Consider the following 72,089-nt stretch of genomic DNA (forward strand, 5'->3'; position numbering starts at 1 on the left):
GAAAAACTCGATAAGTATTGAAATGGATAAATCTAAGTCTTCAAAATAAAAGTAAAGAGTTTAGGGATGTTGTTGTAACAAGTTTAGATGATGTCAAATCCTAAGGGCAATAATGTCGAGGTTACAAACCATTTTCCTTCTGATCTGCTTCCTTCCCGGCAGCTTTCCCGTTATCTATTATTTTTACATCACCTCCTTCCTTCGCTGCCGTGTTTTCATCTATCTTCTTGACATCCGCCGCAACTGCTGCCTCGCCCAAGTCCTTGTTGTCTTCGTTTTTGGCCTCAAGTACTTGTTGTTGCAGCGATGAGTTTGTGGTGTTATCTGTGGTGTTTGCTTCGGGGATGGTTTCTATGTCTTTGCTCTTCTTGGAACCAGGATCAGGCTCGGATGACCTGTGGCTGAGGATGGTGTTTCCTGCGGCAACTTCTGGTTTTGATTCCCCACAGCCCATTTTTTGTTAAAATTGGAAAAGAATTAATAAAGAGATCGCTCAGATGATGAAGATCAAGCAAAAGGGGGTGTGTGTGTGTGTATCTGATATTTCTCTCGATCCCTTGATTAGTTGGTGGATATATAGAATATTGGAACGTACGAATTAGACAGAGAGTTTGAATTGGTGTAATAATTTGTTACAGTTTTGTGATGTTTGAATGGCTTGCATGGTTGTAATTTGATGTCAATGCTTTGGTAAGAGCCGATTTTTATGTTGATATTGGGAGGGTTTCATTCATGCAAGCATCTGCATTACCAACTGTATCAAGGAAAATAAATTTTCTGTTTGGTTCCCGTCAAACATTCTAGATGTTTGAAAACACAATATGCTTTAATTTTTCTCCCTGCCCTCTAAAAATGGAATTGGCTGTTTGTCTTAAATTGGAATTTCATTTCTTTTTATAGAACCATTATAAGTATCATAAGCTGGTCCACAACAGACAGCCTGGCCTAGCTAGCTGTTGAAATCAGAGTACCCAATTTGGATTAATTACTTTTTTCTAGAAAAATAATGGAAAAAGAAAAAGAATTCTTTTACCCTTTTTCAAACTCAGCTGAAAGTATCAACATATGAAGTGGCATGATTGCGTTTGTCGATTATAAAATGAATTATAAATAGTTGTAAAAGAGTTATAAGTGGATCAGTACATAGCAATAAAAGGAAATTTGGTATTAGGGAGTCATAAAGAAAGATAAAGAAGTGCTCAATTTTCATGTGGATACTAGGATTAAGCGATCCTATGACCGGTCACGGGAAGTCAAATTATAAATAAAAATTAGAAAAACTTTATATAAAAAATCAAGTCGAAGTTTTGGGATCGACAATGACATTAAGAAGTCTTTACACTACACATAATTTACATGATATAATTTAATTTGTAATATAAATTTAAAAAATATAAATCTTATAAATCAAATTATTGTCTGAACCAATCAAATATAAATACGAAAATGTAACATGTTATTCTGTTGTGCCTTGAAGTGTCGTCTACAAGGATACTTTGCATTGGACGACAGCCAACCATGGCCGAATAAGATTTGAATTTAGGGTTGGTGGCAGAAAAGCCACCTATTACCATTGGCCAAGTGATGTAATTTGGTTTTTAAGATAGTGGTCGAGTTATGTATAGAATACCTCACTTTTCTTCTCTATCCTTTTACCTCACTCTGTTCATTTCACTGATGTTGATACTGCTTACTTAAAGCATGCTATAGGATAGTTGAGAAGCTTTTTGTTGGCTACTAAGCACTGATCTTTTCTTCCAAGCAGAAACTCTCCTCTGTAAAATGTAGGATGCCCATTGGAAAGAACAAGCAAGAAATCTCCTTTAATCAAGTACACTTACTGTGCATAGACCCAAAACCATTGGTCTTGATGTGTATACTAGCAACTATGAGTCTAGATGCGAGTCTGGATGAGCATAAATTTTATATAATTTTTAGTATGATTATTCATGATTTTGACCGGATTTGAATTGGTGAGATGGATGGATTGTGAGTTCGAGAATCCGCTTGCTTATTCGGCAGGTACGATAGCGAACAAGTGAGCGGAGAAAGAATAGGGCCAAAAAGATGCCAAAGACAGATAGCAACCTTACTTCTATCAAGAGGGGTTGGTAGCACAACCTTGCACGTTTAGTTCATCCACACCCTCTGCCCTCAAACTTATATAATATAGTCATTGTGTCAAAAAAGTAATAATAAAAACCAAAGGGGACTTCCAAAAAAAAAAAAAAAAGCCTTATATTTGCATTGAAATTCAATATTTTTCAATCAAATAAAAACATTTTGATTCCCGAGAAGCAGTAATTTATAGTCAATACCTGAACTTTCTACTTCGTTTTCAGGTAGCAGTTGAAGGTTAGGTTTGTAAGCATGCAAGGAAGGGTCCAACCTAATATTGATTGCACAGACAGCCCCACATCCCCATATTGGGCCCTACAACTCCCTCCAGTTGAAAGAAAGTGTGATGGGCAATTTCTTTAGAACTTGGTAATCAACAAAGGAACAGAGTTCTTTGGAAACTGCAATATCCAGTGATGTCATCTCCTAATCAATGTGGCCGTTTCAATGCCACCAAAGATGCAGTAGGATGGATAGGCTGGAATCTGGATCGGTTGCTTGTTGTGCTCCAAAATAAATAAATAAAAAGGAAGTGGTGGATAGAATATTGACATCTGCGTTGTTGGTTCAGAAAATCTAGCCAAGAAAGCAAGGCCATGTGCCATGTGCCCATGACTTTCCCTTTTTGGAGATTCTATCAAAGCTGATGAATTTGTGAGTCACTGAGATCTTGTGACTTGTTGCATTAATTTTTAAAGGAAAAGTTCCATTCGAGTACTTCCCATTAATACTTAACACTGTACTTTAAATTAAAACCAAAAAGGACAGCAGAAGAGTGGGAAAAATTAGATGGATTAGCGTTCTAATTCAGTATTCTTGGCCCTGCCTATGATATGAGTTAAGTGGGGAAAGATGGGAGTGCGCCCTGTAACTGTTCGCCAAAATGCTCCCAACGATTGCTCGAATGCATTTGCTCTCTCTCCGATGCTGAAAGATCCCAATTCACTCAGATTGCGGCCCCCTGTCGCTTTATCTTCAAGTCACCCACTGCCAGTCCCAACTTATCCTCTCTCTCTCTCTCTCTCGAAGTGGGTTTGGAATATTATTACATAATTTATTAAAAAATAAATAAAATTATTTTTTTAAGAATATATCACACTTTTTAAAAAAAAAAAATTCATAAAATTTACACAACTCATAACTATATCTAATATTAATATTATAACATTAATATTCAAAAGTGATACTAGTTCGCAGATAGGATTTTTTTTTAATTTACCAATTAGCGGTTGATGTCATGTTAAAAATACTAATTAAAAGGATAAAATAGTAATTAATATATATATAAAGGGGTTTGTTAATTAGTTTTCATTTTTAGGATTAAAATATAGGCGTGTAATTCAGTTAATAATATTAAAAGAAAAGCCGGGACTAAAGGGGGGCTGTTCCATTGCTTGACGACGATGGCAAGACCTCCCCTTTTGCATTGAGGATTGCTACAAGCAACGGAAGTCATCCCCTCTTCCCAACTCGGGAAACTATTTCCTTTACCTTCGTCGCCTTGCCTTGCCTTCCTTCCTTTCTGAGCTTTCTCTGTAAATCTTTCTCAAATACCAATGGAAGGCTCGGCCAACGAACGCCTCGATTTCGGGAAGATGGGCTACGGGTACATTGCATCACATTTCCCATTGCTTACACATTCATCGGCTTTGGCCTTTGTTATAAGAATTTACGCGGGGAGTCGATGTTTTTGACAATTTTCCCGGGTGTCGTTTTTTTTTGGGTTAGATGCAAGCATTACAGAAGGAGATGCAAGATTCGAGCTCGCTGCTGCAACGAGATCTATCCGTGTCGCCATTGTCACAACGAGGCCACCGTATGCGTTTACTTTCTATATATTGCACGATATATGTTCACATAATCACATTAAATCTTTGGTTTCTCATCTTGTTTCCACGTCAGACATTTTGCTCTTGTGATTCTCTTGATTTGGGTGTTGTTTAATTTTTATGTATTTGATTTACCAGAGCATGTTGAGCAACCCCTTTGATCGGCATGAGCTCGTTCGATACGATGTTACAGAAGTACGACTTTCCGGGTCTATGCTTGTTCGTCTTTTCTTTTGTAATTTCATGATTTATAAACATTTCCGTGAATCTACGAGGATTTTGTGGTGTTGTTTCAGGTTGTTTGTTCAGTTTGTGACACAGAGCAGCCGGTATGTGTTTGTCTGTAATGTTGTGTAAAGCTTTCAGGTTCCTTTTCGAAAATATCTTAACTGGTTTCAATGATACTTCTCTTCCTGTTCTAGGTTGCTCAAGTTTGTACCAACTGCGGCGTCAATATGGGGGAGTATTTCTGCGAAGTTTGCAAATTCTATGACGACGATGTAATCATGCTATCTCATATTCAACTACCTGAATGGGGAAAATAAAGATATTTTATTTATTTATTTGTATCCATAGCAAGTATTTGGCACTTGAGTTTATGTCCCTTGATTGTTATTTATTGTGTTCTTTTTATTGATGCAAACTGTTATTTTAACTAATCTCAGACTGAGAAAGGGCAGTTTCATTGCGATGATTGTGGAATCTGCAGGTTAGTAACCTGAGTAGGATTAGTGTCTATATAATTTAAGCATAATGAATCGATGGTACAAATGAAATTGGGGCCTGAAATTCTTATTTTTCTACAGAGTTGGTGGTCATGATAAGTTCTTTCATTGCAAAAAGTGTGGTATGCGTTTCCTCCTCTGTAATTAGTTACTTTTCATTCTTATTGGTTTTGTTTATTTAGATTTAGTAGTACAAAGTAGCATGCGACTTTCTTTGTTGTCTGTTAATTTCTAATGATCTTCTGTTAAATCAAACTTACCATTTCCTGTTTTGTTTTGCAAATCCTTTCTTTTTGTGTGTGTGATTTATCAGTTTTAGACTTTGTCACATTTGATCAAGTTCCGTACAGGAGCATAAATAGGATAGTATATGCTCTTTCCCTAATACTAAACAGAAGTGTAAAACTTTCCCATTTATCATCAGGGCTTTTTGCCATGGAATGTTTCAATTTGTCTGTTTTTTGGCAATGGGTTTAGCGGGTTTCAACCCCTGAATTTTCTACTGTCCCCAATGGGACAGGTGGAGGTGCATTAGATCAAAGGGCCATAACTCGGTTCGGTGCTTTGATTGTTAGATGGATCATACCAGATGTAAAATCTTGTGCATTGTGTATTTTATATATTTTCTTTTGTTAGGTTGAAATGTTTATTTTTCTCTGTTATTCTCATTTCTTTTGAAGTATATTTTTCAAGTTTGAGTATATTCCCCTCTATTAATGTTTTGCAAGAACACAGCGTCTTGCTATGCAGTTGGTCTGCGTGATAACCATTTGTGTGTGGAGAACTCCATGCGGCACCACTGTCCAATATGCTATGAGGTGAGTGCTTCATACGTGATATAGTTGTTTATTGAAGTGGAATTGTTTGTGATCTAGCATATTATTCTATTTTTGCAGTATCTTTTTGACTCACTTAAACACACAACTGTAATGAAATGCGGTCACACAATGCATTGTGAATGTTACGAAGAGATGATAAAGCGTGACAAGTAAGAAACCCTGTTTTTTATTGCTTTAGTTTTATTTGATTGCATGGCGAAACATTTCTATTCTCTTCCAGACTTGATTCTGTTACATCAATCACACAGGTATTGCTGTCCCATATGCTCAAAGTCAGTAATAGACATGTCTCAAACCTGGAAGAGAATTGACGAGCAGGTAAACTTAATCAATTCAAACAAATCTTATAGATTGTCATACTTGATGTGCATATTTTCAGAAACAGTAATGTGCCGGTTGATTTTACGTACGGCATTTGTCTGACATAACCTAAACTTTCTTAATTTGATTATGTTGTCAGATAGAAGCAATCGTCATGCCAGAGGATTACCGGTACAGGAAGGTGCTTACTTATCATTCTTGCTCATCTCTAATACTTTGTGCTACATTTCCTAGTATCCCAACATTTTTGGATTTTAAAGATGCTCAATCAGAAAACTAAGACCTTCACAAGCTAGATTATAATATGTTTACTTAATGTACAGTGTTTGGCTGTAACTGCACAACATGCATTCTGGAAGAATATATAAAGAGAGCTAAATGGTGAAAGAGGTTAATACCTGAGAAGGCAACCGCTTGATGCCAGAGTAGCCATTCTAAATTTAAAAATCCAAAAACATAGATCGCCCACCATATTATTTATCTGATATTTGGATTCTGATAAACTGGAATATCCCTATATATCGTTCTTGTAGGAACGATACTGCCTGAGCAAAAGTTTATGGGAGACATTAATAGTTCTAGTAGCAACAATACTCCGTTTGGAATATCCCTATATATCGTTCTTGTAGGAACAATATTCCGTTCGGATGCTAAGAATATCTCTAGGATCAACTGTGAATAGTAGTAAAATAGTTTCTAAATAGTAACAAATTGTTTGTGAATAGTAGTTAAATAGTTTGAGAACAGTTGTATTCCCAAACATATCCTAAGAAGCATAGGTTTTTTGCAGGTCTGGATACTGTGTAATGATTGTAATGACACTACCGAAGTGTACTTCCACATAATTGGGCAGAAATGCAGCCATTGCAAATCATATAATACCCGCTCAGTTGCACCTCCAGTTCTCCCTCAATGATTGGTCTACAATTACAAGAATATATATATCCAGTCAGGTTGGCAAATTTAAAGCGAACCCTCCCTGTTAAACAACAGAAGGGGATATCTGATTGCTTGTTCCATCATTATATAATTCAAATGACTAGCATTCATATGTGTGCCTCAGAGAACTACTCTTCTCTGGATATTCTTCCTTCAGTTATGGACTAAGAACCAGCAAATAAGACTTTTGATTGATGTAAACATTATATATACAGTAAATTATGAAGCATTGTTCCCCAATACATGATATGTAATAATGCATCGACTGTTTTCAGTATTACAGTCAATATGAGAACCTTTATCTATGTCAGTGTGCATATGGAACTTTTTACATGGCTTTACAAAGCAACAGTCGCTGACCCGGATTCTGTAATGAGCCCTTCTTTAATGTTGAGTTAAGCATTAATATGGTAATGAAGTTGATTCAAACATGAAAATTCAGGTTTCTGTATGTTGTCTCGAAAAGACGGTCGAAGTAAAACGATCATCTCGCTTTTATCTATGATAGGGACAAGCTTTATAGCATTTGAGTTCCTATTTGAGGAGGAACGTAAAGGCAAGTATTCCTGATTAAATTCATTCTGTTTTAACATGAATTGAGCTCAAGTTGAACCTTTTTCTTTTTCAATCAGCTCATGCTATAGAAAGTTAAATTATTTTAGCAAAAGAGGGTTACCTCGACCTTTGAGAGACAACTCAGCATACTCTCCCTTCCTCCTTCCCCCCCTTCTTCCCTTCACGCTTCTCATCCCTATTAACCTCTCGGGATCTCCTCATATTTTTATCGTTCTCAATTTTTTTTTTTTTTTTGTTTTTCTTCACTTCTGTCTAAATTTTAGAGAGACAGGTAAAATATTCCATAATATTTTTAAAAAATTAATGAAATAGTTTATATTTAATAATAAAATGATTTATAAATAATAATAAAATAATTTAAATTAAGATATCTACTTCGTTGAAACTCAGGCTGCTTTCCAGTTTTTTCTAAAAAGATGGTACTAGTGAACTGCCCAGCGGTAATTATTGAATTTATTGCTAGCACATATATGAGGGTTGTTTTTCTTTTTTGATTTTTTTGTAAATATTTTTTTTACATTCTTAATCTTTAACAAAAACATATACACGATTTCTTTAATAATCATTAAATAAAAAATAAATTAAAAAATTAAAATGAAAGTTTGAAGGACTCTAATAACATTTTCATTTTCCAACAGGGGGAAAAACCACGTGTCGATAACAAGGCGCATGTCCACAGGGTTAACCCTGAACCGCCGGTCTACCTGCACGTATCTGTCCTTTCCTTTCTTCCCTCACTAAACCCTGATCGCTCTATGCGTGGGCTTAGCGCTCGCTCGCTCCAACACCCACCCGAGTTCACTCAAAACGAACTCGTCCTCCGCTCGGATCTAACTCGGCCCCTCGAAGCCATGCAGGTGGTCTTGAATGCACGTAGGCTCTCTCGGGCTTTTAAATCTCCGATTCTTCTCAACTCGCATCGATTCCTCGCTCCCGATATTGGACTCTTTGAAGCTCCTCCAACTCCTCGTCCCTGTCGGATTCACCGCGGCTTGTCTTCCCAAATCCCTTGGTCCTCAGGTTCAGTCCAGCTTTAATCTTGTGTGAGTGTTATGTTTGATTGCCGAGAATCTGCAGGGAAAATGTATGGAAATGAATTTGACTCTCAGGTTCCATCTCGCGTTTGGTTTGTCGAAAGGAAAAAAACCTCAACCTTAGTATACTGTAATTTCAAATTTTAATGCATTTTTATTTAACTTTATGTTTGGTTGCCAAGGGAACTGAGCAAAAGAAGAGGAAAAAAATAAATATAGGGGAGGGCGAAATTTTGACTTATGTCTCCACCAGAGAAGTTTGAGTGTGTTTTGTTCTCAAGTAATGCGTTAAGAACTTTTCTGGTATACCGCATCACAGTAACTAAAAACGGTTTTAAATGATTTGATGAATGATTTTGAAACCTGAATATTTTTCAACTATAAACAGACGTGATTCGAAGCAATCACTTGCATACCGTGGGGCGGTATTTGGTGATATCGAGGGCATGCTTTTCTTCGGAAGCGAGTACCACAGAAAGCAGTCCCACAGGTCATTGACTTTTCTGATGGTTTGTTTTTTAGATTGCTCTTGAAGCTAAGCTTGATTATAGTTGCTTTATATTCCTGAATGCAGAGGCTGTGAAGGAGCTGTACGACAGAATGCTTGAATCTGTGGTTTCTAAAAGATCGATGCCCCCAAATGCTTGGCTGTGGTCATTGCTTGAAAATTGCAAAAGCAACGATGATATTAAACTTCTGTTCGATATCTTGCAAAACCTCCGAAGATTTGTAAGTTTTCTTCTTAATTATACCATTAGATTTGTATAGTTTAAATTGTTGATAGTTGACAGTACTTCGCTTTGGTTGCAGAGATTGTCTAATCTACGTATTCATGCTGACTTTAATTGCAATCTGTGCCGAGAAATTACCAAGACGTGTGTTCGTGTAGGGGCCCTTGACTATGGTATGCCTTACAATCTTTTGTTTAGGCTTGATTTTGTCTTGTTTTTATTTTTCAGCATCCATTATGCTAAGGGAAATACTCTAGCCACAGATGGATTACACAAGTAATCCCACAAACTAATGTGACATAATGTGGTTCGTCAGATTGTAAAGTTACTTTTATTCTAAAATAGATCTAACGGACTACATAAATCCACGTCAGTTTGTAAGATTACTTTTATGTAATCTCTGTCGCTGTGGCAGTACTCTTATGCTAATTCTCTTTTAAGCTAAGTTGCTGTGATAGTTGATTGTTTACACCTAGACTCTTAACGAATCCATGCAGCTCAATTGCTACTCTTGCATTTGGTTTTAGGAATTTCTCACTTGCAACACACCTTCAAATTATATTCTGAAGTTTTATCTTTGTGAACTCTGTGATTTTCAAGATTATTTAGTTTAAATTTATGCAGGGAAGAAAGCATTGTGGAAGCATAACTTGTATGGCTTGGCTCCTAGTATTGGATCTGCCCACCATTTACTGGTATTAACGACCTCTGAATCTTTTTATAAGGTTATTAGGGATCCAAAATCTTGAAAAAAAAATCATAGGGGAATTGAATGCTTTCTTAATACTGGCCCCAACAATTCCCTTCTACTCCAAAGAAAATAGAAAAATCCCCCCAAAAGTTAGTTTTCTAGATTCGCCCCCTGTTAAGGATACTCTTTTTTTTTTTGGCATGTGATGGATCACGTTTTCTTGTTTTGTTCTTATAAGTTGGGAACTTGTTTCACATTTGAGATTTTTTTAATTCCGCTGCAGCTATATGCTAAGAGTAACAATGATGCTAAGCTCATGGTGGACATAATGAAACTTATTAAGAGGAATGACTTACCCTTGCAACCTGGTACAGTGGATATCATTTTCAGGTATGTTGGTTATAACTTATGACTGCTTCATGCTTTGCTTTGCTTTCATGAAAACTTCAAATGTTTCATTTCCCAAGACAATTCTTTAATTCTGAATTTATTGTCAATTTTGAAATCTTTTTTTATTTTTTTTGAGAAGAATTTTATTAATAGAAATCTAGGCAATGCCTAAGTGCACAGGACTTATACAAGAGAAAAACCTAAAGAAGAAAGGGAAGAGATGGATGCAAGGAAATCATGAACATTGAGCCCATTAAAATATATAGCTATTGTCCAAAGAAATAATGCATTGATAAAAAGGCTTTTCAGCTCCTCCACTGATCGTTCCTTGTCTTCAAGAGTCTAGTTGCTTCTTTCCCTCCTGATGCACCACAAAAGGCACATAGGGACCGTCTTCCAAATTTCAATAATCTGCAAAATGCCATATAAACTCCTCCAGCTGGCGAGAAGATTAACTACCTTCCTAGGCATAATCCATGAAAGTCTCACTGTGTTGAAAAAACTCATCCCAAAGGCCCCTGGAAACCTCATGATGAAGGAGCAAATGCTCCACTATTTCCCTTTTTCTCTTGCACATACAACACCATTCAATCACAATGATCCACTGCTTCCGTAGGTTGTCCATGGTCAGGGTCTTCCCCAATGATGCTGTCCATACTAAGAAGGCCGCCTTTAAGGGGGCTTTGCTCCTCCAAATGTTGGGATGGACTAGACCTCATTAGGAAAGTCTCTGCCAGGTTTTGAATTCCAATTTCTTTCTTGTCTAGTTTGATAGGCTACTGTTCTGCTGGACCTCTGAATCTGAAATGTTCTTTTTTTATTCAAATATCTATGTTTTGATTTAGATATAGAGTCACAAGCATGTGTATCTGTGTATATGATTGTGCTTAAATAGGTTGGATCATTGTTTAAGTAATGAGGCCATATGTGCATTTTATAGATATATATATATATATTATCTGAACTTTTGGGTCCGAATCTTTGGGACTTAAATTAAATTTTCCATGTGTGGTATCAAATTTAAGATCTTCGTCATTTGAAAGTGCTTGCTTCAAATGTGCCACATCTTGACTTTCTTTAGTCAAGTATAAGTAATCTAGATTGAATGGTTAGATAGTAGATTAAAATCTGGCAATCTGGGGATCCTATGCAAGTTGGATATGGAGAAGGCCAATGATCACGTTTATTGAGAATTCCTACTTTACTTGCTTGGGAGGTGTGGATTTGGGGAGAGATGGTGCTTGTGGATTAGCTAATGAATATCAACAGTGAAGTGTTCAGTTTGGTGAATGGCAGTCCAGTTGGCTTCCTTAATAGCTCTCAAGGCCTAAGACAAGGGGATCCTTTGTCCCCACTCATTTTTGTCATTGTTAGCTTTTAGCAGAATGATCTCGGCCTTGGTTAATTGTGGCTTTGTGGTTGGATTCTCTATTGGTGACTGCAATAGGGGTGCTCTCAACATTTATCACTTATTTTCAGATGATATATTGATATTTTGTGAGGTAGAACAAAACCAGATTCGGACATTGAGGGCACTTTTAGGACTTGTTTGGTTACCAAATGAGATGAATGAAAAAAGAAATATGTGAATAGTAGTGAAATCGTTTGAGTTAAGATTTTTATGGGATTTTAGGAAAAGAGAGAAAAAGTCGAATAAAAAAATTATAAAGTTAAAAGAGGGTTAGAATATAATTTTTTAATATTATTTTTGTTTTGGAATTCGAAAAAGTTGAATTGTTTTTTGTATTTTGTTTGGAAGTTTGTGAAAGTTGTAATAATTAAGTAATGATTAGATGAAAAAGTTGAAAAGTTGAAATTGAAAAATTTTTGTGCTTGAATGATGTTTGGATATTGAGATGAGATGAGTTAAGACGAGATGAGATGGTTTCAAAGTTTTGTGAAACCAAACCAGGCCTTACTCTGTTTTGAAGCGGCATCAAGTTTGAAAGTGAATTTCTACAAATCAAAGTTGGTGCCAGTTGGTAATTTTCGCAACATCCAGCTGTTGGCTAACACTCTTGGATGTAAGGTTTCCTCTTTTCTCATGAATTACCTTGGTCTTCCTTTGGGGGCAGCGACGAAGGCTAAATCGACTTGGGATACAGTGATTGAGAAGTTTGAATGTAGATTAGCAGGTTGGAAGTGATTGTACTTGTTGAAAGGTGTTAGGATCACCTTAATCAAAAGCACTCTGCCTAATTAACCAACATATTTCTTATCGTTATTCCCAATTCCACCAAGTGGTGACTTGTATTGAGAAACTTCTTTGTGATTTCCTTTGGAGTAGTTTGGGGGATGATTTCAAATTCCATTTGGTTAAGTGGGAAAATGTATGCTCCCCAATCTCTTTTGGTGAGTTGGGAATTAGAAATTTGAGGATTTTCAATCAGGCTTACTTGGGAAATGGTTGTGGCGATATAATATGGAACCAGAAGCCTTATGAAAGTCAGTGATTGACTTCAAATATGGAGGTTTGTGTGTGTGTGGGGTGTGTTTTTTTTGGGGGGGGGGGGGGGTGGAGCACTAGGGAGGTACGTGGTGTTTATGGAGTGGGAGTATGAAAGCACATTAGACGAGGGTGGGGGTATGTTTTTGCTGTCACACTAGACTTGTGTTGGGAGATGACTCTACCATAAAATTCTGGAGTGACTTATGGCGTGGAGATAATGCCCTTAAGGACTCATTCCCTTCAGTTTTCAGGATTGCATGTGAGAAATAAACTTCAGTAGCTGATTTTATGGAGATATCTAGTGACCTTGTCCAACAGAATGTAAACTTCACTAGGGCGGCCAGGATTGGGAAGTTGGTAGTTTTGAGGATTTGTTTAGTCTTTTGTACTCCATGAGACTGAGCACTCAAGGAGCTGACACGTTGTGGTGGGTACCCGTAGGTAAAGGTACATTCTCAGTTCGCTCTTTGTATAAGTCACTCACACAATCGCAGAACAATCATTTTCCATGGAGAAGGATTGGGTGAAATATGACGCCTCTCAAATCGGCATCTTTTGCTTGGACAACTTCTCTGGGTAAGATTTGAATATGGATAACTTACGGAAACACAATGTGATTATAGTGGATTGGTGTTGTATGTGCAAGAAAAGTGGTGAAATTGTCGATCATCTTCTATTGCATTGTGAGGTTGCTAGAGCATTATAGGATGATGTATTCAGTAGGTTAGAGGTAGCTTGGGTTATGCCTGCCACAACGGTTGAGCTTTTGACTAGTTGGAAAAATATAAGAGGTATTCTACAAATCATAGCCGTGTGAAAGATGGTTCCTATTTGTATCTTGTGGTGCTTATGGCAGGAGTGAAATGACCAGAAGTTCAAAGACGAGGAGCGCTCATTAGAGTAACTTATATTGCTTTTTGTTAGAACTTTATTTATATGGGCCATAGACTTATAAAAAAAAAAAAAATTATATGGGCCATAGTTTAATGGACTTGGTTTTCATGATTTTCTTGTTTCCATTTCTTCTTCCTAAATAGGTATTACCTCTTGTAAACCATATTGTGTACTTGGGCTATGACTATTCTTATTAATACAATCGTTTACTTTAAAAAAAAAAAATTAATCTAGATTGAACTCGGCAAGTGGTCAGTGCACTTGTCTAGCTTCAAAGAAATTTGATACCTGCTGATTTATTGCCAAGGTTTAGATTCTTGTTTTTCAATATTTCGTTGATGCTTTTCTTAAAATGATTTTGATCTTGTATTTATGTTGACCAATTGCAGCATTTGTTACAATACGGATAATTGGCAGTTGATGTCCAAGTACTCGAAAAAATTCATCAAGGCTGGAGTAAAATTACGACAAACTTCATTTGATGCATGGATGGAATTTGCTGCTAAAATAGGTACCTGCGAATTCTATGTTCTCTTATTTTAGGTTCAAAATTTGTGTTTTTGTTCTATATCCATGCTTACCCGTCTCATTTTGGATGGCTATAGTGGTTTGTGGGTAGGATTTTAGGACCGTATGCCATCCGTAAAGTTAGTAAAGTTCCCGGAAATATGCCTTATTCTGTGGTGCATGCTATAATATGCTTTAATACTTAAATGTGCATTTAAAAAAACAATCATATGCTTTTAAACTTTGTGTACTAGTTTGCATCTGGCTTTGGTACTTCTACACTGTATTTCTCTTAAAATAGTGCTCCCTCTGTCCCACGGATGGGCCTTGCTATCCTTTTAGGATTACCCAACTAAGTGTCTACCCGAAAGTCACATTTACATCTTCATCTTTCCATACTAACCTTGCTTCCTTGACAAAGGGAAGCAAGACACATTAAAATACAATATCTGCAATGGAGATGCTCATTATGAGTCGGAGGGAGTATCGATTGGTCAGTTTGGTTGAAATAAGGTAATGAATATATTTTTAGATGGGAATGGCTGAGAGGAGTTTTTTGTTTACTCAATATCGGTTAGCATGAAGCAGATAGATGTTTTAATTAGCTATATGTATGTTGATCTGAGACTATGGAAGCACTCATGTTTCTGCTACTTCATTGGGCAACAGTCCAATATAGGAGCAAGAAACCCACATCTTTGGATAAGGGTGTCAAATCGTGTTAACGGGTCGTATTCGTGTCGTGTCAAAGTATGTATATTATACTATATAGGTAAACCCTAACCCAACCCGTTAAGCTATTGTGTCAAAATCTCAAACCCTAACACGACCCATTAACATAACGTGTCGTGTCGTGTCGTGTCAACCTGTTTTGACCTATTAATAAATATTACTAAATAGGTTGACACGACATAATACGACCCGTTTCAATTTAACTTGTTTAATTTGATTAAATTTAACATAATTTTTTATAAATGTTAAAATCACAATATCTATAAAAATTATAAAACTAACTACAAGTCTAAAATTACAATATAAACAATAAAAATATCGAAATTAAAATTTTAACAATTTTACTTTTGGGTAGAAGGGTATAATCATAACTTTAATTTTCTTAACGTGTCATAACGGGTTGACCCGTTATCAACCCATTAAGCAATTGTGTCTTAACGGGTCAACCCGTTTTGACCCGAACCCGTTAAGACTAAACCCTAACCCGCTATTATCGTGTCATGTTCGTGTTGGGTTAACGGGTCGTGTAATATATTGCCACCCCTATCTTTGGATTTCCAGTAACCTTGATGCGTTTCTTTTTTTTTTTTGATAGGAAAAAAAAAAAAAAAGAAAAAAAAAAGAGAAACGCATCAAGGTTACCTAGTGTAGGGGGTTTCCAGTAACCTTGATGCGTTTCTAGTGTAGGGGGTTTTGATGATTGTCAATTATGTTTTCCATTATCCAGTTAGCATGTAGTTGAAGGAAAATCATTAGGCACTTCTGGAGTATTTAAGACGTGGTACTCCCATTCCATCATAACATGCCATGTAATTAAAACTGCTTGTGTAAAGATTAATTTTAATTAGCATAGGATGGGAGTAACCACGTGTCCATACTTTAGGAGTACCTAATAATTACTTGCAGTTGAAGGATTTCTTACAAAGTTAAATATTACCACCCATATATATATATTTTTAAAGCTTGTCATGGTAATGCTGTCTTGTCTTACTCTAGTACCCAGGAAATCCAGTTTCTACAATGATATGCATTGTTTGCAGAAAAGTGGCATCTTTATGAGCCATACCAACATCTTGAAAATCATGCCATCCTTTCTCTGAAAAATAATTAATTTCTGTAATCCGAAGAACCGCTTCATTGTGTGCAAAGATTTTTCACGTTTTTCCATTTTAGGAGATACTGAGACACTATGGAAAATTGAGAAGTTGAGATCGGAGTCAATGAGGCAGCATACTCTTGTGAGTGGGTTTTCATGCGCCAAGGTAATAAATTTCATACCATTAAGTTATTTGCCCTGTTTCTGTGAGAAAATTAATTTTGAGATCTAAATGTAATGTGATTGCCAAATTTATTTGCACTCTATGTTGTATGAACGTTGGAACGTCTCATAGTGAGGGCTTTATAAATTGTTTTGAGGGTCATTGCTCTTGTACTGTATTAAAAAAAGGCTATTATCTTATTTTATTTATTTATTTATTTATTTAAGTTTTGTTTTAACTACAAAATTGAGCTTTTTTGGGCAGCCCCAGTTGAGGTTTCAGTCAGAATGTAAGCCTGAGCCTGTGTTTGATGTCCTTGCAGGGTTTTCTATTAGAACATAAGCCTGAGGATGCTGCTGCCATCATTCAAGTCTTACATCAGGTGACTACCATTTTATGGGCTTGGATTATATTCTAGGTGCCCTCTTTAGGCGGTGCTGATCATATTGATAGCATGCCAAGAGCGGAAATTACTTTTCTAAGTTTCTGTGAGGTCAGGCTTTACTTATTGAAACACATCAAGGGCTGGGAATCATAAATATTGCAACCTAATGCTGAGTTTTCAGTTTTTTTAAATACCTATAAAAGGTACCGTTTGCTTTCTAGTCACTAGTTGATTCGTTCTTGTTAGTATTATTGGAAGTCTAGTGCCAAAAAACATGATATTTTGTATGTTCCTTTATTGGAAGATGTGGTTACCTATATCTAATCCAATCCAAACAACTTTAATGTTAGATGTTTCGTTAGAGCCATTGGTATTTATGCATGCAGAGTTTATCTGATGCAAAGAAGTCGGGCATCATGATTGAACTCCAAAAGCTGGTAAGCGAGTGGACAGTGGAGGTTATCAAGCGCCAAAAAAAAGAGGACAGGAAGGTAATCCTTTTATTAATTTTAAGAATTTAACTTCTAGAATATGAGCTTATGCATTTGTGTCCACATTCTCTCGACCAGGCATTAGCTGAATCTTTGAAATCAGATATTCCTGCTATGGTAAGTGGTCTATTAAACATGGGCATAGAGGCTAGTGTAAGCATCAAAGAGCTAACTGGAAAGGAAGGTATTCTTTATTGAAGAAAATGGAGGTTGAAAGTTGAGATCTGAAGCTCTGTGCATTCTTTGTATCCTGTATTTGAGCAATGACCATGTGTTTTAACCAGTACTGGTTGGGAATGAGCACTTCTATATTTTCCCCATTTACCAAGAGGCGTCTAAAGCCCTCGTGAGCATCCGCTAACCTCAACAAAGATCTTTGTTATCTTTTGGGATGCATTTCTTTTGTTTTGATTGGTTCTACAATTATTGTCGTTCATTTGGCTGTTCTAAACGTGTACATTTTGAATCTACTGGGTAGATTTGAGGGACAATGCCAGGGAATTTTTGTGGGTTTAATATTCTGATTTGTCCGGATGATTTTGCAAAGCAGGTTTTGGGCCTCTATTTCTAGGGAGCAGTTTCATACCTTTATTCCTATTTTTATGAGATTGAAATAAATGCTGGGTCCGAAATGTCGATTGTCCTGTTGTAGACGATCTCCATTGCTTTTGTTTGCCCTTTATCAACAAAAGATTGTTATCGGTGCCTTGCATGGTAGGAGAGCATCATTCTCGTTTAACCATTTGAAATTCTACTTGTCTTTGATTTCATAAGCATCAGAGAAAATATCTTGGTTCCGCCCGAAGGGAAATCAACCTCCCTCCATCTCCTTTCAAACTAACAAGTATTTAATTCGGTTATTGGTAGGTATTTGATGGTTGGTTTTTGTTCCATGTCCAAGTCTTATCATTTTGAGCATGGCTTTGTTATGCAAAATTCTTGCTAGAGGTTGGTCGATGTTGCATTTTTGTTTTCTCGATGACTTGACTGATTGACTTGAAACGGCAACGTGACTTCAGTTATCGCAAACTAATCATTTATGAGATTCACTACCTTTTCAACTTCTCATAAAAAAATTCATCTCAACATAAAAAAGTTTTAACTCATTAATGGTATCTACAAAATACTATTATTCTCAATTCAACTCAATTTATCTCAACATATAAACTTAGCTGAATCATTTGAATTGAAGTCTTTTAGTCTTGTGAGCTCGGTTCAAACAACGTCAACGTCGAGCTCTCTGTCTAACTAGGTTTTCCTTTTGTCCAATGCTTTGAAGAAGTGAAATGGCCGTCTTGTGTTCCTCCATCAACCTTGGCTTCTAAACGCGATTTGACAATGTCAAGTTCGGTAGAAGAAGCCACATTTTCGTTCGTAGCCTCATGTGAACACCTCTCTCAAAGAACACTTGGGAACTCTTCTACTCTGCTTCCTTGTACCATCAAATATCCGTATGCTTATTGGATTCACCTACAATTCCTTTCAAATTATTTTTCAATTCATTTCACCACCAACATTTATTCTCTCTCTCTCTCTCTCTCTCTCTCTCTCTCTCTCTCTCATTTCTTGTTTAAAATTTCTTTTATTTTCCACTCAGTAGAGATCTTTTCCAAATGCAAGCACAATATACGATAGATTAATAGCATGGGTGAAGTATATATAGGGATATTACACGCTAATTAATTAGGTTCTCTCATTCACGTACGTACGCAAACAAGAACAAAATACATGTGGCTCTTATGACAATCGGGGTTCGAGCTAAAAATAATAATAATCTTTGCAGTACTTGGCCGCCAACATCTCTACTTGGACTTCTTGTGGAGTCTCAAAGCAGAAAACACAACCAGCAAGATGAATGCCACTGCTCCAATCACAGAAACCACGATAGATGCTGCTACCTGCCCACAAAACTTTCCAAACACATTACACACTCTTTGCCACCGCACATGAGAGTTCCCGTGGTAGCCAATTAAGCCAATAGCAATGGCAGCTCCGGTGCCGGAAAACAGCAATGCCACCATCAATGTATCAAGGATGAGGATCATCGATCCTAAGATGATGTTTTCACCCCTGCTTGTGAATGTGAGGAGCATAGAGAGGGCTGCATATGAGCATGCTATGATATTTGCAACCATTAGGTACCTAGCAAAAAGGTATTTGAGATGTTAATTTCGATTTTTTTTCCTCCTCAGTGGTTGATAATTACAAAATGTAGAATCCATGGGAACATTGTGAGACTTTTTTTCCCAAAATAAATACACAACCCTGAAAAAAGGAGAAAAATACTTCAAAGAAGGATATTCTCTTTTATGGATAGAAAGTATATTCTCTTTTTTAAATTATTTATTAAATTTTAAAAATGTGGTTTTTAATTGAAACTTAAATTTCCAATGAGAACGACAACAACATCCAAAAATAATTTTTGATGAGTTAAAAAATATTAATTATACAATTACTATGTATATATGTGCATATTCTAATTAAAAAAAAAACAATTGGTTGTTTATTTGACTCACACAAATGATAAATTATAATTAATAATGTGAACTACAATGTCAATTATGTATTAAATCAAGGAAAATGCTAAGGAAAATTCTTGCTTTTCTTTTTTTTCTCTTTAATCACATATATATATTTTAAATAAAATAATTAGCATCATAATTTTATTAATAAACCCGCACCTTTAACGTATGAATACCATTTATTCTTATTCATAAATCTTAAAATATTACAACCGATTAATGTCCTTTCAAGTTTTTAATATGAGTAGTGTTACATATACTTATAATTTTATCTACAGTGTCTAGTTTATCAGTTTCTTTTTAAATTCAAATTTTATAACTTTCAGCATATCAATAACTGATACATAAACACATATTGTTATGTAAGTAAAAATTCTAAGTACAAATATAATTTTCCTATATATTAATATTACCTACAACATGATTTATTTTTTTATTTAATATTATCCAAAATATTTATACGAGCAGTAATATTATATTCTGTAGGATCCACTTAATTATATATCTTTCTAATTAATATTCTCAGGTTCAAAAGAACAACGTCATGAAGAATCTTTTCTACCCTTATACTCACGCTATATATGCTTCCATTAATGTTGATTGATTCAATTGGGGTCCCCGAAAGTACTATTTGTGGTGATCCAACGTACAAATTTAAGAAGCGGGCCATAAATTAGTTACCTTATTTACGGCGCCGTATAATTAATATCAGCTCCCAAACAAAATTAATATTATAATTTTATTTCATATTTCCAAATATAATATCAATAATTAATTATTTTTCAAAACACTCCATGTGCCAACTATTCGCAAAACTTATTGCCTTACCTACCTTGGTGTTAAGGAAAAAAATCACATAGCTAATTTTTTTTTTTTTTTTGTCAAAAAATAATACACCTAATTATAAGTAAAAGATAAAATTTTCTTGATTTAAATTTTTAAACTTTGGAAAATACTTTAACCATAAAGTGATTATACAAAAGTAAACCCACAAACTGATTTGGCTTCATGTGGTATTTTAGATTATAAAAGTGGTGTTACTTCCACCGCTGAGGGCTCCTGCTAGTTATTTTCTGTTTATTTTTTTGGCTTTTTTATATGTATATTTTTAGCATTTTGAAATATTTTTTTAAAAAAATAAGAAAATTCACAATATTATTAAAAAAAACATTTACTTTGTAAGTAATAACAAAAAAATAAAGAAAAGTCTCGGTGGTAACTTCCAATGAGAGCCAACAACGGGAAGATTAGTAGCATTTTTCTTATTATAAAATAGATTTAACGGATTCCATAAAATCATATCATCAGTTTGTGGGTTTATTATGTATAATCATTTTATATATGTATCAGTTCTATTAAACTTTACATAATTATCCTATATTTAAAATAGAGCTAGAAAAAAGTTGTATGTCTATTATTACTGAACTAATTCAGTGCAAGTGTTCAGGATCGAGTGGATCTATACGCTTGGCGGGTTGAGACGAGGTGTAGACTTGGTTTTCCCCTTCTATCACACTGATCTAAGGGCAGATCATGTACTCTATTTATTCGAGTTAAGTGGTGTTCAATTTCTTTATGAACAAGATGATAAATAATTTTCTATGGATACGTGAGAATAAATCATGAATTACAAAGCTAGTAATGATGTGGGTATATAAAAAAAAAGTAAAAATTAGAGAAAAACAAGAGTTTGAAGAACAACATACACGAAGGCAGACAAGTAATGCCATTTAGCAGTGACTGGAACATTCAGAGGTGGCAGGCTATCCACCAGCACAACTGGGACAGTCTCAGTCTGCTTATCCACACCAACAAGTATGGCAGCCACCAAAGTCAGTGCTAAGGCCAAAAGCCTTAGGAGTAATTCATAAAGCTTGGCTGTTCTTCCATTTCCCATCTTCACTTCATTCCCATTCTTCTCCAACCCCTCCACCCCTCCTACCATGGCTTTGTTCTGGCTCTCCCTTCCTATCAAAACTAGCTCCAAGAAAAAAAACAAAAGGGTACTAAAATCTTGGAGAGATCAGTGAAGAACAAGTGGATGCATGTGGAGCTTTAAATAGAGAGAGAGAGAGAGAGAGAGAGAGAGAGAGAGAGGCGTTGGTCAATGGGCAAGGGGTGTATCGATCGATGGACATTTATGCATTCATTGTTAGGTGAAGGAGTCCATAACTTAATGTCAATAGCAATTAAGGCAAGGACGTGTTTTAGTGTAAAAGTTTGGTGTTGCAAATTAATTTGATGTATCCAAAAAGAGAATATATATATATATATATATAAATATATATATTATTTTCTTCGATTTATTTAAAATGGATACTATTTATTTAGTGTAAGATATGTAATATTTTGGTCCATATATTCTCATTATTCTAACAAATAAAGTAATTTAAATATCTCATTTTAAACTAAATGTGTCATATGCATATATGGTCCTATCCATTACAATTGAAATGGAGACGATCTAATTAATATCAAGTTAACCCTTTTTTCTCCTGTACTTAAATCGGTTGAGGATATAGTATATTTAAATCGATAGGTTGGGAGTTGTGTAATTAATTGCAGAGGACCAACAACTTGGTAAATTTTGGTAGCTAGCGTGGGTTCAACTGATCTTTTTTTTTTTTTTTTTTACTTTTATAACCAAGATATACACTATAACAAATTATGGTTTTTTCCACAAATTCTTTCTCCATGACACAAGCTGGTGGCAAAAATCCACTAATTGTCTCCAAAATCATCCGTGGGAAGAAAATAGGCTTTTTATCATGAAATTAGTTCGGTTGGAATAATTTAGTGGGAAAAAGCATTTTTATCACAAATTATGTATTTTTTGCCACCAGTTTATATTAGTAGGAAAAAAAAAACTAAAATTAAAACTTGGGCCTATTATTTAACGGAGAAAATTTATGTATTTGCCATGAAATGCACTTACTCGCAAAAGTACATAAGTAAGCACTTATGTATTGGTCGGTAGTGTACTATTTTCCACGAGACTTGAGGTTTTTCCCACGACTACAAGTGGCCGGATAAGGATGTAAAACATATTAGGACCTGGGTCTAATCCCCGCGAGACCCCTCTCCCCTTTCTTTCTTTTCTGCCCCTCCCATTTCCTTTCTTCCCCAACCATCCCCCCACCCCACCTCGCGAAAATCACCATGGCCCTCTCCCTATAAACGGCGGCGAATTTGCAGGGAGCATAGGACTTACCCCACCTTGGAAGCTGGGTGCCGCAGCTAGCATAAACCCGTCTTCATGCCCTAGCCTCTAGAAGCTCCTCTGCAAGTTTAAATCACTGGGTGCGTCCCCTCTCTCTCTCAATTGAGATACACGGTAAGCCTCTCTCTCTTCTCCCTCCGTCTTCTCTCTCTATTGGTATTAGATTGTGTACCATTTGTTAGACTATTATGTACTTGCTATAGATTTGTGGGAAAATGATATGGTTGTGACAAATATTGTGTAATTCTTTGATGCTTCGAATGCCCCAAATCTGGAGAGGGATTTTCTGCATATGCCCGCTATTTAGACAGAGGAGTTCTGAATTGATTCGATACCTTTGATTTCTCACTCTGTTTTCAATTTATGTTGAAAATCTTAGAACTCTGTTGCACGCAACGCCTGTACAAGATTTGGCAATTTCAGCATAGGATTATTGAAATTATGTTCCTTAAAATGCCATTAATTTAGCATGCTAATTAGTTCCTAAAGAATTTATAAATAGTTTTGAACAACTCACGATTATTAATCATCATTTTAGCCTTCAATGAATAAAACTTAGTTTTTATTTTTCAGTTTTTGTAATGGAAAAAAAAAACTGAGAAATGGCGTTTTTAATTTTCATTTTTTGTAATGGAAAAAAAAAACTGAGAGATGATAGATCAGTGAAGGTCCAAATAACACTAGGTACATGGATGCTGTTTCGTGAGCAGCCCCAAACCTATATCTTTGCGTTGACTTTGTTATTGCTCTTGTTTCCCAAGTATTAACAATCTCATTGTTATAATTTTGCTTAAAGTACTAGTATCTAACCAGCTGGCTCATGATAAGGTAGTTCGTTTTGGTTCTTCGCACACATGGGGTCTGAATCGACATATATATCATTGTCTAACAAACATGCATGCATACATGCCCAGCTACTCACTATAGCTTAGTCTACGTGCAAATGTAGCTAATGCACTATTTTGGCTAGAGGCGCCAAAGATTGCTCTTCCTTTTCTCGGAAGAAACTTGGTCTCAAGTTTTAAATGGATATTCCAACAACCTTATATCAAAGATTCATCTCAATAATCTAGTATAGCTGGATATATAAGCCTCCATTGGTAGAATATTTGCTTTAATGGAGTGTCAAAATGTACTCAAAAAGTGACTTTTTGCTTTGAGGATTTCATGTTGGATAACATAATATATATATTATTAAATATTTGAATACTCATATATATAGAATTGTCATGGACTACCAACATGGTCATAAAGATTGGGAATGATCATAATAAATATTAGACCTTGGAGTTGTGTATAGTTGCATCAACCCTTAACAGAAAGTGTTCAAGGTGCTGTTAACAGGTAACGGTTAAGTCTTGACACTAGCAGAATTTTTTTACGGGGAATATCCACAACATATTAGTGGGGTTTGCTTTAAACTATTGTGTTAGATTACTGCAAGGTTAATTAGCTTTGATGTAAAACAACACCTCTCTTCTTTTGATACTTGGTATGTTAAGTCAGCTAATAATATATATTCTAATGGGGCTGCTCATACACTAGCTAGGAACTGTTATGGGATTAGTAAAGGATGTCATGTTGCTATGGAAGATTACCCTAAACCATGGCTTTTTCAACTTTCACTTCAAAAGGTTAGTATTATTAGGGATTGACAGAAACATAGTACTTATCTATGAATAATTTGTATTTCTCCCCACCCCTACTAGGTTATGGAAGGCCATGTCATTCTTCATTGGTAGCAACATATAAACATTTATTTTTGTTTAAACAAGAATTGAAAGTACTGTGCTAACCTACAGTATAGTACATTGGTTTCTTTGGCACGTTTTATGTATACCCAGGCCAGTCATCTACCTAATCTACCACCTGAAGCTAGCTAGCTATCTATACATATATATTTGTCACAATGGGGTTCCCCTCTTACTATCTCCCATCCCTATCTATCTACATATTACTGTACATGAACTGGCCATGATATATAGTTAGTTATCCACAACATATAAAAAACAGAGTTCCATTAATATGCATATAATCTGTGCAGGCAAAAAAAAACTGGTTAGATACTATCATTTATCATTTGTGTCCTTAAATTCTTAGTTCTCAAATTAGTTGCTCATGTCATGTCCTAATATAGTGTAGATGGTTATCTTGATCGAGTCATATTCTTCTTATTGGTCATTCTCAACCATTATACTCTTGAGATATGGCTATGTTTATTTACACTTTTGACGTTGTTAATAAATGGACTTCAGTTAGGTCACCGCATATATGTTCTTATATATATACGTAAAGCTTTTCCTTAATTCAATGGATATAAGCACTGAAGTAGACACCTAGTTAGTTCCGACATCAATGTTTCCAGTAGCTAAACAATTAGGTTGCCAAGCAGATTGACCTAACTAGGTAAATTCTATGATATGCTTTCCCTCGTGCTTAAATAAACCCAAATGATACAGGCAACTGTAGCTGTGGTCAGTTATATATTTTATCTGTGAAACATTTCAACTATAAGACATTGACTGGAATATGAGTATTTGAAGTTCATATGTAGATTCAGCTATAAATGTTCCCCTCAGACAACCTTGTGTTGACACTATCAAATAGCTATTTGTAAGTTGGAGTTTGTTATAACCACATAATTATTAACAGAATGTGGTTAATAATGTGTGTAATTGAGTTCTATATGGTATATACAACTCTGTTCGTTTTGGACTACACAGGATTTTACTCAATGTGATACATCATTCCAGATATAGTTGATTACAATAGTGGCTGGTACCCTTTTCTAATAAATTGTAGACTTATTTATCTTATTGTATTTTATGTATAATATGTATGCATAGCTCTTCAACAGTGTCAACTGGTACATTAACTGACTGCAAGTATAGACAGCCCCGATAACGGACACTAGACCTGCATATTACAACCTTCTTCCTCATAAATGCTGAGAGCTTACCAACCAAAATGAATAAATGCTTTTCATCGTTTAATGGTCCTGATAGTTAATGCTTCAGCTTTGCTTCTTTGATATGCAAATGGTATTTATAGCTGAAGTTATATTTAAATATACTATTATGAGGGCAAGCCCTATTTATGTAGATTAATCAGTTCTTAACCCACGAATTAGCTCTAAGTATCAAGTTGAGTTACTGTTTCTGTAAATGGAATTAAAGTGTATTTAATTCCATCAATTCCTAAGTACTCTTCTCCTGACACTTCCTTTGTCAGATATCATCAATATCACTTAACTGTCTTTTAATTAAATTGATGTTGGAATGTAGTTAATTGTATCCTATCAATTATTTGTCCCCTATTACTTATTACGAAACCTCAGCAGCCCATAAAATGACAAGGTAAGACTTGTCTATGATCCCCACCTGAGCAATACATGAAGTGATGATTCCCTGTCTAATTTAGGTAGAGGCTGTGTGTGACAGACTATTTATTTCATCAACTGATTCTCTTGACTTCAGGCTGGTTTCAGTTGTCAACTATACGTAAGGAGATGATGTTGTTAGCTTATACATTACACTATAACATGCTTTAGATAGTGAATGTTGGATATTGAGTTTCAAGTTGGTGAGAGTCAAACCTAATTAGATTTGAAGGGTATTTAATAGCTATTGACATTTTCATAAGCCTATTCAATTGTTAGTGACATACTCCCATATCCTAATATGATGTTTGCTACTATTTGGTCAGCTTCATACGATGGATAAATCTTGGATGCATATTGAAGATAGATTGCATTCCATTGAGTATGCTGAAGGGGTTAGACAATTCATCTCTATGGCCATTTCCCACACTGCTAATCCTGATCAGATTAGGTGTCCATGTAGAAGATGTCGGAATAGAGCTTTCCACTCCAATCGTACAATTGAGGATCATTTGTTCTTTAGAGGGATTGATCCAACTTATACTCCATGGATATTCCATGGAGAAGATGATCCATTCCTTTCTGCCACTTTTTCTGACGAAGACGAAGATGATATGTTGGCTCATAGTGATTATATTGATGATCTCGATGAGCTTTTAGATGACATCCGTCATGGGTCGTCTATGGAAAATCATATCATAAATGACAGATCATCTTATGCACATGATCAACCCTCTGCCTCTAATGCTCCTGTCAACTCTAATTTCGAGGACTTGGTAGCTGATGCACGACGTCCACTCTATCCTACATGTACTAAGTTCTCAAAGCTATCATTCATCGTCAAGTTGCTTCACATCAAGAGCATCGCTGGGTGGATGGTGAAGTCCTTTGATATGGTCATAAAGCTCTTGCATGAGGCGTTTCCTGATACCTCATTCCCTGACTCATATAATGATGCCCGTCGCTTGGAGCGGGGATTGGGCTTTAGTTACGAAAAGATTCATGTGTGCCCAAATGATTGCATCTTGTTTTGGAAGGAAAATGCATCGTTCAATGAATGCCCCAAGTGTAAGGCATCTAGGTGGGAGCAAAGCACAATTCAGGGACGAAGGATACCACAAAAAGTACTCCGACATTTTCCCTTTAAGCCGCACTTGTAGAGATTATATATGTCAAAGAAGACAGCCCAAGACATGAGATGGCATATAGATGGACGTGTTGACGATCCAACGTGCATGCGACACCAAGGCTTGGAAGGACTTTGATAACAAACATATGGGATTTTCCAAAGATCCTCGCAATGTTAGACTTGGTTTGACTAGTGATGGGTTTAATCCGTTCAACAACGAGTAGACCATACAACATTTGGCCAGTACTGCTTGTGCCGTACAACTTGCCCCCTGGGCCTGCATGAAAGAACCATACACCATGCTGTCATTGTTAATACCTGGCCCTAAGTCACCCGGTAATGACATTGATGTCTTCTTGCATCCGTTACTCGATAAATTGAAGGAGTTATGGGAAGAGGGTATTCATACCTATGATGCATACAGTGGGGAACACTTTATGTTGCATGCAGCGCTACTGTGGACAATCAATGACTTCCCCGCATATGCCAATATTTCTGGGTGGAGTACAAAGGGCAAGATGGCATACCCCCATTGCACATCTGACACAAATTCACAATGGTTGGTATATGGCTGCAAGCATTACTATATGGGTCATCGACGATGGTTGGCCCCAGATCACAGTTGGAGACAGAAAAAGAATGCTTTTAATGGACATGAAGAGCACCAACTCCAACCATCAAGGGTCGAGGGAGAAGAATTGCATCAATAATTAAGTCAATTGTCACATGTTCAGTTTGGTAAATCTTCTTCGAAAAGGAAACGATCTCCCAATCATCTTAATTGGATGAAAAAATCAATATTTTTTGAGCTTCCTTACTGGTTATCCTTAGGTTTGAGACATAATCTGGACGTCATGCACATTGAGAAAAACATATGCGATAACGTCCTGGGAACATTGTTGAATATTGAAGGAAAAACTAAAGACTCTGCCGCTGCACGTAAAGATTTGGCAAATTTGGGAATAAGGAAAGAATTGCATTTACAACATGATGGCGAGTCTACAACCATGGGTCTTGGTTGCTACATGTTAAATTTGAATGAGCGAAGGGCTTTTTGTGCATGGTTGTCAAAAGTTAAATTCCCTGATGGGTTTGCATCCAATATTGCCCGATGTGTCAATGCTACCGAGGGAAAGATCAATGGAATGAAGAGCCATGATTGTCACGTATTTATGCAAGCACTATTGCCAGTCGTGATTGGTGGGTTCTTACGAGCCGATGTGCGTCAAGCCTTACTAGAGTTGAGTTGGTTCTTCAAAGAATTATGTTCTCGAAGTTTGAACTTACCAGTGTTGCATCGTCTTCATGCTAATATTTCCATCATTCTCTACAAACTAGAGATGATATTCCCTCCAGCTTTTTTTGATATCATGGTGCACCTTTCTATTCACCTGCCAGAGGAGGCTCTACTTGCAGGACCCGTGCAATACAGATGGATGTATCCTTTTGAGAGGTATCTAGGAAAGTTCAAGAGGTACGTCCGCAACAGAGCCCGGCCTGAAGGCTCAATTATATGTGCATCTCGAGTGCCTTACATTTTGCTCTATGTACCTCCATGATATAGAAACTAAGTATAATCGAGAGGAACGCAATAGTGATGTAGTTATTGGTTCCGCTGAGGAGGGGAATAGGGCAAATTTATCAGTTTTCTCACAAAAAGTTAGACCATTGGGGACAGGGCACTCCCACAAATTATCCGACACACTAATGGTCAAGGCCCGATGGTATGTTCTTAATAATTGCACGGAAGTTGAGCAATACATTGAGTAAGTCCATCATCCTACTGTTCAATACTTTAGGTTATGAACAGTAATATTACCAAACCTTCTAACAAAATACTTGTGTTGACAGGGAGCACTATAACAAGATGCAAGAAGAGAACCCTGATAACATCGATCATAGGCACCAGAGTCAGTTTCCATCATGGTTCAGGGCACGGGTAAGATACGAAACCTTCCAGTCACATATAGTATAATATAAGGTAAATTTTACTATATGTAGTATTAGTAACCACCTTTTCTATCTGTTGTCTGGTAGATTCGAGAGCTACGTGCAGTTAGGCCAACAGAGGTAACCGACGACATATATGCATTAGCATGTGGTCCAGATCCTTGGGTCGCGTCTTATAACGGATGCATAATGAATGATATTCGATTCCATACAAAAGAGCGTGAAAGGCATCGCCGCACTCAAAACAGTGGGGTTGCGGTTCATGGCGAGCATCGGGGATCCCCTGTTGACTTCTACGGTGCGTTGCATGATATTATAGAAATATGCTACATGGGTTGGCGTAAGCTTTATCTATTTCAATGCACTTGGTATGATGTTGGCGACCCGAGAAGGGGGATACGGGTCAGGGACCACCTAACGTTGGTCAATACTGCTAGGCAATGGTATAAAGATAAGCCTTTTGCCCTTGCGTGCCAAGCAAGTCAAGTATTTTATTTGGCCGATCCAATTTTGGGTGGAAGTTGGCAGGTCGTCCATAAGGTAACAAGTAGAAATGTTTACAACCTTCGCACAATGGATGCTGTTGGGGATGCGAATGATGATGGTGAGTCAACCTGGGGTGACTCAGAAGATGAAGATCGCAATAATCTGGACAACATTCCCCCTATTCTCAATGTGGATGAATCCATGCCCGATTCACTGAACCGACTCGATCAAGAGCATTTGCAAGTTGATGCAACAATTACACAACGTCGAGACCCGTCTCAACCAGTTGACGATGATGTCTTTAATGAGGCTGACCCACTTGACGATGAAATGGAAATGGAGGACATAAGTGCTACAAGCAACTCGGACAACGAGTCCGACCATCCTCTTACTAGGGAGGATGATGATGATTGCAGTAAGATTTGATTGTAGTGAGTTTATTCATTGATGTTGCCAAGTTGGTATTTCTCGTAAGTCTAATATTGCATGTCAAGTATGTTTACCAAGAGTAACAACCTAATATAGCATTATTGCATGTCAAGTAGTTGTGAAATATAACCTATATGCAACATAAACAACACATGCTCACCTATAGTAAGCAAACTACGGGTGAGTAGTTAAAGTAATATAGTCGCTTAACTACATGTATGTGTGTTATGCGCAGACAATGCATGATGTTTATCGACGATGGGAGTATAGAAGATCAATGGGAATCAAGCATCTGATTGCATATGGTATGTTCTTGGATGTCATGTGCTCCCTAAATTTTCCATATAGATCAACACTGTGCATTTACATTGCGATTAATAATTGGGTTGAGAACTTGTTGGGATACATGGTTTTTTCTAAACATGCTCAAAAAGTTGTTTGCTAACTATGTTCCAATAGCCTTAGTTTATTACAAACTAAGTAAATCCCTTGCTCATTGGTTTCCAATGGCCATTAAATCCCATAATTAACTTTAGGTTTGTAAGTGAAAGGTTGCTGTTTGGAAATTAATTTATACCTTGATTTTGAAGGTCCAAATGCATGGTCATTATAATTATGAGATGGGAATGGTGTGATAGTATTTTCAGCTTAGTTATGCACAAGCAGCGTAAGTATGGATATTCAATTGCAAAATGTTAAAGGTTTGATTTGCCACACAATGAGTTCCATTGTGGATAGTTGTCGTACCTAGTAAATTAAAGTTTGGAAAATGTAACCAAAAGTGCAATTTGGTTAATAGGCAAATTAACCTATGTGCCTATAAAATGATACGAATTCCATGGGTATGAAGTTTGGTTGACCATCTTATGGCAAATTATAGTTAATAAGCTGATAGGTTTTTGTTAACTTAGAAATATAAGTAAAGAGTTACTCATAGATGGGAGTTCCATATTTTGTGCAGATTTTAGCATATGCACTTTCAAGGATATGCTGTGGTTGGTCCACCTACATCAAATGTCGATGGAAAGCATTTGTTGTAGTGATAGTGGCTTAGGATAATCAGGATGTAACAATTTGCACGGCAATGGTTAAAGTTGACTTAGAAATTTCTATATTAATGAGGTTGATATAGAATTCAGAACATTTTGACCAGACAGGGCAATTTGTGTAACTGAAAGATATAGGATTGCTATTGTAGTTCAGGTTTGTACTTCTACTTGGATTTAGTATGGGAAAATTGCATGCACAACCTACATATTGATACCATATAAGATGAAATCAAAGCACTCTACATGGATCACATAGGGTATAAATGCATCCCAATGGGGGAGTAATAACTATAGACAAAATATAGGCAGGGTTATAACAAATGGATGGTTGCTGCAAAGTTAAATATACATAGACATGGCTAGTTATGCACATCTAGGGGATTATACGTTGCAAGAAGTTGGCGGATAAATACATCTCACACATGATGGTGAATGCAATCTAAACAATTCAAATTTACGGGGAGTCACAACACTATATGCATTTTGGTTGGGTTTACTGGAGGTTGAAAAGCTGTTTCACAAAATATTAATCCAACTTGAGGGGTTAAAATAACTACAGGTGAAAAAAGTGACGTTGCATGTTATTAATAGGTAAGTATTACGCAATAGTGAGGTATATGATATAACCATTGAAAGCATGGGTCAAGAGCTGGGGATATTATTTAAACTATTGGTCATTGCAAGATGTGTGGGAAATGAACATTTTCTTTCTCACTCAAACCTCAATTACTTTAGGGAGTTATCGATCCAACTGTTAGCAGGATTCTAAAAAGATGAAAAAAACAGCTGGTTCATAATAAGCTGATTTTTTCCTATACTCCCCCTGTAATCGCTCAATCACCAGCAGGTTAAAATTAGATTGACATGAATACTGAGCTTTTCATTTCATAGATCAAAGTGTGGTTTATATGATTGAATGGTCCTAAACAATGTGCAGCTAGCTTATGTTCCTGACAAAGTCTGAATTTATCAGTTTTTTAGATTATTCAGTAAAATATTAGAATTAGGGGTGATAATAATCATCCACAAGCTAGCTTAGCTTGTGGATGATTATTATAAATGATACTCATCCACAAGTACGTAACTTAATGAGGCCAGTAAAGAAAAGAAAACCGCCCCAGTTTTTTTGCACAAGTGGCATTCATTACCATTACATATGGAATCATTTCCATATGTAACCAAATTTAATACCAAAGTACCCCAATACAAATAATGATAACAGGGCATTGGTGATCAATAATTCAGTGAGTAATTATTGATCACCTAGCTATATATATATACATGTTAATTTAAAGTTTATTTAGTGAGGAGGGAAATTAGGTGCAACCATCAAATGTAAGTATAGATGTTTATCAGTATCTTTATAACAATGTCTGCATATATATGCAAGGACGTCAAGAGTGTCTATTTCCAAAGTTCGATTCCATGGCATTAAATCAGAGAGGCTCTTTTGCATGGCATTAATAACCCCCAATTTGCAGACCAAAATCAGAATGCAGTATCCTTAGGTTTAACTAGTGCAGAATTAATTATAACAAAGAATTGAGGTTTTTCAATAATTAATAATTTGGAACCTAGCTACCTGGACAACTAGATAGTAAAATCTAGTATCACGTGTTTGCAAGGGATGAATTCAGCGCATATACAAGAGCTATTAACAATTAAACTTGTATGTATAATTAATTCAGCATATATGCCACCACATGTAGATTGTGCCACCAGATCCATGGTGGGATCCACACAGCTGGTTAATAAGTTTAAAAAAAATTGCAAAGAAAGTGGTGGACATAGATAATTTAACACACAGTACAGAGCGGGAGATTTGTGATTAAAGGGCGGGATAGGAAATTTGTGATGGATTTTAGCTGGGAAATGGCGCCAGTGATGGGGTCCACAGCAAGGCTGAACTGCAAGTAGGAATGATAAGGGATTGACAGCGAGGAAGTTGGTGGCAGTGAACAGAAAGCTGGAGAAGTTTGAATTAGATTAAACCTGTCTTCATTGCCTCAGTTCTGAACATGCATCTTTCCACTTGAAAAAAAGCTGAGAGCTTATTCAACCTTTTCAAAGCATCTACGGGTTCACCTGAACTTACGCAGAGCTGCTGGCCATTTCCTCTATATTGCTTTACAACAAGCTGCTTATCTATAATCTTTACATCTGCTAGGCAAGCCAGAACCTTAAACCAGGTACACATTGCAAAGAAAGAAATTATTTTTGTGCTTCTCCTCATTTGTTCTTTAGGGGGTTATCGAGCACTTTTTCTTTGTTTAGCTTCTCAAATCAATTTCCAACAACTGGATTCTTGTAAAGCATGAATTTTGCTTCTTCTTAGGCTTAGGCAGAATGTTGGAGGTAACATTTATGTACTTATCTGTTGATTACATTAAGGTAAGGTGAGGGGAAAATTATCATGCACTATACATCACGGCAATGGTTATGGTTGTCGGAAAGCATGTTATTTTTTTCACATACAAAAGATGAAATAGCAGTACACAATGGGTGTTTTTTAAACTAATGTTGTAGTGGTTGGACAAACCATGGGTTAGAAGTGATATTATCCTCCTTCTACATAATGTAGTAAAAAGTGCTGCACTCTCTATCTTTTGTGGGAAATGATATACAGCTCTGATTTATAGGCAGAATATGACCAGGTTTGAGGGGTTTTAATCTTAACTACAGATTAACAAATAATGTTGCAGTCAATTTTGACATATCATTGTAGTTTTAAGGTTTTTATGTCAAAAAATATTCAGCTGTGAAGATATGTGCCCTGTTGGATATTTGGTTGCCAATGTATTTCCCCATCTGAGGCATTTCACGTTAGGGTACTACTTGGCTGAGTTGACACTGCTACATGGAGATGTTTCCCTAGGCAATGATCCACTCCCAACATGTAGTTGGATATTTATAAAGGTCTTTAATACATAGATGCTGAGAACTACGTGAAAAATGATACTTCAAAAAAGCAATTTTTTTGTGGGAAATACATCCTACAAATATAAGCATGCTCATCTACTTCATACGATGTATTTAAGAAGTAATATTACTATGTTAACAAGTAGAGTAATGCTGGTCTTGACTGTCATTGTTATACATTTATATGCATATCGTCATTAATTTCATATGAAAATAAAGACTAACCAAGGCATGCAGTAGCTCAGAAAAAGCTATGTTATTCTTAAAGAATCTCCATGTAGCACTGATTTAAGCAACTCTGTTGCATAAAGATAGTATATTTCTCAAATGTATTTCAGTACCTGACTTTAGCTATATTGTATAATACTGAAAATATTTCTGTATAGCATTTACATCTTGCTCCTCATAAATACATTCTAGCAGGTGGGGAAAATTTGAGAGCCCATGGATAGTTAGTATATACAACCCATACATGACAATCCAAGAGTTATGATTCCTTGCACAAATTAAATAAACACAAGGAATGATAAGTCTACCACCCCACTCACTTAGAAGAGCCTTAGATAGCGGATGAATGTGAAACCAGCTGGTCTGTTCTGTTTTTACCAAAAAAATAGAGGGCAATATTTGTCCAATGGGCTTAAAGTATAGGCATAAACTGCCCAAATATTTAATTATATGCCAGATTATAGATTAGTATGAAGCTCATAGTAATCTATAATGCCACCAACATAACAGTTAGAGGCTTCCTTATCATTTAACGACATGTCGATATATGTTTTGTATCCAACTATATTATTTATGCACTTACATCATGTCCTAGTTGCATGCAGCAAAAACAGTTGGTATTTTCACCCACTAGCAAAGCCAAGGATGGTGAGAAGTATTAGGTTTCGGGGGGGTCAAGTTAGACATGGTAGAGTTGAGCTGAGCAGCAGTCCAGTACAAGCAGCGTTGCCTCCGCGAACCGTGTTGCGGGATGAGCCTGAGTCAAATGATTCCACTCAGGATGAAGGAGCCTTGGTCCCACAAGAGGTTTTGGGTGGTAACCAGGTTGGAGAGGGCATTACGAATCCAGGTATGTCATCTTCAGTTTCAAAGCTATAACATTTACTGAGTTCTACTAAATTGATGTACAATGGTCATAGGCATAATATAATCTTGGTTCATTTTATTACCTTCTAAAATTTACATATATCAATTGATGTATTGATGTAGATCCACATAGTAAGAAAAGAGGTGAAGGGCCAGCGAAGGGCACCCTATTTGAAAGAATGAGAAAAGTGGGGAAAATACCACTGGTTATACAAGATGGGCATCGAGGGCCATCTTGCGAGAATGCAATAATATTCACTGGCCGACTAACGGAGATGATTAAAGTACATGCCGACATGAGGCATGCTAGTTGGAGTTGTGTACCCGAAACTGAAAAACAAGAACTGATTGACCGTGTTAGGGTAGGAATTTGACAATGGTTGCACATTATACATCGAATGCTTACGTATCCAACTTATACATGCACACATGTTTTGCGTTTCTTCATGCTGAAGTGGTTATTTTATATTGCAGGCAGATTTTGTTCTCAATTGGAGTAGAGACAACCATCGTGAGATGGTTGAGATACATTTGGCCGACAAGTATAATGCATATCATTATGCATTACACAAGGTGTATTTAAAATATGCTTCACATGAAGAGGCTCTACGTGGTGGGACGGAGAAGGTAGAGAAAGCTGTATGGGAAAAGCTATGTGAACGGTGGGCAAGTGCAACATTCAAGGTATTTCCTTCCCCATTAAGTTTCAGATTTTTATTTACCACATAAAAAATGTAAGCTAAAATGGTATAGTATTTTAGCTATTTGCAAGTATTAGGCACCTCCCATCAAAGTAGGTATTCATATTTTATTTGTTATTACATAAGTTTAAATAATACATAGTAGTTATAATTTATTACTGGGCATTAATAAATTGGAAACTCATGCAGGAGAAGTCCAGAAGGAATAGTTCAAATAGGCAAAAACTGAAAGTCAAACATACCGGTGGCCGAAAATCGTTTATACGGATACTAGAAGAGAAGGTTTGTGATAACCAGATGGTATAATATAATTCAGATTATGAGTATAGGGTTGAATAAATTAACTGTTAATTGTCTGTTTCAGCGGGAGAGCACGCAAAATATGGTAGAATTTTACAAGGAAACACATTTTTCAACACGGAAGGGTAAATTCATCAACGCAGCAACCGAACATAATTACGTAAGTGTGTATAAATTTAATTTTATATGTTTTAATAGGCTGAGATGGTGTTTAACAGGGAGCATGCTTTTCCTTTGATAACATTTTCAGAATGTAATGATGGAGAGGTTAGCTGAAAAAGATACCGAGGACAATGTCGAAGAAGCGGCTCAAACAATCTTCAAAGAAGTCTTGGGGTACAGATCTGGGTACTCAGTCGGGATGGGCCACATGGTGATTCCAGACCCCACTCCTTCAATGAAGAACAGCAGGGCATTTATCCTTCTATCGGAGGAGAATCAACATCACAAGAGTGATGCGGAAATGTACAAAAGTAAACTAGACGCTATGATGGGTGATATTGCGGACTTGAGGAGGAATTTTTCAGAGCATGAGAAGCTCTTAATGAGCTATAGGAGCACTGATCAGTATATCAACGGTAGTGAGTCTCATGGAGAGACTCAGCGAGATGATTAGGCATCTCACATGAAGTGATATAAATTTTTTGTGGACGGAAATTTTGTGGCCATAATTGTTTGTTAGACAATTTATAACATATGTAACAACCCAATGGCCAACTACCAATGTCCCGATCATAGTTTTTTGGTACTTTAGTATTATAGTTAGGGTGCATATATAGTAACTAGTGCTGGAAAAACAGTTTGGAAGGGTTAACTTTTTGAGATTCAGCTATGTTGTTGCTATGAAAGGGTAAGTTCTGAATTGAGATTTCGTGGATGTATTTTTAATTGGGATATGTAGATTTGGTTTCAATAGTTGACAGGAAAAATCCAATTGCAGAGGCTGATTTAACTGTTTTCAAATTTGCAGGTTAGGAGAATATTGTCCAGCTTTCAGCCATATGGATCGTGGAAAGTAGATGCAGGGGTCAGACCATTAATTCAGCATTTTCAGTATAATAGGTAAATAGTCATGTCCTTAATTTGTCTATGTTAATAAATTTATATAAAATGACAATTGCAGCTACTGATTCACATGATTATGATTCGAAATAACCTAAACTCTGTTTCAGGTAATTATTTTCAGACACCAATTAGGTTAGTTTATATGCTCTAGATATATATTAGCCCTAATTAGTTAGAAGATAAGGAAACCCTCTCTTATCTAACTAATTTGGAGCTATAAGGAAACCCACTTCAATGGACTATCATAATAATGTTGGTTAGTTAGTATCAAAGTTTGCATTATATATAAATTCTGTTTGGTCAATATGTTATGCTTAGTGTATAAGTACATTGGTTGGAAATTTTGAAATCATTTCAGAATATGATTTTTGTATGTCAAGAGACGGAGGTGCATATACATGATTTGGTCAAAATATTCAGCAAAGGGAGATAATCCTGTGTAGATTTGTTTAATTAAGTTGTTATCCAGATTGTGGGTCATGTTGTGATGATGTGAGAAAAGATATGAGAGTATACCTTTTGTCATTATACTCTCATATCTTCATTGGTAGAAGGTTAGATGGTGTTATTAGTATAAATATTGGAAAACTGTTTTCAGGCAACAGATGATAGATCCATATAGCAATTGGGTTGTTCAGTACATGGGATATATATGGCATCTAATAATTAATGAACCTGAATGGCTGAGGCTATAGCTATGAAATCTTGATGTAAATGCAACTACAGGAACACAATAGCTAAGTTCTAATGGTAGGTGTATACAAGTAAATCAATGATTGGGAATTGTGTGCTAGTATATGAAAAGGCTTTTTCCATACACAAGCCTTGCATAGATTTATTTGTTCCGCATTAATCTCTAACTGCAATAGGGGCTAGAATATGACTAATTAAAAATAAACCCAAGTGTACGGTAATTCTTAGTTGTGTACATGCCCAGCCCATGTCATTAATATACATTGGTGAAGTATAATCTTATTTTAAATGTTTGTTTTTTTGTAAGGTTAAGTTAACATTTAGCAACTTGCTTTGTGTTAATCAGGAAATCAGATTGGTCTGGAGGGGGCTATCAGCAACATCATACCAACATTTAGTAAGTTGTCTAAATGGAAGTTATGCATGTTCTCATAGATGCACCTTGGAGAGGGAATTGAGTTATAACCTGCTATATGTACTTGCTATTGAGTTGCACACTTAAAAACGTTACTTGGCATGTTAATCTCAAGTTTAATACATAACTATAGATGGTTGGTGTATAAATGCTATTTCAATGGATGTTGGTAGATTTATGTAACAGATGGTATGGTTATCTGTTTTGCTTAAAAGGTTATTATGGAGCATTGGTATCAGATTAGTGGGGTTTTTTTTTTGAGGTTATGGTTTTTAACAGATATTTGGATGCGCTAAAAGTTGTAGTTGATTACTGATTTAACAGGTATAAATATAAACTAGTTGTCATAAGGTGAAATATTGTACAAACCAATGATCATTGGTTTATACAATGTGAAGTAAGGTGACATTGTATAAAGGATGCAGCTGTTGTAAAAAATAGATATATAATTTGTAGATGTCATGGAACAAAATGTATTGCCCACAAAATGGAATGGTGGGGAAAAAATTAGACCAACCATAATGGATGTGCGAAGCTGCTCATGGAAAAATGGCGAAAGTTTAATTATTGGACAACTGGATATTTTTTTCATCCCACCCAACAGCTAATGCCCAAAGGAATTTTATCCACGAGACAATGTAATCGGATTCACTAATAGTCACCAAAAAATTATATGACCATAGAGTCTATTGTCACCCCAACTGTATGGTGCTAAATGGAGAAATATATGAATTTCCTACGTATTCCCGCAAGAACATTTCATGGCAAAAACATACATTTTACCCACCAAATATTACTTTTGTGGCAAAATAATTTTGTTCATGAACTATATGCCACCAGCATCTCACCGCAAGTATTGGTGGAAAATTGTTTGTTCCCACTTGGGTGTCACTTTTTCCAACTTATGTTCCTCATGGAAATAACAAGGTAAGCCACCCCACCAAAATATTAGCTACTACTTTTTGTCACGACAGCAGTGCATGGCTTGTAGAACTTTAGCCACTGTCACATTTGTAGAGAAATACTTATTAGCAATGAAATGTTCTCATGGGGAATACATATTTGCAATGGTAGAATAGGTAACTTACTGGATTTTTTTGACAAGTATGCTGGTAACTAAATAAATTTATCACGAGATCATCTGCTCCCAAAAGCTTTCCACTCACGATCAAGTGAGTGGCTAAAACCTTTATACCACTAAAGAAGTGACGGTTGAAGTCATGGCGAAATCACTTTTTGGGACTATGGCTCTGGTGGCAACTGAGGTTCCTATCACCACAAAGGTTTAGTTTGCAAGTCAATTTGCCACGAACTGAAATAGGTTTTTCTACTCATTCCTGTCGTGACAAAAGATGGCTTTTCCCACGAGTTAGTTCTATCATGCGAAAAGGTTATTGCTCATGAATTATATGCCACCAACGACTCACGAACGGAATTGGTGGAGAAAGAATTTTTCCCACATAGCCCCCACATATTTCCACCAAATTCCCTCGCGAGAACAACCTCAATTTGTTGTAGTGATAAAGGTTTGGTTTCGCCATTAAAAATTTCAATCTCAAATTTAAAATTTTCATATCATCATTACAACTTTTTCAAAATTCTATATAAAATATAATAAATAATTCAACTTTTTCTTAACTTTTTCAAATTTTAAAACAATAATAATATAAAAATATAATATTTTAATATTTCATCTTAAAACTTAAAATTCACATCTCAAAATTCTCATTTGTCAAACCAAACAATTAACTAAAAGATACTGTATTAATAACAATTAACTACAAGATACTGTATTGACTAAAAGATACTGTACGTATTAATAACAGTGGAGGCCAGAGGGAAACACTCTTAACAAATACCCTAAGCAAGTTGCTACGGATCGAGCGAGAAATAAAAAAAACAACAAACAGGAAATGACTATGTAAAGCCTATAATTTGCTTGGCATAAAGCCAAGAAAGTATCACCACTCGGCTGATTTTTAACTCAAACTAATGTTAGATCAATTGCTTTAAAGTTTGCAACTCTATAAAATCTTGGTTGTGATAACTGAGCATTATGTCGGGTTGAAGATGGTGTAATCGAGTACTATGTCGGTTGGATTAGTTTTGTTCAATGATCCAAGTAAGGGTTATATTTTTGCGATATTCAAAATAAACCTCTAAACAGTACGTTGGTTGGATTGGATTTGCTCGATAATTTTAAACAATTGGTATTTTATTGTAAATTTTCAAACAATGTGTCAATTGCATTTGCTTTGGTTGATGATTCTCAGTCATAGTTAAATTCTTGCACTGCTCAATATTTCAAACAAGCGTAGATGATCTCGACTAAAAATTATTGTTTTTTTGCAATACTCCAATTATCAAACAATGTACAAGTCGGAATGGCCTTGCTCGATCAATTATTATCCAAGCAAGACGATTCCGATTGATCAAACACAATCCTCAAGAACAGAAAAGAAGTTTTTCTTCCTCATCAAACACAAACTTAATGGTAATTTTCCTTTGCTCTTAGAACAACACAAAGCAGGTAATTTTTCCATCAAAACGATCGAATTACTGTTCATACTATTCACAAGTCGGACAGGTGCTTTAGCAATGGATGGTGCTACAGGCACCGTTGGTGGGAGCCACCGTTAGGCAAAAAAAAAAAAATTTGTTTTTTTGTTTTTTTTTTCAAATCATTTTTTAATAGTTTTAAACATTTTAAAAAAATTATAATAATATTAAAAAAAATTTCTTGATCATTAAAAAAAAGAAAAAATTTAAAAAAAAAAAATTGGGCCAGGGGAGCCACCAGCGGTGGCCTTAGTGTTTTCCTTTAGCAATAGAATAGATACTAGATAGAGATATGAACATGTCATATCTCTATCTAGTATCATTCGAATAGCTTCTAAGCTATTCGAATAGCTTAACATCTTTATAACAATCATATGCAAGTAGCATTCGAATAGCTTCTAATCTTGCGACTGGTGCATATGTCTCATCATAATCGATTCCTTCTTGATTAAAACCTTGAGCTACAAGTCGAGCTTTATTTCTAATAATGATTCCGGACTCATCTTTCTTGTTTCTAAAAACCCATTTTGTTCCAATAATAGTATGATTTTTGGGTTTAGGAATAAATGTCCAAACATCATTTCTTTCAAATTGTTCAACTCTTCTTGCATAGTTAGAATCCAAGATTCATCAAGAAGTATTTCATCAATATTTTTGGGTTCAATCTGAGATAGAAAAACAGTATGGTTGCAAATATTTCTAAGAGATGATCGAGTACTTACACCTCGTGAAGGTTCTCCCAAAATTTGTTCCACTGGATGATCTTTCATAAATTTTCACTGTTTGGTTGCATCTTGTATTAAATTTTGATGATCTTTCCTGATGGCTCTATGTTGAACTTTCTCTATTGTGTTCTCTTTATTGAGATTGAGACTTTCCGTGTTATTTGTATTTCCTATTTCTTCATCAATAGATTTCTTGGAGAGTGGAGAATTAGATTCATCAAATACTACATGCATAGATTCTTGTACAATCAAAGTCTTTTTATTAAATACTTTATAAGCTTTACTATTAGTAGAATACCCGAGAAAGATACATTCATCAGATTTTGCATCAAACTTACCTAAATTATCCCTGTCATTCAAAATAAAATATTTGCATTCAAATACATGAAAGTAACCAATGTTGGACTTTTTCTCATTCCAAAGCTCATAGGGGGTTTTATCTAATTTAGACCTTAGCATAACTCTATTTATAATATAACATGCAGTACTTGCCTCTTCGACCCAAAAATAACTAGGCAAGTTGTTCTCATTGAGTATTATTCTTGCCATCTCTTGAAGAGATCTATTTTTTCTTTCTACTACCTCATTTTGTTGAGGAGTTCAAGGAGTAGAAAAATTATGCACAAAACCATTTTCATCACAAAATGTTTCAATATATTTATTAACAAACGCTTTTCTCCTATGACTTCGGATACTTGAAATATTATAGCCATTTTCATTTTGAATTCTCTTGCATAACTTGGTAAAGGCATTATGTGCCTCATCTTTATGAGCAAAAAAGATGAACCAAGTATGTCTAGAGAAATCATCAACAATAACAAATGCATAATATTTTCCTCCTAGACCTGCAACTCTATTTGGTCCAAAAAGATCCATGTGTATCAGTTGCAATGGTCTAATAGTGGAAATATGTTTCTTGATTTTAAAAAAAGTTTTTGTTTGTTTACTAAATTGGCATGCATCACAAATTTTGTCTTTAAGAAAATTTGTTTTTAGTAAACCTCTCACAAGATCATTTTTTGAAAGTTTGGAAATAAGTTCCATGTTGGCATGACCTAATCTTCTATGCCATATTCAACTAGTTTCATTTTGAACTGAAAAGCAAAAAGCATCTTGTGAGGTAATTTCTTCAAAATCGATTGTATAAATATTATTGCTTCTAAAAGCAAGAAAACAAATATTATAATTATGATCATTCAAAATAATGCACTTATCCATTTTGAAAGTAACTGTAAATCCTTTATCACATAATTGACTTATACTCAAAAGATTATGTTTTAAACCTTCAACAAGTAGAACATCTTCAATTATGAGAGAAGATTCATTACTAATTTTACCTATTCCCACGATCTTCCCTTTCGAGTTGTCTCCAAATATCACGTGTCCTTTTTCTTTGGATATAAGATCAAATAACTTAGTCTTGTCTCCCATCATGTATCTTGAACATCAACTATCTAAAAACTATTTGTTTTTGCTTGTGCATGATTTCATTCATACCTATAAAAACAATTAAAATGATTTTTTTAGTACCCAAATTCTTTGGATCCTTTAATTATCAGTATTAGAAGAAACAAGATTTTTAGGTATCCATATGGCCCTAATAGTCATTGTATGATTTCTTCTAATAGGGCACGTATAATAATTATGACAATTTCTATTACAGAAATTATAAATAGCACGTGACATATATAAAACATTGAATGATTATAATAATATCTTTTTTTGACAAAATTATTTTTATGAAAAGAATTTTGAATATTGGTCTTTGAGGTAGAAGGATTATCAAAGAAATTTTTATAAGGTTTGTATTTTTGTTTTGGCATATATCCCAAGTCTGCATTGTCAAAAACACATCTTTGACTACTAAGAAGTTTTTTAAAATTTCCTTTTCCATTCGTAAAATTTTCAATAATATTTTCTAAATCGGTTTTCTTATTATTCAACTCAAGATTTTCATCTTTCAAAATGATACTTTCTTTTCTTAAAATATCAATTTCGTTTGTTAAAGAAGAATTTTTCTTTTTCAAAGCAGTATACTTGATACCCAATTTTTCAAATTCCTCATATACCTCTTCTAAAATATTTTGCAATTCTTCATATGAAAAATCTTCAATATTATCAAAATTTGTTACCTCAATGTCATCTTTAGCCATAAGACAAAGATTTGCTGATTCTCCATTGTTTGCTTCACTATCTGAGTTACTTAAATCATCATCCCATGTAACTTTCATTGCTTTCTTGCCCTTGTTTCGATCTTTCTTTAGCAGAGGACAATCTGACTTGATATGACCAGGCTTATTGCATTTATAACAAATTAAAGTGTCATTTTTACATGAATCTTTCTTAGAAAATTTTTTGAAAGATTTCTTCAGAGGAGTTTTATTTTTCTTTAAGAACCTCTGAATTCTTCTTGTTATCATCGCAACTTCTTCATCTTTGTCTTCATTTTCCTCATCTTCATCACTTTCACTTTCACGAGGAACAGCTTTAAGTGCCAAGATTTTCTTTGGCTTTCCTTCTTCTTCTTCTCTTTTCAATGTGTACTCATGGGTGATAAGTGACCCGATGAATTCATTCACTTTGAACTTCTTGAGGTCTCTAGCTTCAAGAATCGCTGTCACTTTTGATTCCCAGCGTTTTGGTAGAGAGTTGAGAATTTTTCTTACTATCTCTACCTTGGAATAAACTTTGCCAAGAGCTATCAAACTATTTACGATGTTAGTAAAACGAGTGTGCATACTAGAAATAGATTCATCATCATTCATCTTAAACATTTCATATTCATGAGTAAGAATATAAATTTTTAATTCCTTAACTTGCGAAATTCTTTCATAAGTAACTTCCAAGTTATCCCAAATTTCTTTTGCCCCAGCACAAGTCATCATTCTATTAAACTCATTTCCATTGATAGCATTAAATAATAAATTCATAACAGTCTAATTCAAAATATAAAGTCTATCGTCTTCACGATCAAACTCTTCTTCTTCCTTTTTGACCTTTACTTTATCAACCACTTTTGTTGGAATATAAGGTCCATTTACAATGCATTTCCAGATTTCTCGACCTTGAGCCTGAAGGAATATTCTCATTCTAACTTTCCAGAATGAGTAATTATCTCTACAAAAGAGTGGAGGCTGACTGCTAGATTGACTTTCACCAAATGAAACTACAATGCTAGCCAAAAGATCTTAACTCAAAAGATAGTTAATCTTATAATAGAGTTCTTAATTCTGATACCAATTGTTGCCCAGATGACTAACACAAGAGGGGGGTGAATTGAGTTGTATTAAAAAAATAACAATTATAAATCAAATATACAATATAAAATATAAACAAAATATGAAATAGCAATAAATATAAAAAGTAAGGGTAAGAGAGAAGCAAACTCAGTATGTTAACAAGGTTCGGCCCCACTGCCTACGTCCTCGCCTCAAGCTACCTCTTGAGGATTCCCAAATTCACTATTCAACCTGCTTCAAGTGGAGATAGAAACCTATTATACCTTTGAACAACACCGCTACAAAGGATCTGTGTAGAACACCCTCTACACTTGCAATCACCTTGCACGTGGTGATTCAACTATTCCCTGTGTAGAACACTTTCTACACGCACAAGGGTTATACACACCATTTTTCTGATACAAGAGCTAATAATGGGTAGGTTATCAGAAAATACTCCTCAATGAGTGAAATAAGAACAATACAGCACAAACTATATCTCTCAAAATGAACAAGGATTAAGGCTCAATGCTTATAGAAAAGAGAATGAAAACTTTGAATGAATGTTGTATGCTCTTGGTGTTGTGAATGTGAAGCTCTCAAATAATCTATTTATAGGCACATAAGACTTCATATTCAAATTTAAAAAAATTCATATGTCAAAGACAATCTCATTCACTTTTTCAAAAAATTCAAATAAAAGATTCTTTTTCTTCAATTGTCAAAGACAACATAATTCATTTTTCAAATACTTTAAACCTAATCTTTTACTTTTGGCATATGACAAAATGAACACACTTTACTTTTCAAAAAATTCAAACCTAATCTTTTACTTTTTGCATATGACAAAAGGAGCACACTTTACTTTTCAAAATTTTCAAACAAAATCATCTATCTTTTGCATAAGTCAAAAAAAGCATCAATTACTTTTGAAAATATTCAAATAAAACATGCACATGTGAAAGATGACAATCAATCATTTTTAATATTTTCAAAATTCAACCCTTTAATCAAGGTATGCACATGTGAAAGATGACAATCAATCATCTTTCAAAATTTTCAAATTTAATTTTTAAAATATTCATGCACATGTGAAAAATGTATTTTAATGCTTTATGATAAAATATTAATTTTGAGCCTTAATCCTAATTTCGAATTTTTAAGAGATTTACAATATTATTCTATCACTTTAATGTGAATTTGTTTCCTTCTTACTCATACTTGTTTTCTTGATGTGTGTGACTCTATTATGTAGACAACTTGAGTTTGAGACTCCTTTATTCTTTGAATTCATTTGTTATCATCAAAATCCATGTGTAGATATATAATTACACAAAACTTGAAACCTTGAATTTAACAAAATCAATATCAGAATCTGTTTTAGGGGCCTGATCTATAGACAATATAAAATGTTGACCTAATGGTGTGTTGACAGGTTTAACAAGTTTCATACCAAATCTTTTAAGGATTTTAGAGATGTAATTGTTCTGAGACAAGTATAATACTCTAGCACTCCTGTCCCTTTCAATTTCCATTCCCAAAATTTTTTTAGCAGGGGCCAATTCTTTCATTTCAAATTCTAATTTCAGCATGCATTTAACTTGATCAATTATAACAGTGTCTTTATAAGCCACTAGCATGTCATCAACATACAATAGGAGATAAACAAATATTCCTTTTTCTTCCTTGTAATAGACACAACTATCATAGCAACTCATTTTAAAATTATTGTTAATCATGTGTGTATCAAATCTTTTGTACCACTGCCTAGGTGACTGTTTAAGACCATATAAAGATTTTTTAAGAAAACACACTTGATTATTTTTAATTTCATTAGTAAAACCTTCAGGAGGTTGCATATAGATTTCTTCTTCAAGCTCTCCATGCAGAAAAGCAGTTTTAACATCTAATTGTTCTAGATGCAAGTTTTCAAAAGCTATATAAGCAAGTAGTAACCTAATTGAGCTATGTTTAACCACAGGAGAGAAGATTTCATTGAAATCAATTCCTTCCCTCTGTGTAAAGTCTTTGGCTACAAGCCTAGTTTTATACCTGGTCCCTTCTATCCCTGGTATGCTTTCCTTTTTCTTAAAGATCCACTTGGATCCAACTAGTTTTACTCCTTTGGGTTTTGGCACTAGAACCCAAGTTTTATTCTTATTCAGAGATTTCATCTCCTCATGCATGGCTAGTACCCATTTAGAGGAGTCCTTGCTGGTCACAACTTCTTTATAAGATCTAGGTTTCTAACAAACTACTTCATCAGCAACTGTTAAAGCAAACATGGTAAGTTCAACTTGACCATACCTTAAAGGTGGTTTAAGTATTCTCTTTTTTCTATCTCTCACCAAGTTATAAGAGTTAACTCCACCTTGGTCCTTATTCTCTGAGGTCTCTCCCTCAAAGTCACGCCCTCCCCACTTTCAGGTTCAGGTTGAGTGTTATCTTGCTCCACCTCAACCTGTAAACCTTATATGGTCTTCTCTACTTCTGAATTTGATGTCTCCCCTTTTACTCGAGCCATTTGTGACTCATTAAAGGTCACATCTCTGCTTACAATGCACGTAAACCTACCAGGTCCATCTACCCATAGTTTGTATCCCTTAACCCCTTCAGGATACCTTATGAAAATACACTTAAGTGCCCTAGGTTCCCGTTTGTCAGTTTTTGAATGTGCATAGGCTACACACCCAAAAACTCTATGGTGATCATAAGCGAGAGGTTTTCCAGACCATAATTCCTGAGGTGCTTTAAACCATATAGCAGAGGAATGACACCTGTTTATAAGATGAACTACTGTGTTTGTTGCTTCTGCCTATAAGGTTTTGGGCAACCCTAAATTTGACAACATACACCTCACTCTTTCTAAGATGGTCCTATTCATTCTTTCAGCAAGCCCATTCTGTTGGGGGGTTTCTCTCACTATCTTATGTCTAAGAATTCCTTCCTTTTTACAATACATGTTAAACTCATTTGACAAGAACTCTAAACCATTATCAGTCCTTAAAACCTTGAGTTTTCTACCTACTTGGTTCTCTACTAGGGATTTCCACTCTTTGAATCTCTCAAAGGTGTCACTTTTATTTTTAAGGATATAAACCCAAACCTTTCTTGAGTAATCATCCAAAAATGATAGGAAATAACTTCTTCCATTGTATGAATTTACTCTTGCAAGTCCCCATAGATCAAAGTGGACATAGTCTAGGGTTTGTTTAGTGTTATGGGTGGCTGACTTAAAGCTAACTCTATTGGCCTTCCCATAAATGCAGTCTTCACAGAAGGGTAGGTTGCTTAGATTCTGGTCACTTAACAGACCTTGTTTTTGCAACTCTAAAAGTCCCCTTTGACTCACATGCCCAAGCCTCCTATGCCACAGCATAGATTGGTTCTGTACAGTGTTCTATACAGAAGATGCTTCCCCAACTACAATCTTACCAATTAGTGTGTATAAACCATTCTTAATCACTCATTTCATAACAACTAAGGACCCTCTTGTAACCCTAAGAACCCCTACCTCAGATTTGAAAGTATGGCCTGATAAATCAAGCATGTCAAGAGAAATTAAATTTCTCTTCAACTCAGGTATAAATCTAACCTCCCTCAAAACCCATTCAATATCATCATGCATTTTTAGTCTAACTGACCCTATACCCATGATTTTGCAAGACTTATTGTTTCCTAGGATTACATGCCCTCCATCTAACTCAGAGAATGTCTCAAACCATTCTTTGATTGGACACATATGAAAGGAACAGCCAAAATCCATTATCCAATCTGTTCTTGAGTCAACCTCACTTATAGTGAGTACCTTAGCACTCTCATATTCCTCTAATACCACAGAGGCATCTCCTGCCTCTTTAGTCTTATTTTCTGAATTGTTTTTCCTTTCAAGACAGTTCTTCTCGAAATGTCCTTTTTTATAACAGTGAAAACATTTAAAATGTTTTCCCTTTGACTTAGACCTAAACTTCTTACCCTCATTCTTGCCCATCTTCTCTCCTTTTTCTGTTCTGCACCTGACAATCAAGCCTTCCCCATGATTTTGTTTTGCGTCCCCTGTGTTTTGTAGTTCCCTAATATGAAGTATAGATTTTACTTCATCTAGTGTAAGTGAGTCTCTTCCAAACATCATGGTTTCCTTTAGGCTTTAATAAGATGAGTCCAAAGAACTCATCAAAAGAATAGCTTGATCCTCATCCTCTACCTTAATATCTATATTTACTAGATCTAGGATGATTTTATTAAACTCATCAAGATGCTGCCCTATTGAAGTTCCAGGGGTCATCTTGAAGGTATAAAATTTGTTTTTCTTGTGAAGCCTATTGGCTAGGGATTTAGTCATATACAGGTTCTCCAATTTCAGCCATATACCAGCAGCAGTGTCCTCACTAGCCACTTCTCTCAAGACCTTATCTCTAAGGGAAAGGATTAAGGCACTATGTGCCTTTTGGAGAATGTCCTTGTGGACAGACTTCTTGTCTTCCTCTTTCAAGGAATATCATTTCCTTTTCTCACCAAGGAAGGCATCTTACAGTCCGTGTTGGACTAGCAATGCCTTCATCTTAATCCTTCATAGCTCAAAATCATTCTCTCCGATAAATTTTTCAATATCAAACCTCATGGTCCCCATCGACCTAGGCTCTAGATACCACTTGTAAAGATATATGCACAAGTCCCTCTAATGTACAAGACTCAAATGTACTAAAGTTTCAGAAAAGAATGCAAGACTCAATATATAATATATTCAAGAGAATCCTTGTAGCATATATACCAAACTGTGTAACATAAAACAATATTGAAAATAAATGTTGATTTAACCAGAACAGATCCAACGAGCCAACAGATTCAAACTAATAAACCAAAGTTAAAACAGAACAAGAAATAACAAGAATAGAATCAATAGCAAGAATAATAATGAAGAAATAACAAAAGATAGAGCAAGAAAAGAACAACACAACCGATTTACGTGGTTCCACCCTAATGGTCTACGTCCATAGCAGAAATGACCTCAGAGATTTATTGATAATCAATGTCCTTCACAAAGAAACCTCAGAAACACTCTTAATATAGAGCCCTCATCTCATTTAGAAAATCGCACAGATTTTCTCACACAGTGAAACCCTAATTTTCTCCCTCTCTCTGTTCTCTCTCTCTCGAACCATTTCTCTCAAATCGAGAGAAAAACAATACAAATGAATTAGGTTAACCCAGAAGGCTATAGCGATATATATATATATGACATAACAGATGGCTCCACGTGTACTGATCCTACGGCTCAGGCTTGACCTCAGTTTGATGCAACTTACGAGTCACGTGCTGGTCATGTGATTCATAACTTAGATCATTAAAGCTTCATTAATCTAGAATCTTCTTTATATTCATCTAATCGTAACACAGAGAAAAGAAATGTAAGATAAAATATAACAATTTATAAATGTTAATTGCCATTCCATTTATAATATTTTTTAATAATATCCTTCGTTTTAAAATATAATTATAAAATTTATTGTGAAAAGTATTATTTATTTATTTTCCATAATTTACTACCACAAAGTAATACTAATTAATTTTCTTATTCACGAACGAACATCAGCGGTGCTGGCTGTTATACAGCAGGCAAGTACACTATTAAATAGCTAGGGAGAGTACGTATGTATTTAACGGTTTTTGTCTCATCAGCTGTTATATAATTCCTAGCTTGCTACATTAATTCATACCCATCAAGAAGGATAAAGCATTAAATGTTTTTCTCCACATAATATTACGTGTCTAAAACGTTTATACAGTTAATAATAAGTGTTGATATAAAAGTCATGATTTCTGTCATTGTAACTTTTAAACTTGTATTCAAAAAGTTGTATTCCATCTTATAAATCATATTAAATTATGAAAATCGCTATAGTTGTAAAGATATTACATAATTATAAATAAATGTAATTTAATTATCATATAATTTATTAGATTTATTATACAATAAAAGTAATTTTATAATCTAATAGATCACATGAAGTTACTTTAGTTTGTGAGATTATTTTTATGTAATGTATTTATGATTAAAGTATTTTTCCTAAATTATAGTATATATATATATTTTTTTTGGTATAAAATTTTTATGTAGACTAAGTAGTGGATCTAACATTTTTTAAAGAGAGTATATGAGACTTGCATATCTTAAGAGTAATTTATTTAGCATTACTATTTTATAAATTGTGAATTTCAAGATCAAGAATAGAAGCTAGTCAAATAGCTAATTAAACGGGTTATACGTTCGATACCATTCTTATATGAAGCATATTCTGTCATCCAAAAAATTTTCATTTATAAAGTCTTATTTGGATGTTGAGATGAGATCAAATAAAATGAAAAATTTGTAAATAGTAGTAAAATAGTTTAAATTAAAATGTTTTATAGGATTTTAAAAAAATTGAATCGTTTTTTGTGTTTTATTTGAAAGTTTGAGAAACCTATAATAATTACGTAATGATTAGATTAAAAAGTCAAAAACTTGAAATTAAAAAATATTTATATTTGTGGTGTTTGAATATTGAGATGAAATTAGAGGAGACCAGCTTAAAATCCAAATGGGGCCTAAGTGTTTACCAAACTTATTTCATACATTCATAGTTCTCATTTTAAGTCCAAGAAAAAAAATCTCGAAAGAGTGATCATATATATTAATCCGTATCAACCATCTAATTTGAGAGATATTCCCACGGCACGCGGGGCGGGGCGGGGCGGGGGGGTGGCGTGGGGGAGATAGACGACTAAATCCATATCCAAAAAGTTTTGCCAGCATTTTCATAATCACTGGGATTGTTTATAACACTATTTCGAGCACAAATAGAGCCTTTTACGGCGATTAAAAGTGGCCGCAAATAGCATTTAAAAAAATATATAATACATGTGAACTTGTATGGCTGTCATAGCCTGAAACATGCAACATCCTTATCATACAATGCACAAAAGTCTACTATAAAGGGCTAATCAACTTTAAAGTCAAATGTACACAACTTTTGTGGCTAAGAGAAAATAAAGAGCTAAACAAAACATGTAAATTATACACACCAGATTTCTTGTAGTTATACCAGAGAAAAAAAAATTAAAACTAATTAGAAATGGGCTATATATTTGGGTGGACCAAACAGAACCCAAAACCTACAACGTAACTACTAAAGTTAAACAAATTTGAAAGTGTAATTAACATTTATTCAAATATGTCAATTGTGCTGCTCTTTTACCTTTATAAATTATATCTAGTCCTGGACATGAGGGGTGGACAAAACAACTCTTCACAAGACTACATCAGCCCTTATACTTGTTAGATATTTGATATTTTTATCTAAACACACCAATCTGGCAAGTATACATAAAATACATCAGTACACATCATCACAACAGTTATAAAGGAGCAATGCATTCATTGCGTTGACAATTGAGGGGAAATTAAATATATATAGTCATATAAATTAATGGGTTATAATATTATGTTTAAATCAACATAATGCCAACAACATAAGCATGTAAGCAAACCTAAATATGAGTAATCCATCGATCACCTCCAATATCCAACACCCAGATTTACAAGGGGCCTTATAAAAAACTATTAAGTACCATATCCTACTTTTCATCACCAACAAACTTATATTAGTGTGATTAGAATTTTTATTAGAAAATAATTTCTTTAATAAGTTTAACTAATATACAAGGTATAAACATGCACAAATTAATAAATAAAACCAAACATTTTGAAAAATAAGAAACAATATTTCTAACACAGCAAAAGCCAACAAAAAAAAAAAAGAAAAAGAAAAAGAAACCAAATAATGCATAACTTGCGATACCTAAGGTTCTAGCTCTATTTATCAGCAAAAGTAGATTCTACCTACAAGCAAGAAAAGCACAATAAACAAGAAATATCCATAGTTGGTCTAAAGCACAATTAATTATTAAATAAAAAAATAATTTTGTACACAGTCAACGGTAACATTAAGGCAGCAAAATAAATTTATTCTATATATATATAAATTTATAATAGTATTTTTACTCTTCCATGCACCTACGTAATTAGTACGTAATTGTAATTTAAAATAGACTAACTAGCTAGCCTGTGCCGTATGCATAAGGCAGCACTTACGTACTTGACGGCTAGCTGTGAATCAGATTAATTTAGCTGTGAATCAGATTAATTTAGATGGAAATTATTAAGAGTTTTGATATATATAAATAAAATTACATATTAATTTATATATTAATATTAATTTTTTTATATTTAAATTTTAAATTAATATTATTTTTAATAAAAAAAATTTTTATCTAATTATAATAGATTGATGCACATATACATAATTATACTTATAATTAAATTTTTTCAATTATTAATAAGAGAGCTCAAAGATCAAATGTTGGAACCATGCATGCACATTAATACTTGTACTACGTACCATCGGATCAAGATAATTCGTAGCTTGCTACATTAATTCACGAGTCATGCTAGAACCACCTGGCTCCTGAGTCACCGTTAAGTTTTAGAATTTTTTTTTGTTTTTTACTTTCTTTTTTAATATTTAAAAAAATATAAATAATTTATAATAATATTAAATAATTTTTTATTAATCATTAAAAAAAAAAGGACCAACGGTGGCCTATGTATTATCCTTAATTCATACGATTCATACCCATCAAGTAGGATAAAGCATTAAATGTCTTTCTCATCCACATAATATTACGTGTCTAAAACGTTTATACGGTTAATAATAAATGTTGATATAAAAGTCAATTCATATATTCATTGAGCGTACTAGTGCTAGACTAGCTTAGGGGTGCTGTCTAATATAAATATTTTTTAAAATTTTTTAATATTTTTAAAAAATAAAAAAAATACACAAATATATTAAAAATTACTTTTTTAATTATTAAATAAAAAAAACAATTCAATTCAGTTTGATTCAAATTGGACCGGTAAAAAACTGAACCGATTTTAGTGAATATTTTAAATTGTTTATTGAATTGCTTCAATCGACCAATTCATATCGATTTAAGTCAATTTTAAACCGATTTGAAATGATTCAAATTTGTATTTATTTTTAATTTGTCTAACAATAGAGTTTTTTTCTTTTAATTTCTTGTACAAAAATATGATAGAACTAAATATATATTAACTATTTTATCATTATATTCAATAAGAATTGCATAAAAATTAAAAAAATAGAACAAGTAGTTGTTTATTTTTTTTGGTTGAACAAAAATTAATTAAGGAGATGAATGAGTATTTTATAGTAAACTTATAGTTATGCATAAAATACTATATTTGCCATTTGTTTATAAAGTAATAGTCTTTATACTTTCGTATATAAGGCAAAAAAATGTCAACAACTGAGATTAAATACATTTATTGAAACTATATATTCAGATTGATATCATATTTTTATTGAAACTAGTCATTGAATTTATATTTTATACTCTTTTACATATGATATAAAATATTTGAATTGCATCAAATATGATTTTTAATATTTTTTATTAATATTGAAATATTCAATTCAAATTTGTCAAGAATCACCATCTTCGATTTGTTGAATCGCTTGACTTATTGAATGAGTCCTTAACTAATTCCCATTTTTCAATCCTTGAGTAAAACTCCTTACTTAATATTAAAGAGTTTAGTGTGGCTATCTTCATTAATTAATAGTCAATTCAAACGCCATTTGATCCCGGGCACATGATCGGAAATCTCCTCTAGGAAAATTTCTCATATTTGTCCCTGTGAGCATCTTTTAAATATTATGAAAATAAAATCATCTTATCTCTTAATAATTGGTCACGATTTTCATAACAAAAAAAATGGAACCATTCTCATATACTTAGATGAGTATAAAGTTCATTAATTAGAGAGTGTATAAAAACCTAATGATACTTTGTTTGGCGATTGTACTATATAATTTATACACTGTTGCCCAGATGACTAACACAAGAGAGGAGGTGAATTGAGTTGTATTAAAAAAAAATAACAATTATAAATCAAATATACAATATAAAATATAAAAAAAATACGAAATAATAATAAATATAAAGAGTAAGGGTAAGAGAGAAGCAAACTCAGTATGTTAACGAGGTTCAGCCTCACTGCCTACGTCCTTGCCTCAAGCTACCCCTTGAGGATTCCCAAATTCACTATTCAACATCCTTCAGGTGGAAATAGAAACCTATTACACATTTGAACAACACCGCTACAAAGGATCTGTGTAGAACACCCTCTACACTTACAATCACCTTACACGTGGTGATTCAACTATTCCCTGTGTAGAACACTTTCTACACACACAAGGGTTATACACACTCTTTTACTGATACAAGAGCTGATAGTGGGTAGGTTATCAGAAAGCATTCATTAATGAGTGGAATAAGAACAATATAGCGCAAACTATATCTCTTAAAATGAACAAGAATTAAGGCTCAATGTTTAGAGAAGAGAGAATGAAAGTTTTGAATGAATGTTGTATGCTCTTGGTATTGTAAATGTGAAGCTCTCAAATGATCTATTTATAGGCATATGAGACTTCATATTCAAATTTAAAAAGATTCACATTTCAAAGACAATATCATTCACTTTTTCAAAAAATTCAAATAAAAGATTCTTCTTTTTCAATTGTCAAAGACAACATCATTCATTTTTCAAAAACTTCAAACCTAATATTTTACTTTTGGCATATGACAAAAGGAGCACATTTTATTTTTCAAAAAATTCAAACCTAATCTTTTACTTTTTGCATATGACAAAAGGAGCACACTTTACTTTTCAAATTTTTCAAACAAAATCATTTACCGTTTCCATAAGTCAAAAAAACCATTAATCGCTTTTGAAAATATTCAAATAAAACATGCATATGTGAAAGATGACAATCAATCATCTTTAATATTTTCAAAATTCAATCCTTTAATCAAGGTATGCACATGTGAAAGATGACAATCAATCATCTTTCAAAATTTTCAAATTTAATTTTCAAAATATTCATGCACATATGAAAATTATATTTTAATGCTTTATAATAAAATATTAATTTTGAGGCTTATCCTAATTTCGAATTTTTAAGAGATTTACAACATTACTCTATGACTTTAATGTGAACTTGTTCCCTTCTTACTCATGCTTGTTTTCTTGATGTACTTCACTCCATTGTGTAGACAATTTGAACTTGAGACTTCTTTATTCTTTGAATTCATTTGTTATCATCAAAATCCATGTGTAAATATATAATTATACAAAACTTGAAACTTTGGGTTCAACAATCTCCCACTTTTTGATGATGACAAATACTTGATATAACCTGAAACCTGTATTAATACTTAAGCTCCCCCTGAGAATGTGCGTTAGTTTTTCAAGCAAAAGTATAAATATAATTCCAAGCATATATAACAAGTTTAGCAATTCAAACAATGTTAATGTACTAGTCTAACACTTCTCCCCATTTTGGCATCATTAAAAATGATCCGCAGCAAGTAAATGGACTAAAGAAAACGGTGTGTTAATAGAGACTGTAGATAGTTGAAAAAATGGATCCGTCCGTGACCCGATAAGTGTGGCTGGAGATTTGAAAAAATCGTCTGATGTTGTTGACAAACGAGATTGAAGGCTCCAAGTTTCTAAAAAAATATCATTTTCACCAATCGGTAAAAAAAATTACATTGCTCTTTGACTTGGATGATAGCTCGTCTTGTTCTTTATGCTATCTCTATAAAATCAGTCTTAAAGTTCATTCAATCCGCATCAAGTTTTCTTCTCATCTCTATAACTTATCTGCATTCCTTCAATATTCTCGTTTTAAGCCTTCTATTTTTTTCTCAATGGCTCATTCTTCTAACATTTCTCTAGATCCATCCATGAGGCATTCTATACCTCAACCTCCTGTCATTTCTGTAGCTGCCATTGGTGCCATGTTGCAGCAAGAAAATAATAATTTGACTAATAAGTCAGATTTGATGCTATCTATGACTTGGTGAGTCTTGGGACTCGCTACTCTTCCTCTATTGTTACTTTTTTCCAGCAGTTACAAGCCAGAAATCATGAAGTTGAAAAGCTCAAAGAACAAATTGTTGTACTTCAACGAATTGTTCAAGAGTCTCACACAAGGAAATAAATCATTCGACAGAAAAATAAACAGTTGAAATCTTTATTAGATTCTTCATTCCGCTTGCCAGTTCCCATGGATAAGAATAACATGATATTGTATGAAGAGAATGAGCGTCTCAAACATGAGGCTAAGAATCTCAAGTTTATGTAAAAGTATTTAAAAAATTTATCTCTATTTTTATTGACTATGGTCTATCTTTTTATTGATATTCATAGCATGCATCATACCTGTTTTTCTTTTGATCATACATAATCTATCTTCTGGTAAAGTTTTTGTGAAAATATCTGCTAACTGATCGTGTGTGTTTGTGAACTCTAATACTATATCACCTTTCTGCACATGATCTCGAAGAAAATGATATCTTATTTCAATATGCTTAGTTCTAGAATGTTGTATTGGGTTCTTTAAAAGATTTATAGCACGTGTATTATCACATTTGATTGGAATGTGATTATACATGAGTTTAAAATCTTCAAGTTGTTGCTTCATGTAGAGAACTTGAACACAACAACTACTCGCAGCAATATATTCTGCCTCAGCAGTAGATAGTGCAATAGAATTTTATTTTTTACTAAACTAGGAAACTAGTGCATGACCTAAGAAATGGCATGCTCTACTAGTACTTTTTCGATCTATTTTACAGACAGCATAATCTGCATCTGTGTAGCTGATTAGATCGAAAAATGTGTGCTTAGGGTACCATAACCCTAGGTTAATTGTACCACTAAGATATCTAAGAATGCGCTTAACTGCAATTAAATGTGATTCTTTTGGAAATGATTGAAAGCGTGCACATAAGCACACACTAAACATAATATCTGATCTACTGGCTGTTAAATATAATAAGTTACGAATCATACCTCGATATATTTTCAAGTCAACTGGTTTACCGGATTCATCTTTATCAAGTTTAGTTGGTGGGCTCATTGGTGTTCCAATTTCCTTAGCACATTCCATCTCAAACTTCTTCAGTAATTCCTTAATATATTTTGATTGATGAATGTCCCACTTTTTGCTTGCTTAATTTACAATCCGAGAAAGAATGTAAGTTCTCTCATCATGCTCATCTCAAATTCTTCCTGCATAGTCTTAGCAAAAAACCTCGTGAAGGTTCTCCCAAAATTTGTTCTACTGGATGATCTTTCACAAATTTTCATTATTTGGTTGCATCTTGTATTAAATTTTGATTATCTTTCTTGATAGCTCCATGTTGAACTTTATTTATTGTGTTCTCTTTGTTGAGATTGAGACTTTCCGTGTTATTGATACCTCATGTTTCTTCATCAATAGATTTCTTGGAGAGTGGAGAATTAGATTCATCAAATACTACATGCATAGATTCTTGTACAGTCAAAATCTTTTTATTGAATACTCTATAAATTTTACTATTAGTAGAATACCCGAAAAAGATACCTTCATCAAATTTTGCATCAAACTTGTCTAAATTATCCCTGTCATTCAAAATAAAACATTTGCAACCAAATATATGAAAGTAACCAATGTTAGGTTTTTTCTCATTCCAAAGCTCATAGAGGGTTTTATCTAATTTAGACCTTAGCATAACTCTATTTATAACATAACATGCAATACTTACCGCTTCGGCCCAAAAATAACTAGGCAAGTTGTTCTCATTGAATATTGTTCTTACCATCTCTTCAAGAGATTTATTTTTCTTTTCTACTACTCCATTTTGTTGAGGAGTTCCAGAAGCAGAAAAATTATGCACAAAACTATTTTCATCACAAAATGTTTCAATATATTTATTAACAAACTCTTTTCCCCTATCACTTCGGATACTTGAAATAGTATAGCCCTTTTTATTTTGAATTCTCTTGCATAACTTGGTAAAGGTATTATGTGCCTCATCTTTATGAACAAGAAAGATGACTCAAGTATGTCTAGAGAAATTATCAACAATAACAAATGCATAATATTTTCCTCCTAGACTTGCAACTCTATTTGGTCCAAAAAGATCCTTGTGTATCAGTTGCAATGGTCTAGTAGTGAAAATATGTTTCTTGATTTTAAAAGAAGTTTTTGTTTGTTTACCAAATTGGCATGCATCACAAATTTTGTCTTTAAGAAAATTTATTTTTGATAAACCTCTCACAAGATCATTTTTTGAAAGTTTGAAAATAAGTTCCATGTTGGCATGACCTAATCTTCTATGCCATAGCCAACTAGTTTCATTTTGAGCTGAAAAGCAAATAACATCTTGTGAGCTAATTTTTTCAAAATCTATTGTATAAACATTGTTGCTTCTAAAAGCAATAAAACAAATATTACAATCATGATCATTCAAAAGAATGCACTTATCCATTTTGAAAGTAATTGTAAATCGTTTATCACATAATTGACTTATGCTCAAAAAATTATGTTTTAGACCTTCAACAAGTAGAACATATTCAATTATGAGAGAAGATTTATTACCAATTTTACCTATTCCCACGATCTTCCCTTTCGAGTTGTCTCCAAATGTCACGTGTCCTTCTTCTTTAGATCTAAGATCAAAGAATTTAGTCTTGTCTCCCATCATGTGTCTTGAACATCCACTATCTAAAAACTATTTGTTTTTGCTTGTGGATGACTTCATGTATACCTATAAAAATACTTAAAATGATTTTTCTTGGTACCCAAGTTCTTTGGGTCCTTTATTTATTAGTATTAGAATAAATAAGATTTTTAGGTACCCATATGGTCTTAGTAGTCATTGTATGATTTCTTCCAATAGGACAAACATGATAATTATAACCATTTCTATTACAGAAATTGTAAATAGCATGTGACATATATGAAAAACTTGAATGATTATAATAATATCTCTTTTTGATAAAATTATTTTTATGAAAAAAATTTTGAATATTGGTCTTTGATGTAGAAGGATTATCAAAAAAATTTTTATAAGGTTTGTATTTTTGTTTTGGCATATATTTCAAGCCTGCCTTGTCAAAAACACATCTTTGACTACCAAGAAGATTTTCAAAATTTCTTTTTCCATTCGTAAAGTTTTCAACAATTTTTTCTAAATCAGTTTTCTTCTTATTCAACTCAAGATTTTCATCTTTCAAAATGATACTTTCTTTTCTTAAAATATCAATTTCGTTTGTTAAAGAAGAATTTTTCTTTTTCAAAACAGTATACTTGATACACAATTTTTCAAATTCCTCATATACCTCTTCTAAAACATTTTGCAATTCTTCGTATGAAGGATCTTCAATATTATCATGATTTGTTACCTCAATGTCATCTTTAGCCATAAGACAAGGATTTGCTGATTTTTCATTGCTTGCTTCACTATCTAAACTATTTGAATCATCATTCTATGTAGCTTTCATTGCTTTATTGCCCTTGTTTTGATTTTTTTTTAGCAGAAGACAATTTGGCTTGATATGACCAGGCTTATTGCATTTATAACAAATTAAAGTGTCATTTTTACCTGAATTTTTTTTGGAAAACTTTTTGAATGATTTCCTCGGAGGAGTTTTATTTTTCTTTAAGAACTTCTGAATTCTTCTTGTTATCATCGCAACTTCTTCATCTTTGTCTTCATTTTCCTCATATTCAACACTTTCACTTTCATAAGAAACAATTTTAAGTGCCAAGCTCTTCTTTGGTTTTCCTTCTTCTTTTCCTCTTTTCAATGTGTACTCATGGGTGATAAGTGACCCGATGAGTTCATTCACTTCGAGCTTCTTGAGGTCTCTAGCTTCAAGAATCGCTGTCACTTTTGATTCCCAGCGTTTTGGTAGAGAGTTGAGAATTTTTCTTACTATCTCCACCTTAGAATAAATTTTGCCAAGAGCTATCAAGCTATTTATGATATTAGTAAAACGAATGTGCATACTAGAAATAGATTCATCATCATTCATCTTAAACATTTCATATTCATGAGTAAGAATATAAATTTTTGATTCCTTGACTTGCGAAATTCTTTCATAAATAACTTCTAAGTTATCCCAAATTTCTTTTGCCGTAGCACAAGTTATTATTCTATTAAACTCATTTCTATTGAGAACATTAAATAATAAATTCATAGCATTTAAATTCAAAGTATAAAGCCTATCGTCTTCACGATTAAACTTTTTTTCTTCCTTTTTGACCTTTACTCCATCAACCACTTTTGTTGGAATATAAGGTCCATTTACAATGCATTTCCAGATTTCTCGACCTTGAGCCTAAAGGAATATTCTCATTCTAACTTTCCATAATGAATAATTATCTCCACAAAAGAGTGGAGGCCAACTGCTAGATTGACCTTCACCGAATGAAGCTGCAATGTTAGCCATAAGATCTTAACTCAAAAGATAGTTAATCTTATAATAGAGCTCTTAGCTTTGATACCAATTGTTGCCTAGATGACTAACACAAGAGGGGGTGAAGAGAGTTGTATTAAAAAAAATAACAATTATAAATCAAATATACAATATAAAATATAAACAAAATACGAAATTGCAATAAATATAAAGAGTAAGGGTAAGACCGTAAAAGAGAAGCAAACTCAGTATGTTAACGAGGTTTGGCCCCACTGCCTACGTCATCGCCTCAAGCTACCCCTTGAGGATTCCCAAATTCACTATTCAACCTCCTTCAGGTGGAGATAGAAATCTATTACACCTTTAAACAATACCGCTACAAAGGATCCGTGTAGAACACCCTCTACACTTACAATCACCTTACACGTGGTAATTCAACTATTCCCTGTGTAGAACATTTTCTACACACACAATGGTTATACACACCCTTTTACTGATACAAGAGCTGATAGTGGGTAGGTTATCAGAAAACACTCCTCAATGAGTGGAATAAGAACAATACAGCGCAAACTATATCTCTCAAAATGAATAAGAATTAAGGCTCAATGTTTAGAGAAGAGAGAATAAAAACTTTGAATGAATGTTATATGCTCTTGGTGTTGTAAATATGAAGCTCTCAAATGATCTATTTATAGGCATATGAGACTTCATATTCAAATTTAAAAAGATTCACATGTCAAAGACAACATCATTCACTTTTTCAAAAAATTCAAATAAAAGGTTCTTTTTTTTCAATTGTCAAAGACAACATCATTCATTTTTCCAAAACTTCAAATCTAATCTTTTACTTTTGGCATATAACAAAAGGAGCACACTTTACTTTTGAAATTTTTCAAACAAAATCATCTACCATTTGCATAAGTCAAAAAAATCATCAATCACTTTTGAAAATATTCAAATAAAACATGCACATGTGAAAGATGACAATCAATCATCTTTAATATTTTCAAAGTTTAATCCTTTAATCAAGGTATGCACATGTGAGATATGACAATCAATCATCTTTCAAAATTTTCAAATTTAATTTTTCAAAATATTCATGCACATGTGGAAAATATATTTTAATGCTTTATGATAAAATATTAATTTTGAACCTTAATCCTAATTTTGAATTTTTAAGATATTTACAACATTACTCTATGACTTTAATGTGAACTTGTTCCCTTCATGCACATGCTTGTTTTCTTGATGTACTTGACTCTATTGTGTAGACAACTTAAACTTAAGACTTCTTTATTCTTTGAATTCATTTGTTATCATCAAAATCTATGTGTAAATATATAATTACACAAAACTTAAAACTTTAGGTTTAACACACTCAAAGTTGAGTAAAAAGCTCAAAAATCCAAGCGAAACTATATAACCAAAATTGATTGATTAAAAGTTTTTTAAGTTGAGAGTTTTACAGTAAGTTTTAAGAGAAATGAATTGATATTTCAAGAATACAAATACAATATCGTATTCTCGCATTACATGATCATATCATTAAAATTTATTGGTTAAAGAATCAATTTTAATGATATGATATCATATAATACAATACGATAGATATACAACCTTATATGTACTTTAATATTACTTAATAATTAGTTCAATTTTACATATTTGTTAAAAGGACCATATATATGAACCCAACTCACAACTACTCTTTTCTCTTTATCTCATCTACATTTTCCCTCATTCTTTGTGTGGCTTCTTCTTAATTTGCTAGAGTTTTGATTTGTACACGGACATTAATTTTACAGGGAGGGCATTTCATGAATTACTCTCCTGTGAAATGTAAGAACTGTATATAGCATTATTATTTTCATTATAACTATCTTTCTTTTTGATATATATGCTTGATGGCAGCCCTCCCTCACAAGGGCACATCCTCTTATTGAACTTGAGGAGGGGATTTATCCATTTTCCTTGGGTTGTATGAGAAGATAGCTCTTCCCCCAAGGCCCAAATTCAATGGATAACCCAACATAAAACCATTAAAGGTAGGGGAGGGCAAAGGTGAGGCCTGCAAAGGCCCATCAAGTGTCATGGTTGGACACGACACCCATCCAGACAGTATCGTCACCAAACGGTAGGCATGCTCCCATTAAATGATCAGGGAAGCCGGCACATAATGCTGGGATAGGTGCTCACCTTTGAGCTAGAATAGAATGCACACCCCCCGCACCTTACTTGTCGAAGGGGACAAACAGGTGACCCACACATAATGTGACAAGTCAACAATAGACATGGCAGGGGTGGAGATTTGCCATCCGCGTAGTATCTCATACACTCCTCCACGACCTACCAAACAAAATGATAGGGACCGCTGGGGGCATGTATATAAACACGACCCAAATCCAGACCTTAGTCATTGCTCCATAGTTCGTTGCAACAACAATAAGAATTTGGTCTAAATTTCTCCCAAAAATAATATTAGTAGTGCCATTTTTTTAGGATTCAATAAAAAATATTAATATTTTTGCCGGGTTTTGGAATTTTCATAATAAAAAGTCAATTAATTCATCCAACAACAGAAAATTACTGAGTGATGTAAAAAATCAGGACATATTCAATGAAAAACCAATATATACCATTTTATTGGGGACGTTGATCAATCAATAATTACTTCGATCGAGTGTAAATTTTATTTCTTTATTTTATTTATTTGTTGTATTGAAATCGACGGTGCACATGCAATGTGATCTCCTTTATTGTGTATTATTATGTATTGATTGAAATCAAGTTTGCGATATATTGCTCTTAACATGAATAGTCAAAGCCTAGTTAGGCTCGGATTGGTTAATTAAAATTAAAAATTTCATTTCATCTCATTATTATAAATTTTTCAAATTTTTATATAAAATATAATAAATAATTTAATTTTTTCAAATTTTAATATAAAATTAATATTAAAAAATTATATTATAATAATATTTTATTCATTACTATTCAAAACATCTAATCTCATCTTATCTATATAATCAAATTAGGAAAAGTCTAAACATCTCCGGGGTGCGTCCCCGTTGCCTACATGGCTTGATAATGTAAACGACGCCGTTTACATTTTAGAATCCCATCGGTCAAACTAAAGCTTTCCCTTCCCGTGGTCTGTGTTTTCTCTCATCTCTCTCTTCTCTCTCGTCCCTCTCACCCATCTCTTCTCTCAACCCTCTCATCTCACACGAACCACGCAGAAGGAACTACTCTGTGGAAACTGTGGCCTCAACGTTGAGCAGGAGCATAATGCAGAGGAAATCAACGCAGATGCAAGGGGCAGTTTTGATTTTTGGGCATGGGATTTTATTCTGCACTTTTTTTTTCATTTTTACCTGGGTGCCGAACGGCGTGGGGTGCTGCCCTCTCTCTGGATTGGTTTCATTTTATTATTTTTCTTTGTTTTTCCATTTTTGGGATGGCACGGAAGCACTCTCTCATTTTTATTTTTTCTATTGTGTGGGTTTCCAGGGATTGATTCATTCGGCACTTTTATTTTGCTACTTATTATTTTTTTACTTAGTGGGTTGACTCGGCGTGAGGCTCTCTCTCTCTCTCTCTCTAGGTTTTTATTTATTTTTTTTGTTTCTTTTCAGTTTTCTTGTTCGTTCTTAGTGGGGTATCAGATATTGGTTCCTGCGGTTATTTTTATTTTTCTAGCTTTACGTTTTCATTTTCCAGACGTTATAGTGAATTGCGATTCAACACTTTGGTTGGAAGTTTTCGTTTCAATACTTAGCAATAGAAAATACCCAAAAAAAAAAAAAAAAGGTAAAACAAAGAAAGAAACAAGAAAATGTGTAACAACAACCCAGATCAAATGTTTAAAGAAAAACTCAGTTAAAATCATTGTCTTACCCACAAATGCAGATGAAAGAACAAGTTAAAAGCCAGTTAAAGCTCCTCGGCAACGTCTCTGTTTCCGATTTTAATTTTCTGCACAGTTTTCCTCACTACTTTTAGAAATCAACCGTTCTCTTACTCACGGGGAAAGATTAAAGCACAGAAAAACCAACCTCAAGCTCGTCGGCTATGGGAGGCTCTGTTTTCGGCTCTGCGAGGTCAAAATCACGTCAAACACTACTCCCGCGTTCAACTATGCTTCTTTCCGCCTTTTTCATTTTTTTTTTAATAATTTTTTATTACCGGAGTTGTCACGTCAGTCACGGGGACGCGGCAAGGTTACTTCCCCGGGGGTATGTAGCAGTTATGATCAAATTAAGCCTTAAATGATATCTAGTGAGCCGTTGAAATTAGAGGATTTGGAATGGAAGATGGAGGGTTGGAGAGCATGGGAATTAATGCTTCCGCAAATAGGGTAAGAGGCGTCCCATTTTACGTATATAGAAGTGTTCCAGACATGGTTTTGAATTCATGTAATGTGATGACATCTTGGTGTTTGACTATGAGCAGGCAAGATGGATGGAGAACGAACTTCAAATAAAATGAGCAAATAATAAAGAAATTAGAAAGAGTAGCTGGTAAAAGTCATGTGAATTTGAAGGAACGTGAAACAAAATAAGAAAATAATAAATAAAGAAATATCAGTAGGTAAAAAGTCATGTCAATTTAAAAGGAAAGAGAGTAGTGTATAATTATCGTATAATTATTTAAAAAAATAAATAAATATAAAATTTATATTAAAATATATTTTTTTTAAAACGAATCCGTGTATTGTATAACAGCACATAGTATAATCTTGAAAATTTCAAGAATACATGAGATGCAGCTACATTTTCGTGCAGTACTTATTGCTGTGCAGTCCCATCAATCCTGGCGCAGAAAAATTATGAAAATTTCACTTTCAAATGAATTACTAATTCACACCTTCATAGAGCTCATTATATATATATAGTTGTGTAAGTCGACTTTAATGATAATTGAATGGTAGTTCTTGAGACTTGGTCATGGATGAATCTGACGCCCTAATTAATTAGTGACGGATCCTATATGAAATGGGTTTTGTTATTTTCATGGACTTCTTCGTTCAACGTCCAATGTGGACTATATACATTCAGCAGCTTAAAGATAACCTCTCTTTTGTTCTGACATGGAAGCCTTTCATCAGGTGCTAATGAATGGTAGACGAGAAATGTTTTAATTATAAAGAGGTTTCATAAAAATAAATTTATAAATTAAAATAATTTAATATAATATGTTAAATTGTAAAATTAATTTTATTATAAAATAAATTTAATGTATCATATGAATTTATATTAATTTATAAATTTATTTTTATAAAATTTTTAACAGTAATACTTTTCTAAATATATTGTTGAGAGAGAGTGACAAGTATATGAATGGAACAATACTTTAGTTAGTTTTTATGTGAACCCATTATTCAAACAATTAAGGGATGGGAAATAGTACTCTAATTATAAAGAAAATTAATTTAATGTGACTCGTTAAATTATAAATTTATTTTTATTATAAAGTACATTTAACAGATTAGATAAAACTATATTAATTTATAAAAATGTTTTTGTATGCTTTTTTATGGATGTAGCAGTCTTTGGATTGTATACGCAAAAAGATGGAACATATAACTGCAATGAAAAAACAAACTCTACGTGATGTCTGCTGAAGCTTATAGATAGCTAGGTGCAGGAATGTGGATCTGCCGGCCCTAACCATGCAAAAATTTCAAACATGTCGGCTTACTTAAATAAATCATCGAATATAAACACTTTCTTGATCGATCTGAACTTGACCACATTGTTTCATTTCTTAGTATAGATAGGGACGTCGGAAAGCAAAAGTATGTAAAAAATTATTGTGGAAACATAGACAGGCTCATTTAAAGGTACTCACAATCTAACCAAATTTAGAACTGATTTGTCGAACTATCTTATATCATCTCATATAATTATTATAATTTTTATAAATTCTAATACAAAATATAATAAATAATTTAATTTTTTTAAATATTAATATAAAATTAATATTAAAAAATTATATTATAATAATATTTAATCAATTTTTAACAAAATATTTCATCTCATTTAAACTGTGTAACCAAACGAGACCTAATGTGGAGTATATATCACACTTTCATTAATCTTAATTATTATAGCATCTAAGCTTTTCTCACCTAAAATTATTTATCCAAATTTCAAGAGTGGGTTTTAGAGAAGAGAAATGCTTCATTCACAAAGGAATCTCATAAAAATTAATTAAAAATTGACATAATTTAATGTAATATATTAGATTGTAAAGTTCTTTTTATTAAAAAGTAGATTGATGTATAATATCATTAAATCATGTCAGTTTAAAAGTTTATTTTTACGAGATCTTTTTATGAATTTTAGAGTTTCTCTTTAAGGGATAATAGATACGAATCCTACAATATATATATACATTTTAAGATAATACGTGATGTGTCTATCTCTTCGTTAATCCACCCAAATTCCTTTTTCCAACCTAATTTGGAGAACAAACTTCCCCGTGAGGAGGCAGGGCCAGAAAGTCAATGAATGTACCAATGCTTGGGATAATACCGAATCGGACAACATGTCAAAGTCTCCTCTTATAGATAATATTCAAGTGCCAAAATCTTCTGGTTTAAGCCATCCCACATTTTCTTCAGACTTGACATTATTTTGCTTGGAAAAACGGCTGGAATCTGTATAAGATAATGAGAACGCTGATGGCGACTGATAAGACAGCATTCGAACCAAACTCGATCACTTGACGTGCGGGGAACTCCAACTTAGTTGTTTAAATTTTCAGACATTTGTGATCTGATTCCAGAACATGATCTCAGACATATATATATATATATATATATATAAATATATTTATGCGCACACACGCATATTGTTCATCATCTTTCGCTTATCCAAATCAACCTCCATCTATATATTTATATACAGCACCAGAAGCAGCTTACTCACCCTCAAAGATCATCGATCCATGGCTTCCAGCACTGATCCTAAGTCCGACCAGGAATACGGCAAGGGAGCCCCGCCGCCGCCGCAACCGAGACCAGATGCTCCAGCCGTCGTGAACTATTTTGCGGTTGATGTGGCCCTCAGGGTGTTGCTATTTGCCGCGGCGGTGACTGGTGTCGTGGTTATAGTCACCAGCGACCAAACGAAGTGGGTTCCTAGCATAAATGGCGGCATAAATGGCTTTGGATATCGCAAAGCCAAGTTCAATCACTCCCCTGCTTTTATGTGAGTTGCATGCATGTCTCTGATTTTAACGACAACATTAACTAATGGTTGCAAAAGTTTTTCCTAGCAATTAGCATACTGTGAAAAAAATACTAGATCTATCTATTAAAAAATGAGTGAATGAGATCTATATATTTATTTATCTCAATCAATCTCACCTGTTGATCATTTATATAACAAGATGTATTCAATGATTTTTTATTTTTTTTAATACTGATCTAAGCCAAACTCTAAATAAAATGTTCAAAAGACTTGAAGATTTTTATTTTTTATGATTTTTATAAATGATGAATTAATTTTACCCCCAAAAAGTATTTTTATAATTTTAGTATTTTTACCGCCTATTTGAAGTTTCCAGGTTCTGCCACCGATTCCAATACTTTCAAAATCAACTTCATTAATAATCACTTCCTTAATCATTAAATAAAAAAATAAAAAATAATAATAAAAGGGTGGTATGAGGGTAGTAAATCTATCATTATTCTCTTAGAATGGATTGGTAATCAACATGATCATCCTAACTATCCGCACCCTACATGTTTACACGTAAGTCAATATAAATGATTTGAGTTTATAAGTAGTGTTACAACCACAAAACAATTTATAAAAATAAATTCATAAATTGAAGTAATTTTATATGTTAAATTAAATTTATTTTAGAATAAAAATAATTTTATTGTTTAATGTATCATATTAAGTCACGGTAGTTTGGAGATTTGCTTTTATATCATTTCTTTATAGCTAAAGTATTTCTTAGCTTATTTTTAATATATGGAGCCGTCTACAGTACCTTTGTCACAAATAATAATATAGAAGAAGATATGTAACCTCCATTCCCTTCATGATACGATGAACATTGACAAAGGGAAATACTAATTATCGATCTCACCTATGTATTTGCAGATACTACGTGGTGGCAATGTCGATCGCTGGCCTATATGCTCTCATTACAATATTGGCATCAATCTCAGTTCTCTTCAAACCTAGCTTCCAAACTAAACTCCTCCTCCATTTGGCATTCTTGGATGTGGTAACCTCTCTCTCTCTCTCTCTCTCCCTCTATCTCTTTCTCTCTCCCTCTACTTACATGGATATTTACATGGAAGGATGGACCTTTTCTCTTAATTGTTTCCTCCAATCTCCATCTATGAAAATGACAAATATTTATTAAGCACTTACTCTTTCAAAAGTCTAATTAAAAATATTTGTCTCGTCTCTTAAATATTTGAGAAGCACGTGTTTTTGTAATGAGTATATACTTCTCATATGCTCATTGGATAAAAGGCAAACTTATAGATGAATTAGGAGGAGTAAAGATCTATTTATTTTTATCATCATTCTCTCAACATTTCTTCACATGGCATTAAATGATAGATTTATAAGTGAAACATAATAAGTAATCTCTAATTAATTAATATCACATCATGAGATGATAAAAGAATGATGATAAAAAGATGATAAGAGTAAAATTACTCATTAGAAGAAACTTGATAAAAGCTGTCCTATATGAGAAGAGTTGTGTATGAAAATAGTTGCGACCAAGAACAAAGATAACATGAATTTTTGAGAATTCAAATGCTGGTACTGCAGTTGATATTGGGCATAGTAGCTTCAGCTACTGGGAGTGCCGGTGGGGTTGCATACGTGGGGTTGAAAGGCAACAAGCACGTCGGTTGGATTAAGGTGTGCTCCACTTACGACAAGTTTTGCCAACATTTGGCAGGCTCCCTTGCTGTCTCCTTGTTTGCCTGCGTCCTCCTTGTCTTTCTCACCTGGCTCTCCATCTTCTCCCTTCATGCTCGGATCCACAAGTACTAGTGCATGCCTGTGATTCAATTCAGAAAGAATGTATAGAATCTCAACGTTTGCTGTTTGTCCATATTTAGGGGCTTCTACATTTTAAATGTTGTCCAGTACTTACTTTCTGCTGCATATTTTGTCTTCTCTGTAACTAGTTTTTAATTATATGTGGTTGCTTCTGTGATTTGATTGAGGTTTGAAATATGACGATGATCATACTTTACGTGCTCCTACAAACTCTTCTTCTTCTGCCTCCTTGATAGAAATCCTACTTTTGCAATGCACAAAATAGAAATAGAAAATACCGTTAGAAAGTAACTAAATTCAGATGAAGATAACGTCATGCATGATGAATAAAAGAACGAAAATTTTGAACTAAGAATTGGTGGGGGGTGCGCCGGGCCCTTGCAGTAGTGCAACGCTTGGGCGACGCTCGAAGACCCCAGCAGCAAGCTGCCGTGGCGGGCCTTCCCCCTATAAAAGATTAATTTAATATCGTATCAGATATTAAACTGATAAGAACAGATACTACACTTGATCTTAGCCAAAAGGCCGAGAAAGGTATGCATTTTCAAGCGGCTTGCTGCTTCTTTTATTGCTCGCTTCTGCTTCGTTCTCGCCATACTTGGTCGGTATGGGACTTTGAAGATCAACAAAAGATGTAACATAACAGTTTTCTGTACAAGTCCCAACATCATATGCGTGGCTATTAATATCTGTGATTTTAGAATTGGTTTATTGTTTATGCCAGCAATCAAAATCGTGGACCATCATGTCCCAGGCCCAAGGCAACCAAAGTCGGCTTGGTTAACTAAATCGACGAGTAAAAATATTATTCATCGTCATTTTAATCATCTTTTCCTTGACGTAACATCATTTATCACATAGGGAATACATAATGAAATGAACACGTGGACAAATCAGATTTCTAAAAGGTCTCTGGCTAGGCTATGCTGTTGAATGGAATCTAAGACAAACTTCCAAATTGCCACTAGAAGCTGAAATTGAACTGGAGAGCATTCGAAAACCTTTTGGCTTGGTCCTTATGGCTTATATACAGTCTACAGATATATGCACTATGTAACAAAAACAGAGGATAAAAATGAGGTTTCAAATTTCATATGAAACGCACTTTGAACATCCTTTAGGTGCAGATCCAACCAAGCTCAGCAGGAACACTAATATTTTACATTTGCATTCACAAAGATGATAACAATGCAAAGATTTATTATTTGGGAAAGCACTTGAAACTCATAAAATACAGTCAGTATCCCAAAACTGGTTGATCCAAATGTGCTTTTGTATATTACATGATGAATTGGGGAACTTCAGAAAATTGTTTGCTCCCCTAATTCCTGACCTTCCATCCCCTCCCTCAGTACTCTCAAAGAATTCTTCCAATGTTTCTTTCCCATAGCTAGGCGTTTTTTCAGCACTTTACTCTCCAGTTTCAGTATCCAAAACCAACATACTTTCGGCTGCATAATATCTGCCAATTTTTCTGAACTCTGCAGCATCTTCCATAGAAGGAAATATCTTAATTCTACTAGGGATGACTAGTAAAATTACTCAATAGAAGAAACTTGATAAAAACCGTCCTATATGAAAAGAGTTGTGTATGAAAATGGTTGCGACCAAGAACAAAGATAACATGATTTTTTGCGCATTCAAATGCTGGTACTGCAGTTGATATTGGGAATAGTAGCTTCAGCTACTGGGAGTGCTGGCGGGGTTGGAAGGCAACAAGCACGTTGCTTGGATTAAGTTGTGCTCCACTTACGACAAGTTTTGCCAACATTTGGGGGGCTCCCTTGCTGTCTCCTTGTTTGCCTGCGTCCTCCTTGTCTTTCTCACCTGGCTCTGCATCTTCTCCCTTCATGCTCGGATCCACAAGTACTAGTGCATGCCTTTGATTCAATTCAGAAAGAAA

The 72,089-nt window shown here is 34.2% G+C and overlaps 6 protein-coding genes and 1 pseudogene across 7 annotated transcripts in view; 4 read left to right on the top strand and 3 right to left on the bottom strand.

Annotated features, from left to right (window-relative positions):
• LOC122294744 overlaps positions 1–824 on the bottom strand; it is a 1,407-nt gene extending 583 nt beyond the window's left edge. Inside the window, exon 1 of the mRNA XM_043103680.1 lies at positions 130–824. Within this exon, the coding sequence (XP_042959614.1) occupies positions 130–454 (325 nt within the window). The 5' untranslated portion in view covers positions 455–824. The remainder of the gene's footprint in view (positions 1–129) is intronic.
• Positions 825–3,466: 2,642 nt separating this feature from the next.
• LOC122300454 (E3 ubiquitin-protein ligase MIEL1-like) lies at positions 3,467–7,076 on the top strand. Its single transcript, XM_043111125.1, has 12 exons — positions 3,467–3,724; positions 3,847–3,934; positions 4,086–4,142; positions 4,244–4,276; positions 4,370–4,447; positions 4,613–4,656; positions 4,754–4,794; positions 5,408–5,490; positions 5,569–5,660; positions 5,760–5,829; positions 5,972–6,013; positions 6,623–7,076. The coding sequence occupies exons 1-12, from the start codon at positions 3,675–3,677 to the stop codon at positions 6,746–6,748; spliced, it is 804 nt and encodes a 267-aa protein (XP_042967059.1). The 5' UTR covers positions 3,467–3,674; the 3' UTR covers positions 6,749–7,076.
• A 976-nt stretch (positions 7,077–8,052) lies between these two features.
• Positions 8,053–17,542, top strand: LOC122300455. 2 transcript variants are annotated; one of them, XM_043111126.1, is made up of 11 exons: positions 8,056–8,367; positions 8,770–8,871; positions 8,956–9,110; positions 9,192–9,285; positions 9,737–9,807; positions 10,087–10,193; positions 13,926–14,047; positions 15,949–16,037; positions 16,357–16,416; positions 16,806–16,910; positions 16,989–17,542. In XM_043111126.1, the coding sequence occupies exons 1-11, from the start codon at positions 8,103–8,105 to the stop codon at positions 17,106–17,108; spliced, it is 1,290 nt and encodes a 429-aa protein (XP_042967060.1). In that variant the 5' UTR covers positions 8,056–8,102; the 3' UTR covers positions 17,109–17,542. The 2 variants fall into 2 exon arrangements, with proteins under 2 accessions (XP_042967061.1, XP_042967060.1); XM_043111127.1 differs by lacking the exon at positions 16,989–17,542 and having other exon boundaries at positions 8,053–8,367; positions 16,770–16,889.
• A 973-nt stretch (positions 17,543–18,515) lies between these two features.
• On the bottom strand, positions 18,516–21,528 carry LOC122300456 (CASP-like protein 1E2). Its single transcript, XM_043111128.1, has 2 exons — positions 21,139–21,528; positions 18,516–19,052 (listed from the first exon to the last, which is right to left on the bottom strand). The coding sequence occupies exons 1-2, from the start codon at positions 21,375–21,377 to the stop codon at positions 18,713–18,715; spliced, it is 579 nt and encodes a 192-aa protein (XP_042967062.1). The 5' UTR covers positions 21,378–21,528; the 3' UTR covers positions 18,516–18,712.
• A 4,838-nt stretch (positions 21,529–26,366) lies between these two features.
• LOC122301817 lies at positions 26,367–27,870 on the top strand. Its single transcript, XM_043113190.1, has 2 exons — positions 26,367–27,155; positions 27,385–27,870. Exons 1-2 carry the CDS (start codon positions 26,367–26,369, stop codon positions 27,868–27,870), a joined length of 1,275 nt encoding a protein of 424 aa, XP_042969124.1.
• Positions 27,871–67,972: 40,102 nt separating this feature from the next.
• Positions 67,973–70,390, top strand: LOC122300458 (CASP-like protein 1D1). Its single transcript, XM_043111130.1, has 3 exons — positions 67,973–68,359; positions 69,263–69,389; positions 69,950–70,390. The coding sequence occupies exons 1-3, from the start codon at positions 68,097–68,099 to the stop codon at positions 70,175–70,177; spliced, it is 618 nt and encodes a 205-aa protein (XP_042967064.1). The 5' UTR covers positions 67,973–68,096; the 3' UTR covers positions 70,178–70,390.
• Positions 70,391–70,546: 156 nt separating this feature from the next.
• On the bottom strand, positions 70,547–70,724 carry LOC122302061 (annotated as a pseudogene).
• Positions 70,725–72,089: the final 1,365 nt, after the last annotated feature.

The sequence above is a fragment of the Carya illinoinensis genome, chromosome 2, assembly GCF_018687715.1.
Source record: "Carya illinoinensis cultivar Pawnee chromosome 2, C.illinoinensisPawnee_v1, whole genome shotgun sequence".
NCBI classification, from domain to species: domain Eukaryota; kingdom Viridiplantae; phylum Streptophyta; class Magnoliopsida; order Fagales; family Juglandaceae; genus Carya; species Carya illinoinensis.

What these genes read in the sequence shown, in the direction of transcription:
- LOC122300455 (XM_043111126.1), top strand. Translation starts at nt 8,103, where the DNA reads ATGCGTGGGCTTAGCGCTCGCTCGCTCCAACACCCACCCGAGTTCACT. An exon ending in CACAGAAAGCAGTCCCACAG is followed by an intron (nt 8,872 to 8,955) that starts GTCATTGACTTT and finishes TCCTGAATGCAG; the next exon opens with AGGCTGTGAAGGAGCTGTAC. An exon ending in TGTAGGGGCCCTTGACTATG is followed by an intron (nt 9,286 to 9,736) that starts GTATGCCTTACA and finishes AAATTTATGCAG; the next exon opens with GGAAGAAAGCATTGTGGAAG.
- LOC122300458 (XM_043111130.1), top strand. Translation starts at nt 68,097, where the DNA reads ATGGCTTCCAGCACTGATCCTAAGTCCGACCAGGAATACGGCAAGGGA. An exon ending in AATCACTCCCCTGCTTTTAT is followed by an intron (nt 68,360 to 69,262) that starts GTGAGTTGCATG and finishes ATGTATTTGCAG; the next exon opens with ATACTACGTGGTGGCAATGT. An exon ending in ATTTGGCATTCTTGGATGTG is followed by an intron (nt 69,390 to 69,949) that starts GTAACCTCTCTC and finishes CTGGTACTGCAG; the next exon opens with TTGATATTGGGCATAGTAGC.
- LOC122300454 (XM_043111125.1), top strand. Translation starts at nt 3,675, where the DNA reads ATGGAAGGCTCGGCCAACGAACGCCTCGATTTCGGGAAGATGGGCTAC. An exon ending in TTCGGGAAGATGGGCTACGG is followed by an intron (nt 3,725 to 3,846) that starts GTACATTGCATC and finishes TTTTTGGGTTAG; the next exon opens with ATGCAAGCATTACAGAAGGA. An exon ending in TTCGATACGATGTTACAGAA is followed by an intron (nt 4,143 to 4,243) that starts GTACGACTTTCC and finishes GTGTTGTTTCAG; the next exon opens with GTTGTTTGTTCAGTTTGTGA.
- LOC122301817 (XM_043113190.1), top strand. Translation starts at nt 26,367, where the DNA reads ATGGATAAATCTTGGATGCATATTGAAGATAGATTGCATTCCATTGAG. An exon ending in GACGAAGGATACCACAAAAA is followed by an intron (nt 27,156 to 27,384) that starts GTACTCCGACAT and finishes AACAACGAGTAG; the next exon opens with ACCATACAACATTTGGCCAG.
- LOC122300456 (XM_043111128.1), bottom strand. Translation starts at nt 21,377, where the DNA reads ATGGTAGGAGGGGTGGAGGGGTTGGAGAAGAATGGGAATGAAGTGAAG. An exon ending in CATTACTTGTCTGCCTTCGT is followed by an intron (nt 19,053 to 21,138) that starts GTATGTTGTTCT and finishes CCTTTTTGCTAG; the next exon opens with GTACCTAATGGTTGCAAATA.